Raw genomic sequence first — 70,886 nt, 5'->3', positions numbered from 1 at the left:
TTTCCTGACAGCTGTAGGATTTGCTGTTTCATAACCCATAGTGTAATTTTTCTATTTTTTCAGGTTTGTTTATTTAATTATTATTTTTGAAATGTTACAACAACATGAAAGCTACCTAAGTACTGTTTTACCGGGTCATCACATCCCTAATCTTAATCTCTTTGAACATTTTCAGGATACAGTAAGCCGCAGCGTTACATGAGAAAATCTCAGGCTGTTGATTTTCCTTCAGCCGCCCTGTTTTGCCCTCCTGTTACACTTTAACTCAGCCTGTCTGCGTTCACCACTCATTGAAAGCACTTTATGTTTTTATGGCGTTTCTACATCATCCTGTATTTCCTCCACTTTCACCCCCTCACCCTTCCTGAGAAGTTTATTTTCTTAGGAAGGTGATTTTCAGAATTAAAGCCAGGAAAAATACATCCTAAGTTATTTCCCCTCCTGAAATAATCTGCAGCTTTCTTTCAGCTGCATTCTTTAATTGATTGATTTGAAGCTAAATTCCCCTCTTCGTGTTAGAACTAACAGAGCATTTGTCTGATTCATTCAGGGCTGAATGAGAAGGAAGGAAGTGGCTGAATGACCTGTATTTTTCATTTTTCTCTTCCCCATGAGATGCCATTTGTCCAGGTTTCCTTGTTGTCCAAAGCAAATCAGAATCAACCGCGAGAGCCTGCTATTCGAAACAGTTTGCCCTCAATTTGTGCGTGTCAGATGAGTTATTGCCCCCTTTTCACTCCCGTCTCTCGTCTGTTTTCCCATGTATCTATTCATTTCTAAATTTCACCTCACTGTGAGTTTTATTTCCTGCTCTCTTTCTCTTACACTCACTGAAGATGGCCTGACATGTGCTAAAAAAAAGAAAAAGGACACTGCCATGACATCAATTTTAAAAAAAAAAGAAAAAGAGTGCCTGTAAGTAAAGGCCGGGGCTACGTTTAAAACAGCCGGGCATGTTTCTGGCTGCACATACATTTCTTTCTGAGTGCAGGAAAGATTCTGCCCTTCAGCTCACCGGGCCTTTTTGCACCCGTGTACCAGCAGCCAGTAGCTGGTGATTTGTTGTTGCTCCTGTGTTTAGAGCCCAGCAGCGATGCAATAAAAAAAAAGAAAGAAAAAAATCCCCCTGTTATCTACTCGTAGGTTTCTGTAGCAGTGCACCTGTGATGTTGTTGAACACTGTATTATTTTCTATAAGCACCATCCATAATTCACATGCTCTGGCATCAAATATTGAGCAGAGAGGCTTGCTTCTCGTGTAGGGCCAATGTAGTCTTTTCGTTTATTTGTCTTTTTCTCACAGCCAGGTTGTTTCATTCCTCTGCTGTCTCTCTCTCTTGTTTTTTTGTTTTTTTTGCTGGATATTAAAAAAAGTGTTTCTACTGTTTTCCATTAAGCTGCACAAGACAGAAGACACTGAACTTCTTAGCTCATTTCCCATCCAATGTGAGATGACAGAAAATGTTCAGTGGTTGCAAAAGAAATCTCAAACTCCATATTTTCCCTCAACTTTCAGCCACTGAATGCTTTCTGGACTTACTGTAATGCGTCCTCAGCTCATTAGATGCAGGCTTCAGGTTGAGGGGGGACAGCCGGATAAGTGAGACGGCCCTTCTTCTCCCTGACAGAAGGAAATGGGGTAAAGCTTTGCATCAGTTCAACAAAGCCTTCGTCTTAGTTTCTTTTTCTCGTTCCAGCTGAAGCGTGGAAGTGTTGCTTTTGTTGCGTGTGTGACATCTTGCACTTGTTTAAGCGAGACCACCATTTCAGGAACATTGCGGGCCTCCTCGCGGCTCTCGTCCTTTGAGATTGTGAGAAAAATGTTCCGTTTATTTTGAAGACAACAAACTGATTCTGCTTGGTTTACTCTTTGGTTTATGCACAGCCTAGGTCCTGCAGAGGCCCTAACTTCTTTTCTTTGAGCAGTACTTTAATGTCAAGCTAATGGCACCAGCTACTTCTTATGATGAACAAACTGTATGTACATAGATATAAATTTATATATAAATATATATAAATGGGTCTTTGCACAAGTTATCTCCATGTCTGCTCCGTGTGATTTTAACAGGAAAAACAAAATGTGAAAGAAAGTTCGGAAAAAAAAGACTTTATATATGCTTTACAATTCTTTGTCTCATTAACATTTTGCACTTATTTAAAGAGGCTTACTTTCTGTTTCTGGGCTGACAGAGCAGTTTTCACGCTCTGCCAAGATATTGTACAATATGTATATGTATTTTTATTCATATGCATATAAATATATGTCTATGTAATTTGCCTCCTGTGTTCTGTTTTATTTCTCATTCTCTGGCCTGCCTCAGGGCCAAAAATGCAACTTTAAAGAGTGAATATAAAGAAAATAATAATTAATAAATGCCCCCCCTCAAAAAAAATAAGTTATTTCACAGTTTGTTGTGAGTGATAGTATTTGTAATCCACAGTCCTTGCAGAGGCTTATTTCGTTTGTCTTTGTCAGTGAACAAACATGACCAACATCTGCGTGCTTGAGCTTCCTCCATCCACTCCGAGCATTTTGAAAGTGCCTTAGCTTGCTTACAGCTTTATTAAAAACCTTGGCCTCTCCCTATTCGCTTGGCAAATCAAAGCAGTGGACGGCTCATTTCTTCTTTTTTTCCAGGCCTTTCTGTGGAGGTGCTGCCTTTTAAATTCCTCACACTTTAATTATGTTTTGGTTTGCATGGTGGCGCACAAAGCCTGAATTGGCACGTCCTTGGGACATTAATTGGATGAGAATATACTTCACGAAATGTGAAATGACTCATGTGATTCTGCCTGTATGAAATAATAATCTGATGTTTTTAATTGCAAAAATATTTATTATAGTGGAGAAGGTCAAATTAGAGGAAGAATTGGAAGAGCGCTGCTGACACCTTATAAACTCATTGGTCTGTTTTCCCTAAACAAACCTCGGATTTAAATGCAAAGAGCAGTGCTTTAAAAGATTCTGTACAGTGAGGGTATATTTTGGCATTATTATTATTGCTCTTGTTATTAAAGCCAGTGTAACCATGTTCTAATGGTAAGCCCTAACAACCAGCGTATATTTATAAAGGAAAAGGCAAGAAATAAGTAGGAAAAATATCTAATCATAGAATAATTCAATAAATGTGTAAGGGTTATTTTATTTTATCCCCTTTTCTACCCACAAAAACTGGACTTACAGCTACTTTTCACCCACCTGTAACCCGTTTTTATTCCCAAATGAAAAAAGAAGATCTTTCAGTCATGACAAATAGCTGTGATTAGCTTTTCCAGTTTAAAGATACTGAACATGTTTGGTCCTCACAGAGGGCAGTCTGAGATTCACCAAGATTGTTATGAACCCTTTGTGATGTAGCACCTACCGCTGGGTCACGCGGACGCAGACATGTCACATGAATCACATTTTTATTATTTCTTACCAAAAGTCCCCCAAATTACATGTCAGTGTGAAGAATTATGTGCAAAGAAAGAACAAGTTATAACTCTTTCAAAGCCGTGAAGGTAAAATACCACATATATCCCCTGTAAGCCCAGACTTTGGTGAGGGGCACCTTTCCAAACAGGGACAATCGATCTGCAGGGTGCCAATTATAGTGATTGGCACCTTTATTTGAGCGAGGAAGAAGCGAGAGGGCCAGCAGAAAGAAGACCAGATGGGTGGGCTGTTTTAGAGAGGGGCTGGGAGGAGGGGAGGGCAGAGCTGGGCGGGGATGGAGAGTAACTGCGGGGGCGGGGGAAGAAACTTTGGTGATAAACAGCTTCCAGGGAGGAGCAACAAGGCTGAACTTGTTGGTTTTTAATGGTTTTTAATTGGTGCAATTTTATCAACAGCTATTTAAAGGATAATTATTGCTGCATTTAACTTTATTTGCCTGGAAAAAAAAACACATGGTTGGAAAAATAAAAATCAGTATTTTACTAAAAATAAATAGAACAAAAACTATTATCAAACTGTCAGTTTGACTCATAACAATTAATAAGCGGCTTATTTTAGTTTGTGCAGTGGCAGCTTAACTGAGCCAATAATGCCTGTAATAGTAATCAATAATTAGTAATTAAAATGCACTAGTTCAAACGAATAATCACTGAACAGTGAAAGAATTATAGTAAAAAGAATCAGTGAACAAACTTTGTAATTTTTTTCATACTTTTCTTACTTTAATTATTTTTAAATAATACATTTAAAAAATGTGAAGATTTTAAGAAAATAACATTAGAAAAATATTTAAACATCAAAGGCAAAGTAGTACAAAAGCTTTGTAAGGTAGATGAGGTGTGTAAATTACACGTTTTTAAACAGTAGGGGATTTTTATATTTTTAAAAACCAGATAATGCTTTATTTGGTTACTTTTAAATGTTATTTTCACCGTGGTGTTTGAGGAGTGCGCTTATTGTTTCACTGAATTTTCACTTCAAACACTTCATAAAGTCACTTAACATGATGAGTGTGTTTATTTTGGTTTATTTATTTTGGTTTTAGTTCTGTGTTTTGTAGTTTTATTTTCATTTTTTAATAAGTTTTGATTTTATTTGTTTTGTGAGTTTTTGTTTTCAGTGCAGTTGAGTTTCACTTAGTTTTCAGAGTGAGTTTGCTTGTTTTATTTTTTATTTTTGTTAGCTTACAGTTTATTCTTTCTAATTATGATTATATGGAGAGACTTTATCAGTGGAAATATTTAGGCAAAGCAGAATGGATGCTTCAATACAAACACAGCTCTTTACAAAGGCAGCTGGCTTTGTGAACATGCCGGCCTCGGTAAAGGCTGGTTACACCGACAAATTTTTACCAAACCAATAAAGATAATTAAAACTAAGAAGATTTCATTTGTAACTTTGCTTTTTTTTTGTTTGTTTTGTTTTGTAAGTTCACAAAGTTCAGTTGGTTTTCTTTTCTTTCTTACTTTTTAAGTTTATTCTTTATTTTTTTTCTGTCAACTAAAATGTTTTTTTTCCCCACATCTTGTTTTACTTTTTAATTTAGCTGCAGTCAAACCTTGACTGTGATACTGAAGCTCTGCTTTTCTATCTTTCAGCACAGATTGATGTTTAACAAAGTGCTTCACAGAGTAATTTCACATTTTTCAGTTAAATGAATAACCTTATGGCCTGCATTTGTATAGCGCTTTACTAGTCCCTAAGGACCCCAAAGCGCTTCACACTACATTCAGTCATTCACCCATTCACACACTGGCAATGGCAAGCTACATTGTAGCCACAGCTGCCCTGGGGCGCACTGACAGAGGCGAGGCTGCCGGACACTGGCGCCACCGGGCCCTCTGACCACCACCAGTAGGCAAACATGGGGTTAGTATCTTGCCCAAGGATATTTGGCATGCAGCCAGGAGGCAGCCTGGGATCGAACCACCGACCTTCTGATTAGTGGCTGACCTGCTCTGCCACCTGAGCTACAGCCACCCCACAAACCCTTAGCATCACAAACACAAACAAAACATAACATATCAATTCAAATCAATATTTAATGTGCTGCATTATACAGCCTAAGTACTCTTATAGGCTTAAAGCAATATCTGTTATCAACTACACTGGCTTATATGTGTAGGAAATATAGTTGTATATTTAGACTGCTTGTGCATGCCCATTCTAGATTATGGAATCTATTGATTCTATAATCTGGACACTCTGTCTGACTATGGCCCATTGATGACATCTGAATATAAAAGACATAATGAAAGTTCTGTTGATGTTGCTGTCATTAAATTTGTCATACATAGCTTTTATAATAATAAACTAAAGAGGCATAAAGGTTATAAATAGTTTATTTTAGCCCAACTTCATTATATGTGACAAACATAAGTACTTCCAGGAGTGTGAGTTGTAGCTGTGTCATAGTTTTAGTTTCTCAGCTCCTGGTGATGTAGACAAACAAACACTGAGGCAAGTTTCTAATGAAAACTAGAGTTTGGTGAAGTGATGACCTTTTTTTCCAAACACCAGAATGTGTGTTTACATACAGACGATACCATCGTCTCCACCAGTGACGTAGGAACAACAGTTCAGCAGACAAATGAAAACCTTCAACAACAAAAACCCTCTAAATCTAAACTGTGTGATCTTGATGATTTTTTAAACTTGATTTGATTCTTTTGCTCTGATAGCAGCCTGTCTTACAAAGACGTCTGAGCGAGAGATTAAATGAATAAGAAGGAAAAACGGCTACAAAGTCTGCACTCACGCTCATGTAAGTGAGCATCAGATCAATTCCACATCACCACTCAGAAGCTGTTTGTTGTGCATCAACAAATGAACCTTCAGCTCCACATTGGCTCTGTTTTTCTTTTAATATGCACAGTGTGTGTTTGTGTTTGTGTTTGTGTGTGTGTGAGAATGAGGGTGTGCGTTTGGTCCACAGATCTTCAGGAATGCTTCACTGTCCTGCCACCCCCGCCTTTTTGCCCCCGCTCGCCTTTCTCCATCCCTCCATCCTTTCTCCCTCTTCCTTCCTCCTCTGATAAAGCAGCTCAGCAGCCCATCAGGGGGCCTCTCCACTAATTAGGGTCACTAATTGGGGGTCGGCCAGGCCAGGGACCCCTCTACACCTGCATGGTCATGTGACTTTCAAAGAGGTGCGCAGGGTCAGGGGTCGTGCAGTTGAGGTTGTGGTTGGATTAATTTGACTGAGCAGATGAAGAGCGGGGTGATAGCAACACATAGATAGAAAACAGCCTCGCAGAAGGACTTTATGTGTCAATCTCCTCAGCTAGCTCCAACTGCTGAAGACCCGTGGTAATCAATCCACCCTCAAAACAAAAATATCGCCTTCCAAACAGATGTGTCTCACTTGGTTATGAGAGCCTCTCAGAACAGTCGCCAAATCTGTAACAGCAAAATGACCAAAATTAAACTGATCCGTGCATTAAATTAATGCAGGGAAAAACAGGTTAAGAAATAAGTGTTGGGACATCCTTGTCTGGTCAGAGGTTAATTGGTAGGTAATCTTCATGGCAGAGACCTCAGTGGAGGCCCCAAGCCCACCTGGCTCTCAAAGCTCTCATGGACTAAGTGATGTCTCCTTGTTTTGACAAGTGTCGTGCTTAAGCTCGTAAAAATATTCAGAGCTGCATTCCTAAGAAGCCCACTGACCAGAGGGAGAGAGGGGAAACAACAGGACACGAGGGATTTTTTTTAAATCACGCAAAGAAAAGGGGATGAGATGCAACACTGTTGGGTCATAGATGTTATAGATTTATTTCCCAGCTGAATTTCATTTAGCTGCTTTAGATTCAATGTCTCACTTTCATGCTGGTGTAGATGCAAGTGACCAGAACTGAGCTGCCATATTGATGTAATTAGTAGCACCTGTGCGATTCCTGTTAGGTGAAGTCATAATGTCTGATGGGATTGCTAAGATGAAGAAGAAATGACTGTTTATTAGAAATTAGTGCTTTGAACTGTTTTTAAACTAATCTAAATCTAAAGGGATTTAGTTCCTGAGAATCTTATGACCAGAGAAAGTGCAATATAAAAATATATATTGTTTTTAAGCATCCAGTCGAGCATTTTCACTGTTATCATCTTAGTATTTTAAACCAGAAGTGACGGTGAGGTGTTTGATCTGTCTGTGTGATTGAATACTTATTGGTTAACGAACTGTTCAGAGCTGCAACATCACTGGAGTGCCCAAAAGCACAAGGTGTGCAATACTCAGAGACATGGCCAAGGTAAGAAAGGCTGAAAGACGACCACCACTGAACAAGACACACAAGCTGAAACGTCAAGACTGGGCCAAGAAATATCTCAAGACTGGTTTTTCTAAGGTTTTATGGACTGATGAAATGAGAGTGAGTCTTGATGGGCCAGATGGATGGGCCCGTGGCTGGATTTTCATGCAGGACAATGCTCCATCACACGCGTCCAAGTACTCCACAGCGTGGCTGGCAAGAAAGGGTATAAAAGAAGAAAAACTAATGACATGGCCTCCTTGTTCATCTGATCTGAACCCCATTGAGAACCTGTGGTCCATCATCAAATGTGAGATTTACAAGGAGGGAAAACAGTACACCTCTCTGAACAGTGTCTGGGAGGCTGTGGTTGATGGTGAACAGATCAAAACACTGACAGAATCCATGGATGGCAGGCTTTTGAGTGTCCTTGCAAAGAAAGGTGGCTATATTGGTCGCTGATTTGTTTTTGTTTTGTTTTTGAATGTCAGAAATGTATATTTGTGAATGTGGAGATGTTATATTGGTTTCACTGGTAAAAATAAATAATTGAAATGGGTATATATTTGTTTTTTGTTAAGTTGCCTAATAATTATGCACAGTAATAGTCACCTGCACACACAGATATCCCCCTAAAATAGCTAAAACTAAAAACAAACTAAAAACTACTTCCAAAAACATTCAGCTTTGATATTAATGAGTTTTTTGGGTTCATTGAGAACATGGTTGTTGTTCAATAATAACATTATTCCTCAAAAAGACAACTTGCCTAATAATTCTGCACTCCCTATTTCTTCAATTTATTGCCCTTAAAGCTGTTTCTACAAGCTACTGAGTCACGGCGTGTTTTCAGTTTTCACACACTGCTTCTGCATTTTGGTTTAGTTTTTGTTAAAAGACACAGTGTAACACGTCATGCGTTGGTGTTCATCATAGATTGTAGTTAAAGACCAGATTAATATTTTTATATTCTGATATGTAAAACCTTAGAACTTTGTAGAAAATGTACTTTTCTTTCCTACCATAACCCCATGTCTTCCTTTGTTTGTTCCCAGAAAGTTTTTCAGCTCCCAGAAAAGTATTTACAGGCTTTTTGTAATATTCTCCTTGAGAGTTCTTTCTGTAAGATCTTTTTAACCAACGTTTTTCTGTCCTGTTCCGGCCTGTTTTTTGTTTCTCATGTAAAGACTCAGAGTGTTTTTGGACCTTGGTTTTGTGTCTGCACCTTGCCACTTTTGTTCACCACGCTAACTTCCTTCTCGTGTATGAACCTAGCCTTGAATTACAAATTTGAATACTGGATTTTTATTTTATTTTATTTTATTTTATTTTATTTTTTGCCTCTATGGTACACAGAATGAATTTGGGATCTATCAGATGCCTCCCTGATGGTATTGCATGATGAATCCAAACAACTACAGTGCCCAAAAAAATGTGTCAAATTTAGATATTAGAAAATCAAATCAAATGAGTACATCCTCGAGCAGGATACAAAACCGTGTCGCTAAAAACATTTTAATTTTACCACATTTTCTCATGGTTACCTTTTGAAGGTTTGCCGATGCATTGTGGTGCAAACAGCAAACATGCCTGCATTTTCACAGGATAAAAGTATTTCATTTTCGGTCCCATCTGCAAACACTAGCATCAAGGCCTAATGCAGGTCACAATGTGGACACACAAGCATTTAAGCCAAAGATTTGTTGGTGACCTGTAATAGTTGTAATTTTGTGGCATTGTGGTTGCACGCACCCTCTATGATTGCTCTGTAACATTTCAATTTCTCAGCCTTTCACAGAGCTGAATGAATCTGCCCGCTGCATACAAAGAAGCACAGCTGAAGACTTAAAAAGTTGAGAACACAATTTATTGTGCAGAAGTTACCCTTCAGCACAACAAATTGGACAGTTGGTGTAAGAGGAGCAGAGGCCACTGGTTTACACTTTCACAGGATTCAAGGACGACCTTCCTCCCAGTTTTGTTTTGCCTGTGGATCTTGTTTTGCCAGAGCAGGCCACATATTTGTATCATCTCCTCTTTTACATTTCTGACCATTTAACTTGCAGACAGATAACCTAGCTGTGATTTCATGGGAAACAAGCAGCGAGTGCATTGAGAATATTCCAGTGTTGTGACGATCATGCTGAGAATCAATGGACAGAGCTCTAGATTGACTTGATTGCTTTGGCTGTGTGTATAAAGGTGCTTTTGTGGAGAAGCCATTCCTGTGCTTATCTTGCTTGATTAGGTCAGTGGATTTTTCAGAAAGTGATCACACCTCAAGGACACAAAGTAGCACCTTCGTTTGTCTCCCACAGCACATCGCATCTGTCCTCTGAAGCAATCTTTTCCCCATTAGCTGTGGCCAGCAGTCTTAAAACCTTGGAGGAAACTCGATCAACGCTGCTTTTAAATCCACTGTATTGTTCACTTTCCTTCTCCGACTTCACTTTGTGCCCAACGAGAGTAATGCATGGTGCTAATGCATGGCAGAGACCTTTCCTCATCCAATAAATACAAGGTTTTGTGCCGAAAGCTTCTTTTACTTTACATACATTCAGGGTCATCAGGCTGGCATTCAAGGGGAATCGACAATAACTTGTTACAGATTCAGCAACACTGAGGAGGAATATGTTATTTGCAATTCAACGTGGTTGAAGAATGCTTTTGGAAATAACAGGTGAGGTGAGGATGAGCAGAATGCAGTTAGTGGTGAAAAAGTACTTAAGAATTTGTATAAGACAATCTTAATAGAGTGTCTGTGTGTCCTCGCTTGTGTCTCTACGCTGGAATCTTGAGTATCTCATTCAGCACTTAAGCACATTCGCCTCATATAAATGAAGTTCTGTGAAGATAACAGCTTTCACTGTCTATACTGTCTCTTGATCAGATATTGATTGTATTTCTGGCTTATTTCATGATTATCAGAAATGTCATGTTTGTTTCATTCTTCTGTGTCTAATGAGGTTCTTTTAATTATGTGTTTTTCTGTATCCAAGGCATGTTAATGTATCATGTCTTTATTAAGTGCTGCTTCAAAGCAGATGTTTCTATGTAATTAACTGTTCCTAAATGCTGTTTGCTCCACCAGTCAAGCTTTCATTCCTCCCGACGATGTGCTGATAATAATTCTAATGCCATAAATTATCTTTCAATTCAATTTATATAAAATCCCAACAGCTGTCACCTCAAGGCACTTTATCTTGTAAGGTAAAGACCCCAAATTACAATAGTTCAGCCTAGAAGTAATAGCTGCATGAAATAGTTTTTCAGCATCAGCAACATTAAGTTTTTAATTTTAGTCATATTGTGTTTCTTGCGCAAAGTCAAGAAAGCATTTGCATAATATACTCAAGATTCCTCACAGTGTGACGGGAAGGCGAGGTAATGGCATCCAGACTTAGCGTCTGGTTAGACACCATGTTTCTAAGATTTTTAGGGCTGGGTACAAAAACCTCAGTTTTATCTGCATCCATGTCTTTAAGCCATTCTTGCAGTTTAACTGATTGGTTTGTATCATCTGGCTTCACAGCTCTGCCGATGCAGAGCATGTGTAATGTAAACATATTGGTCCTACCTAGAATGTCAAACATTGAGACATTCTGCGCTTAAGTTAAAGCACAGATACTTGTGTTAAAAAATACTCTGGTAAAAGCTGAAGTACTGATTACATTTATTTACTCAAGTAAAAGTAAAAAAGTACAGTCTGTGAAATGTACTCAAAGTAAGAAACTGAAGAGAAGCTCTTTATAGGACGTTTTTACCAGCTGTTTTTGTACAAAACTAACTGAACCTTGTGATATATTAATGTAATAACATTATATTAGTAGATAGGAATGTAAACTTTATTTCAGCCGAAATCTTATTCTAATAAACGTACTCGGCTTGAATCTTTTATGCAGAACATGAGCAGAGAAAAAGGAGAATTTTTAAAAATAGCTCTATTCTGTGTTGCTTGCATTGTAGAAGGTGACTCTGCTTCCACACCTAAACAGGAAAATGAGTGCAGTCAGGGAATAAAAATGGGATTCAGCTGGTGTGTAAACCTAAAATTGGTTATAGTGGCTCAGCATGGGGAAAATAATCACAACTCACAATAATTTTATATCGAGGAGCTCCAGTAGGTTTTCTTTGTGTGCAGGCTGTGATCAGTTTACCTGCTGCTGCTGGTCTGAGGCTTACTGCTCTGTGGATTTACACAACTGAATTCAGGATGTCAACTGATGTTTCGCAGCTATCTTGGTTGATTTCCATCATCTACACTGACAGTACACAGTTTACACTGTCTTCATACTAGACTGTATAAAGTTGGTATGAAGGTGGAGTTCAGTGCAGCACTTGATCTAATCTAACTCTGACCATGAAACCACAGCCTCTGTGCATCAGTCCACCACAGTGCTTAAATCCATCACAGTGTGACAAGTTTTATCCTCCACTAAACGCAGAGTATTTCCATTCATCATTGAAATAACACAAAATAATAACTGAGGTCTATACCTCAGTTATTATTTCAGGACTTCACAAAATAAAAAAAATAAATAAAAAATCTGATTTAAGTTTGTCAGTGTCACTGAGCAGTCCTCACCGTTAAATATAGCCTCTCCTCCTGTCCTGGTTTTTGCACACGAACAGTTTGTGTGTTTGCTGATGTTTGTTGAGCTTATAGAAACGTCGCATTTCAAATTACCCGCTGCTTAAAAAAACGTCACTCCCGTTATCCTCGCTCCTCTTCTGTAGCGCGAGGTAGATGCTGAAGTACAGAGAGCACAACTCAGGGACATATGCACTCGTGTCCATGTTGTGCTAAAAAACAAAACTACAGTTCAGGCTCAAACTTTGATATTTGTAAGCTTGCACTGACTATGTAACTAAAAGTAATGAGTTTGATTTGAAAATGTAATTAGTCAAAGTACAATTGTTAATCTTAGGGTATGAAGTACACTTCCTGTTCACACGAACAAACTGGAGTCTTCAAAAAATTCAACAGTGAAGCTTAAAGTTGCTGCTAATGAATATAAAAAATGTTTTGCATAAATATGAATTACAGCAGTTTGTCATTCTGTGTCATGTAACAGGAGTCTTTAGTTTTACAGAACTAACCTATGATTTCTTTTCAGCTTTCTTCCAGTGGTTTGTGTCTCCCTTATATCATCTCTGACTGGCCAAATGTCTCACGTTTGTATTATTGTAGTTCGCATAGATCATCCCGACAGTTTGGATGTGACACTCTGCGTCGCTGGGGTCACTGCAGGTTGCCCTCATTAGTAGTGGGGGTTTCTGCTTCGCCTCCGTCCGTCACTCTATTTGTGTCCTCCCTAGTAGAGCCAAAAACGACCACACATGATCGGAGGTTCCTGCCCAGACAATAACCTATAACCCTTGAAACTTCATTTAGTTCTTTGCCTCCATTCATACTTCATTCACTCTGACTTCAGCAATCCGTTTAGTCGCTGAAAAGGGAATGGAGACGCAGATCATTTGCGTATAACACCCTTGGCTCAAACTCAGGACACACATGCACACATCCTCCAGCGCTCACGCAGTGCTCTCTTCCGGGTCGGACTGAAAACAGAAGAACCCAAAGAGAGAGGGAGCAGACTGGGATTAATGGGAAAGAGGAAAAAATAAAGGAAGAGGAGGAGGAGTGGGCTGAGGAAGAGGAGGTGGGTTCTTTTCTGCTATTCAGCGGATGTGTGAACAAAGGCCTGGTCAAACTGTCGGGCCCACAGCCTAGGGTGTTTACTGCTCTCGTATCTATAACCAACAAAATCAAGCATCGCCCCACCACCACCATCGCTACAACCTCACAGCTCAACTCCCCCTGCTGCCCCTTTCCCCTTGAGCTGCCTGGCTTTATTGGGAACAGCAAATTAAGGAACCATCCATCTGGGTGTGATCACCAATTACGGAGGGAAACTGTCAGCATGTATTAAGGCCTGCAGGGAAGGCGGGCGTGTTAGGGCGGCTTTTATGAAGAGGGAGGAAAGGGAGGGATTAAGGAGTGAGAAGGGGATAGGATATGATTTAAAAATTCAAACATTTACATTTATCTTTGTGCCAAAACCAAACCCATTCAGGCCCTTCTTAATTATCCAGGTTTTTTATTTCTTGCAAATAAGTCAGCTCATTATTTGAAGGTTTTCTACTCCAAAGATGTATGTTTGCATGCAGAAGCGAGGATGACTGAGTGCATTTTTTGTTTTTGACACAGTGCACACATCTAAGTGATACAAATAAGGCAAAAACTCAGTGCAGCCTATGGCCAGCCCCCTTTTGTCGCTGCTCACTGGCACAAGCGGTGATTCCCAGTAACACTTCTCCTCCGGCCAGCTTTCTCACAACACAATAGGCCCGTCATTAACTTTTTGCTCCATCGGAATGCTGAAAGACCCCGACGACCGAACGCCCCCTCTCCCCACCCCTCGCTCCCCCACGCATCCCGCTTTTCTCTCCACTTGCTGGTTTTCCAGGGCCCTAATTTGTGAAGGCCAGGTGTGTGCAACCCCACAGTAAAGAGGGGGTGGGAGGGTGGGAATGAGGGAGCACTGGTGCAGACTATTTTCCGGTACATTCTCTGAAGCACTGTTTGTACATAATTACACTGTTAATGTGTTAATTCATAACTTAGTTTAGCAGGTGTAAACCAGGGGCCAGGGCCTCCACAAGAGATCACAAGACAAACCTGAGGTTAATAATAAAGATAATACAGAAATGTTATATTGCACAAATAGAAATATGTTCTTTGACAACTGAAAATAATCACAACACTGCACTAAACTGTAAATGACTAAAATCTGATAACTTTTTATGTTTAACATTTAACTCAGTTATTTTCTGTGAACCAAGCAGTTTTATGTTTTTTTTGGTCACCTCCATCTCCATGTGGAAATAAAGCTGCTAAAGGTGCTCATCTGTTTGCAGTGTTGCAAGTATAACCCCAATCGTAAAAGTGTTGGGATGCTGTCAGTTTCATTCAAAATAAAACATAAAACTTGTCAATTTCTTGTCTATTTCATGACAAAACATCCCAAAGACGGTGGGGCAACAAACGGCTGGAAAAGTAAATGATACTAAAAAACAAACAAACACTGAATATTTCATCATCTACAGTTCTGTACCTAATATCACTAACAGAGTCAGAGAATGAAGAAATCTCTCTGCATGATGGACCAGGCTGAAAATCTGTATCAGATGTTTGTGATCTCCAGGCTCTGAGGCTGTGCTGTGTGAAAAGCACACACTTTGTCATGGAAATCACTGCCACTTCCAGAAATCGCTGTCCATGAACACAGATCACTGTGCAATCCACAAATGTAGGTTAAAGCAAAGAAGAAGCCTTACTTGAACGTGATCCAGAAACACTGTCCAGTGTTCTGTAGTCAGATGAATCAAGACATGAAATTATTTTTGGAAAAATGGACACCGTATCCTCTCAGTGCTCAGTTCTGCCTGTATCTCTGATGGTATGGGGGTGCATCAGTGCCCATAGAATCAGCATCTTGCACATCTAGAATGGCACCGTCAATGCTGAAAGGTATATGCAGGTTTAAGATCCATGAAATTCAAAGTTTAAAACATTTGATTGTTTTCTGTGTTGTAGTGTGAATACAGTATGGGTTTATGAGATTTGTAAATCATGCATTCTGTTTATATTTAACTTTTAAATAGACTTTTTTGGAAATGTGGTTTTATATAAATTTCAAAATAGCAAAAAAAGACGTGAACTATTCAAAAAGTGTAAAAATATCTGCATCATTTGAAGAGTTGTGATTTGAGTTTTGCTGGAGCTTTCACGTTTGCTTGGTTATGTACGTGTAAATTATCCCCTTCATTCATGCACATTCCTCAGTGCTGCTGAATCGGATCTGTGGGAGTTCATGTTCGGAAAACTGCGGTTTCTAGGTGATGTGTCACTTTGAATATGTGCTCTGGTGGTGCGTACGAGTATGAATGTGTGAATGAGTCATTGTGTGTGTGTGTTGGATAATTGGAGGATGAGGATGAGGGTGGCGGGAGGTGCTTGAGAGGATCGGGGGGCTACAAGTTGAAATCCAAAATCCAAAGCTGTTCACCAGCCAGTCCGGTTCAGCGAGTTGTTCAAAGCCTGGCAGCTTTTTTGAAGAGTCACAGCGGGTGAGTGAGGAGGTAGGTGGCAGTGGAGGGAGGAGAAGGAAGAGGAGGGAGGACCAGGACTAATTGCCACTAATTGAATTGGATGTGCTGATCAGATGGGAGGCTGTGGAAGTAATCGGAGTTGTCACAGTAGATAACGCCGGGCCGTCCCAGAGTGTCCGCCTCATGTGACAGTCTGTAACATAGCCTGCGAGAGGGCACTGGCCCCCTTTGTCATTGCCACAAAAGGGGAGAGAAGCAAAGTTGCCAGTTACAGTGAGCAGCAACAGGCTCGGAACAGGAGGGAGGAACAGAGGAGGGAGGAGAGAAAATGGTGGCAAGAGGTGGAGAAAGAACCTGGTAGAGAAAAACAAGGTAGGAGGGAGGTCGGAGGCAAGACTGAAGGGAAATGAGATGTTTCCTGGCAAAATCAGCAGGTTTCATTCAGAAAAGGCAACAAATAACATAAAGACTTCATGCAATAAAACATTATTGTTGTGTGTAATTATTAAGGATAAAAACAAAATTCAATTTGTGGCTCAAGAGTTAGGAGTTCGCCTTGTAATCGGAAGGTTGCCGGTTCGAGCCCCGGCTTGGACAGTCTCGGTCGTTGTGTCCTTGGGCAAGACACTTCACCCGTTGCCTACTGGTGGTGGTCAGAGGGCCCGGTGGCGCCAGTGTCCGGCAGCCTCGCCTCTGTCAGTGCGCCCCAGGGTGGCTGTGGCTACAATGTAGCTTGCCATCACCAGTGTGTGAATGTGTGTGTGAATGGGTGGATGACTGGATATGTAAAGCGCTTTGGGGTCCTTAGGGACTAGTAAAAGCGCTATATAAATACAGGCCATTTACCATTTACCATGGTTGACGGCAACAAAATTCAAAAGTAATTTCTGCTGTCTTTATACTGATGGAACTTACAAGCAATTTACAACATCAGTAAAAAACACAAAACTTCAGCAAAGGTTTCGGCTACAGGAAATAGTCAAGTGACTATTTCTATCCATTTATTTTTATATTAAATGTCAACTTTGGAACATGCATTTGATTTTTATCTGCTCTTCTGACTCTGGTATCTTTTTTTCTTACTGTGTTTTTAAGATTAAGAACAAACAAACAGAAACTTTAACTTGATGAAAGAGCAACTTTTAAATTAATTAAACTGCTGTTAAAACACTTTATTTATGATTGAAAGGCTGATTCTTATGTTGCATTCCTATTCATTTCTATCTAACACTGATTCTCTGATGAATGCATTGACAGCAACTTGGTGTTGCGCATCTTACCTTCTGCAGGCAGACTGGAGCAGCCAAGAATCAAACCACCAACCGTCCAATTAGCAGAGAGCACGCTTTACCTCCTGAGCTACAGTTGCATCACTTTAATTTACTCTTCATATAGACATGAACAGTGACTGCTTTCAAGCTAACCACTGATATATTTTCAGATTTTTTAAGCAGTTTTCCTTAATGAGGTTCCTTAATATTTTATTTTACGTTTTCCTTAATATCCCTTACTAGTTATATGAAATTGCTTTAAAAAAAAGCACATTTCTTTAAATACTGTCATTTGTAACAACATGCACATTAACAATGATGGTGAGCAAAGGTGATGGGGTGTCACAGGGTGCACAGACTGAGGGTTTGTAAGAGGGAGACATACACTCCATGAACCTGGAACTCCAATCTATAAATCTATTATATTGATCTAATCTATTCAGTAAGAGCAATGCAGTCTGAGCTGTGTTTTCAGCATATCTTTTTGATGTGACAGTGTTTTAGCAGGACAACACACCATGTCACAAACTGGTTTCTTAAACATGACATTGAATTCGCTGTTCTCAAATGGCCTCCACAGTCACCAGATCTCAATATAACAGAGCAGCTTTGGGATGTGGTGGAAGAGCAGGTTCACATCATGGATGAGCAGCAACTGTGTGATGCTCTCATGTCAATATGGACCAAAATATCTGTGAAGTGTTTCCAGCACCTTGTTGAGTCTGTGCCATGAAGAATTAAAGCAGCGGTGAAATCAAAAGTGTGACTAAAGAGCTATAATTACAATGATGTGCTTCTCTGTAGGCCTAATGTAAGTAAACGTCTCAGTCCATTCACGTCTACAAACACTGTCTCTTTTCTTCACTTGGGAAACAATGCAGCATGGTGGATCGCCACCACCGCTATCAAGCTTGTACATAAAGGTTTCTTGTATTTATTCCATTTTCCAAAGTTGGTTTCACTCCATGCAGCAGTGTAACAGCACTGAAGCAGCACACCAGAGCTTCTCTGATTATTTTCATCGGATTCTGTGTTTGTGAAAGGACACAAAACTCCAAAGCAAACCTGAAGGCTGAACATAAACACCTGATGTTGATCATAGAAAAGGAAGATAATAGAAGGACGATTGGACTACAGCTGCTGAGAGAGAGAGAGGGAAGGAGGGAGAGACAGGCGTGAGAAAGAGAGAGAGAAGCAGAGAGTGGCCGAGAGTCCAATTAAGCAGGATTTCTCTCATTGCACATCTGACTCTCTCTCTCTCTCTCTCTCTCTCTCTCACACACACACACACACACACACACACACACACACACACACACACACACACACACACACACACACACACAGCAGCTGTGCAGTCAGTTGGTGCTGCTGAGGGAGGGGCAGTACAATGAAAGCAGAGTTTTGTGTGTGCGTGAGAGTGTGCACTTCCATATTTGTGCATTTTTCCCCCTTGCATCACTATGCACATACCACATCCTCTCTGGATGCGGGTGTCTACCTGTGCGGCTCCGTGTGCATGAGTGTGTAGTGTAAAGGGAGAGCTGTGCACGCTGTGGACGTCCCGGGGCTCGCAGATGTGTGAGCGTGTAGGACTAAGCCCTGGTGAAGCCCGCTGCGAGGGGTCACAACCTTTACAGAATCAGTGCCTCTGCATGTCAGGACTAATGGAAGGGCCTCACCAGCTGCACAGAGAAGTGGAGGAAGAGGAGGAGGAGGAGGAGGGGGATGAAGGGAGAGAAGCGAGAGGAAAACGGGGAGAGTTGAGAAAAAAGATGAAAAGTGAATAAACAACACTGTTTTGGAGGAGGGAAATGGGGGAGAGGACGGGAAGATTTGGGAGTTGGAGAGAGACGGTGGGAAGAGAATGGAGAGGAGATGAAATCTGAGGAGGGGGCTGGAACGGGTGGGAGGCGGAGGATGGAAACACTGGGGAAGTTTGAGGAAGAACTTTAAATACTTTTATCTTATGGAAGAGAAAAGTTGGATAGAGAGAGAAGAAAAAAAGGAATACCTGACACGTGGACATGAAGAAGAAAAGAAAAGAAATGAGAAATGGGGAATGCAAGGTAAGGTTAAAATTTTCTCAGCTGACAAAAGAAATAAGAGGAGGGAGAAAAATCAGGTGTGTAAAGAAATGTCTGCCTAATAAGGAACAAACTGGATGAGTGATGGTATGATGGACGCTCTAGGAGACAAAGGGTGTGGCCTCTCTGGTGAATACAGATTTTTTTCCTGCCTTGAGTCCTCCCCTTAACACTAAAATTCAAAGTCTTATCAGCTTCAAGTATGATTTTTATACAGCATAGGTGATGTAAAACAAAAAAAATCCTAATCAACTATAATTAGGTGGGGGGGGGGGGGGGGAGTGCTTTGGGTCTCTAATTAATTTGAATTAGAGATTTAACAGCTACACACTGAACAAAAGAAAGATACGTTGATTTAAAAATATCTTGCTTCATCACTGCATCCAGCTGAAATGCAGAAATCCTGGAGCCCTTCAGTCTAAAAGCCAGGATCCCCATGTGCATGTAAATAACACTAAATAAAGCTAATTATGTCCAACCTTGACCCTTGACCCTGATGAGTCAGCAGGAAGCAATTTTTTACAGAAAAATGAGTGTTATTTCTGTTAATTGTCATGAAATGATCATCTGCAAAGGTGCAAACAAATCAGCTCAGGGCTTTTGAGAACTCAAGAAAATAAGCAGAAGATGAGATCATGATGAAGATGTTTTAAAAGCTTTTTATAAATTTTTTTAAATCTATTAAATCTATGCTAATTTATGCTGTGCACCACATTCAAAAATAATTCTCCCCCACACAGTATAAGTGTGTGTTCAGCTGCAGACAGTGCCACTGTGTGCCCATCATGACCAGACAGCCTGCTTCCTCTGCTGACATGACCCGGGGACGCTGATCGGCCGTCTGTGCCACTTTGTGCCGGGTTCAGCAGGCCGCTTCCCCTCTGACATCATCACTGTAAGACGGTGATGTAGCTGCTGTTACAGGAGACAGGGTAAAAGCCAACAATGGAGGACTCTGACACCGTGTCTGGAAGGTCGTTGGGCGTACAGTGACTGACGCGTTGTTTCTTCCTCAGTCTTCAACTTAATATCAAGGCAGAATTTACACACTGTGGCCTCACAGCGAAGCAAAAGCGACTGTGGAAGCAGAGTCAAAATGTTAGATTCCAAACATTTTGAAGATTAAATATGTGACTTTCATGTTTTATTTATTTATTTATTTTTGAGATTTGGGGCTCAGCAGAGAATCAGCAGAGGGGAACCTGTTGAGGAAGAAAAAGCAGAGCAACAGGTGGCAGATCACAGAGTTAGAGCGACACCTACAGAGCACAGGGGGAAAAACCTAAAGACGCAGCTAAAAGACACACATACACACATGCACACACACACACACACACATATATATATATATATATATATATATATATATATATATATATAATTGTTACAAATTCATTTTGGAGAAAAACACACAAATTATCTACTTTAAAAAAATCTAAATATTTATTGATGTTATTATATTTTGAAGGAAGGTATCATGTAAATGCATTTCTTAAATATGTGCTAAGACTATATTTCTTTGTCCCAAGGCTGGACAAACATATAACGTAGTTTAATTCAACTAAAAGTGATTTACAGTGAGGGAAACAAAATTTTAATCACTTTTTAAATTTCATTGTCCGTTTTTTAACATCATATGTTATCTAGTAAGGCGGAACAACTTTGGTATCATGTATGAAATCATATGTAAGTTTCAGTAGTGATGAAATTTTTCAAAAAAAATTGTTTTTTTTTGTAAAAAATAATTATTTTTTGTATTGTGAAAAGGATTTTTTTTCCTATTTTCAAAAATGCTACTATTATATATTTCTGACAAAACAAAAAATATGCAACTCGTAATCATGTTTTCCAAAATAAAATATATTTTAAAACTGTCTAATTGAACTGAATCTAAAATACATTACAGACATCTTAAGAAGCAATCTGTGTGTCTGCGAACATGAAAAGATGAAAAACACAAAATTGGACCAACATTTTAGTCCTGTTTAATCGCCCCATCTCATAAACAATAGAGCGAGGGATAACTAATACAACAGATGATAAAATGGAATAGAAAACGAGAGCCAGGAAACCGACATTAGTGTAATAGTCGGCTCCCTTTTGAGAGCTGGATTTGCCCGTTTTTGAACTTTTGAACCCGGGTCGTCTTTAAAGTGATCAGCATGAGCAATATAGTTCACGCATATATATTGCACTTACATTTTGAGTATTTTCTCTCAGTATGTGTCTGTGTTTGTGTGTAATGCATGCTGGGGCCTAATCACAGGAGAATATTGTCATTTACTCACTCTAATAGACTCGGTCGACATCCTCTGGTCTGAACTAATGCAGAAACGAATCGCCCCGCTGGGAGCTGACTCACAGGCAGCTATTCTTAGTCAGAGCCAACTGGACTCATTCACTCACACCTGCAGCTGCAAACATTTGTGTCCAAGTAGTGTAGTAGCGGATTATATAGCACAGTTCCATGAATGCACACAAATCCATGATAACATCAAGTGGTACACGTGGCCCAAATCCTAATATCCCATTAATCCCTTCTGGCTCCTACCAGATGGTCAAAGGGTAGTTTAGGATCATAGAAAATTATGTTCTTCTGCTGAAGGTGATGGTGTGTGTGTGTGTTTGGACACAAATGTAATGGTTTGCACGCAGATTTTTATGAAAGGGATGGGAGAAAATGTGAGCGAGGATGAAGAAGAAGAAGAAAAAAAAGGAAGTCTTACATCAGAGAGAGTCGGTGGAGCTGGTGGCGGCTTCCCTGTTTGTTTGTGTTTGCCGAGTACAGTGGAGTCACCAGGAGGCTATTCTGTCACAACGCATCCCGTCTCCCATCTGCAAACACACTCCATCTTTGCTCCCTCTCCCCTTTCGGCGGTCGGAGCATCCTCCTCTCTGAATTCCCAGAAATCTAATCTGTCATCGTTCTGCTAAAAAAAAAAAAAAGCAACCCAAAAAAACATTTCCTTCTTACTATTTGTCTCTTAAACTGTTTCATTCCCTCCCTCTGCTGCCTTCCTGCCGAAAGCCTTGTCCTAACGCAACAGGTCACAACCCGGCTGGCCTCTTGTTGACCCCAGCCTGACCTTTTGTGGGTTAGCATCTCTCCCTCTTATCTCCAGCCGTGGTACTGCTAAAAGCCTGGATAATCCAATCACGCTGTCATTAGTACTGAGCGGGCCCCGGAGCTGGAGCAGGTGAGTGGGAGCGTTTGTGTAAATGTGTGTGTCCCTTTCCTCTTTTTTTTTCTAATCTTTCCCTTTTGCTCAGATTCAGCTCATTTTCAAGCACAAACATGATGTATGTAAACCAGCAGATAATCACAGCCTCCACACCCCCACCTATATCAGATCAGTGGTGTTTAAACCCCCAGTGATCACCTCAGTGTGGTGTTGTATCCTAACCCACGTGAACGTCGTGGACCCTCTGCTTTTTCAAACAGCACAGTCGATGGGAGCGGATGCAGATGAGGGCGGTGTTGCCAGGACTGAGATTTTCAGGATGGCAGGCATGTGTGGTGCCCCAGCCAATCACGGAGAGGATGCTCACAAAGACTCGCAAAATCACCATGATCTCTGCCTCCGTGAAGAAAAACTTTAATCCCCTGAGTGAGAGAGAGCCGGTGACTCGTAACGGCTTTAAAGAGCAATTAAAATTTTTAGTAAGACGCTGCTTTTTTAATTGGATCTCTATTATTGTTTCATGCCTTTCACCGTGGCAGTGTCTCCCTTTCGAGCTCAGTGGAACCTACCTGATTAATTATGAATAAAGCAATAATGAGCATAGCCCTCTTTAACCCGAGTGCAACCTGCATATGACACATTCTTTAATTAAACCGAGCACTTTAATTACATTAAAATTGGGCATACTATTTTTACTGCGTAGACACTCTGTTCAACTCCTTGCTTTGTTCTTTAGATACTCTTTATGCAGTCTTTTTTTCAATCCTTTTAGTGTCTCATGCAAGATATAATACTTTATTGCCTTGCTTCTAAAAGATCTGACCAGGCCACTGCAAGTGGTATTCTATGTGAATTACCATCCAAGGTCTCAGTGATGCGAAACCTTCTCTGCAAAACGAGTTGAACTCCTGTGGGGAAATAATGAATCATTTATCTATTTTTTGGATGACAGGAAAGTGGTCAGGTCTAAATCACCACTCACATCAGCCTCTAAACTAGCCGTTGGCTTCATTTCCTGTATTCTGTTCAAAGTTTTGTAGTTTTGTTTTGTGATTGGCTGGAACACACAGCACAAACTCACAGCTGGATGCAGACTACAGCATCCAACCTCCACGTGTATTGCGCTGGAATATTTCAGAGCTGGAAGCAGTACAGGCCAGTATCACTGATATCATTATTTGATGAATCATCATTTATTTGCAAATATTCTGAACGCATTTTAACGAGCTCTAAATCACTGTGATTTTTACTTTCAACAATAATTATTTAAAACAATAAAACACATTGATATTTGAGGTACATTTTATTGATTTCCAAATAAATTAATGTATATCTTTGTAACACAGTTCAGTGGGCTACATGTTGATGTTAAAGGACTGAAATAAATATTGATAGTATAAGTTTAGTATCGATCCAGAACTAATAAGGTGCAGGTATGATGCTATCGATCTGCCCACCTCTGCTGTGTAAGCAGCGGCAGTTACACTGTCACATTACACCGTCGAGGTAAATGTCAAACGGCTGCAGGTTTGAGAGCGAGCGTGTCTATCACGTGGTAAACGAGCAGCAACTTGAACTTTCGCTTCCTTATCTTCACAGGAGCGGCTCTGTTGACGCTTTCATTGTCTTTTATCTAAATGCGCTACAGGCAGAATCGTGGGAAAGTCCCATCATCATATATGCACTGTTCCGTTTCTAAAACTTGCGCTATCACCTAAGTCAGGATGGCCGAGCGGTCTAAGGCGCTGCGTTCAGGTCGCAGTCTCCCCTGGAGGCGTGGGTTCGAATCCCACTTCTGACAGTAACTTTTCACAAGCAGCACGAACAGCTTGCTCTCCTCGGGGTTGGTTAGAATCTGTTAGTTAACACGCCGCCGTGTTCAGGGTTAAAAATGTCGCGTTTTAGTCAGCTGTTCACGGGGTGGCATCAAGTGTCATCCGTCAACACTCTCAAAACGCAGGTGCTGCTATAACTTCGCTCTGTGAGAATCAAGTCCGATTGATTTTAAGTGATAACCTGTTTATTGGATTTGTTAAGAGGAAACCTGAGCGGCCTTTCACAGCTCTGGCCAGTAACCAGTAGCTCGAACCTAAAATAGAAAACTTTCCAGCTCTTGCACACATGCAGGCTGGGAAACACAGCTGACAGCATGAAGCACTGTGACTTTACCCCAGTGAAAGAATGAAAAGGTTTAATATAGCAGAAATATAAAAATACTGTCATGGTCCTGGGTCGTGCGACCCAGTGTTTTGTGTTTTAGCCTATTTTGATGTTTATTCTTTGTTTAGGGTCACTAAGGCAGTCCAGCCATTTGTACATATTACCCGTGTATTAAGTCTCCCTTGCCCTTCGTGTGTTTATGTCTGCGTGTCTTATATTGTCAAGTCCATGCTGTCGGTTATGTCATCTCCCCTGTACTACGTCTCCCCGGTTCATGTGTCTTGTCTAATCTCCATGTTTCCTGTTTTACTTTGAAAGTCTGTATTCACGGTCAGTGTATTCAGTTTCACTCCTTCTGTCCTGTCGTTAAGTTCATGTGTGTCAGCTGCGTTCCCATGTGTGGCCACTTCCCCTGATCATCCCTCATGTGTATTTAGTCTCTGTGTTTCATACAGTCTGTCTCGCGTCGTCTGTGTTACCACCTCCTGTGTTCTGTACCTCCAGCCATAGTCTTTCCTTAGTTTTGTCCAGTTTAGGTTTTCTGTTGAGTACTACACGTATGCTGCCCTCATTCTGTTTTTGTTCTTTTCATCAGCCATAATAAAAGGCTCGTTTTGTTGGAATCCACTCCTGCATCCTCGTTTGTGTTCGCACCTGGGTCCACCACACACCTTTCCGCACGGTCTGCCTCCGCAGACCTTGACAGTACGACGCGAGCATGCCGGACCCAGCGACACATGACATGGAGATCGTCCGGACAGTGGAGTCGCTATGCGACCGATGGCTGCACTGTCCCAGAGAGGGGGAACGGGAAGAGTTAGCCCGCCAAGTAGGGGTGTGCGTGTCCGTGTTCCCCTGGTTATGGGAGACGCTGCACCCCCTCGTCAGCGACTTTCTCGTCTCCACTCTCCGACTCCGCCCGCAGCAGCAGCGGCCCGGCGAGCGTGAGTCGTCACCAGAGCCATGCTGTTGCGGTGTTACCCCGCTACCTCATGAACCAGTGGCGGTCAGAGTCGGAACGGTGAGGCTCACCACCGACACACACACTTCATCGGCTTCCGCATCTTCGCCACCGCCTGTCTGCACGGAGATGCCCGAGGCTATTGACTTCGGTGAGGAGGAGCGGCAGCAGGTGTTGCGGGCGTATCGGGAGGACGAGCTACGCTGGAAGCCCTGGCTTATCTCCGAGGAGGAGCTTCTGCCAGCCGCCCCGCCTCGGACCGGCCGCCCGTCCTCGCCGCCTCGATCGGACTACACTTCTCCCGCTTCTTATCTGGCGCGGATGTGGTCGGAAGACGAGGAGCCGCTCGCCACAGAAATCCAAGTTCCGTCCGCGTCCACTTCAAGACGGAAGCGACGTTCACGTCGCCGTCGCTCATCGCTACGGCATGTGTCGCCCTCCACTGAGCTACACGAGGAAGCTGTGGGGGGCATGGATTCCGACCTCGAGGGGCGGCAGCGCGCCGCATGCGCGCAACTGCAGGAGGAGCTACGGGAGGAGCCATGGCTCGCTCCTCACTACGGTGAGATCTTCCGCGGGACACGCCTAGCCCTTGGGGGCCCCCGGAGTTGCCTGGAGCTCCCGCCTGCCGCCCCGCCAACACTCGCCGCCTCAGCCTCTGCGACGCCGCAAGAGGCTCCACTTTCCACGTCAACAGGACCCACGGCCAAGAAGAAACGGCGTTCGCGTCGCCACCGCATCGCCCGACGCTCGGAGGTTAGTGACGATGTTTTGTGTCCACCTAATCGCTCTGGATGTACTGAGAGCGAGGGGCTCGGAGGGACAATAAATGTCTCAGAGATGAAGACCCCGTGTACCGGTACTGTTAACTCTGTCACCCCCCCAGGCACCGTGTCACAGTCTGTTTTCTCGGAGGCCAGTGAAGAAGCTGTCTTTCCCGTGCCTCTGGCTACTGATATTGAAGGTGTTACTCTCGTGCCTACGTTTTGTATTGACAAAAAAGCTAAGTTTTCTGGTGTTGGGCATGCTGTTTTTGGGGACGCCACACTGCCCTCACAGTACTGTGAACCTGACACTGCCAAACCGGCCATAGGCACTTCGGTTTTGGGGATCAACCCGTGCGATGTTCTGTTAAACCCTGTTATTATGAGTGTGCAGGCTGAGGGGGAGGTTAGAGGATAGAGAAGACGCTGCACACCCAGGACATGCGTCTTTCGCTAAGGAGGCTTCTTTTAAGACTGTTACGGCATCTGGAGCCTTTTCGAAGACTGTGTCTCAGCCCCTGCTATCCATTGACTATAAATCACGTGAGAAAACGTCTGATCTGACTAGTAATAAGACTGTATTCCCTTTGACTAGCACCCACCTTTTGGGGTCTTTTTTCCCTGTTCCCAAGCCGAATAATGAATGTTCTGCTTATGTAACTAGCCCAGCGCAAGAAGGAACGTCTGGTGTTGATCGGGAAATTGTATGTTATGTTCCGGCGCTAATCGGGCCCCAGGTTCCTCACTCTGCTGATGATTTGACCAGAGTGAGTGCTTTGGGGTCCGACATCAGCAACCCCTCTTCTGCACCAGTCCGCCGGGGCTGGACGAGTATTAAGGGCCTGCCGGGTTTTCCTATGTCTGTGAATGGCATTGTGATTTCTGTTAATACTAAAGTGAAGGTCTGTTTATGTTGTGCTTTCCCCTTATCTAATGACAAGGCTGTATTTTGTGTTTCCAAGACTGTCGGGGGGGGGGGCGCCACGCTAATCATCACGAACCAGCTAGCCCTTTAACCGCACCCCTGGGCCAGGGCCTTTTGACTGCAGTTAATGAACTGGCCGATCTAAGGACAATTCAGCCGGATTGCTCAGAGCCAGTCCACTATGTTTTCTATGCCACGCCAAGTCCATGTGCATCCCACTCACTAGCTTTCTACAGCCGCCTAGTGTGTGGGGCTGAACCCCTCCTTAACTCAGTCTCGCCAACAGGGCTCTTAGACTCCAGTAAGTGTAGTTGTCTCCCATGTGACTGCCAAATTATTGTGTTCAAATCATCTGCACCTAGTCCTGGTTGTGTTATGTGGGTTCATGCATCGAGTCTTGGCCTTAAGAGTCATGCTTCCTGGGACAACATAACTGTCACTTGTGTCACTGAGCCACCTTGCTTCTGGTCTGAAATATTGTTTGAATCGTGCTCCAAGACAGGAGTGTTTAGCTCCCCAAGAAGGGCAACTAAGGACAATTCGGACTGTGTTAAGGACTTAGAGACATCAAGGTCCTTGTCTGTCGTTGCTCCTCTGCTTACATCTGCCAAGGACAGTGTCCGGAGCTTCGTGCTCACTCCCAGGGTGGCTGTGGCGTTACCTGACCTCTCACCTGCGTCTGATCTCCAGGTAGAGGCAGTGGACACCCAGCCAGCACCTGAGCTAGCTCCCACCACCAGGGTCAGGGCAGCCGGAGGTCGGCCATATCCTGCGTTTACACCCCAGGCGGGAATGGCTGCCGTCCGGTTTGTTCCTACACCCAGGTGGGTTCCCAAAGTTATGCCAGTCAGTACACAGCTGAGCTCCGCACCCAGCCTCGGCGCTCAGGTGGGAGCGGTTGTCGCTCTGCAGGCGCCTGCACCGGCTCATGTTTCCATTGGAGGCTCAAGAGAGTCATCGCCACCACGACAGCCTCCTGCTCTGCTCCCTGTCCAGGTGGCAGCCCTGCTCCCGGTCCAGCCAGGGGCCTCCTTAACTGTTCACCCTGCGCCTGCTGCTGGATGCCCGGGTGTGCCTATCCGGCATCCTGCAGCATCCACACCACTTCACGTCATGCCAGCTGGAGGGCCCGAGGAGCCCCTCCGGCCTCATGTCTCGTCAGCTGGAGGGTCCGAGGGGCCCGTTCAGCCTCATGTCTCAGCTGGAGGGCCCGAGGGGCCCGTCCAGCAACCTGCCACGTCTGCTGGAGGGCCCGAGGGGCCCGTCCAGCAACCTGCCACGTCTGCTGGAGGGCCCGAGGAGCCCGTCCGGCACCATGCCACGTCTGCTGGGGGGCCCGAGGAGCCCGTCCGGCACCATGCCACGTCTGCTGGGGGGCCCGAGGAGCCCGTCCAGCACCATGCCACGTCGGCTGGGGGGCCCGAGCCGCCCATCCAGCCACCTTCTGCGTCGTCTGCTGCGGCCTCGGAGTCGTCGTCTGCTGCGGCCTCGGAGTCGTTGTCGTCTGCTGCGGCCTCGGAGTCGTCGTCGTCTGCTGCGGCCTCGGAGTCGTCGTCGTCGTCTGCTGCGGCCTCGGAGTCGTCGTCTGCTGCGGCCTCGGAGTCGTCGTCGTCTGCTGCGGCCTCGGAGTCGTCAGCCTCGTCTGGTCCGGCCTCATCGGAGTCTTCAGCCTCGTCTGGTCCTGTGTCCACCGGGCCTCGGCCAGTGCGCCTGACACTGCTCCGTCGCCGCTGCCTTCCGCGCGGCCGGCCCCCTGAACTGCTCCGTCGTCTCCTTCGCCGCCGCCGCTGCCTTCTGCGCGGCCGGCCTCCTGAACTGCTCCGTCGCCTTCGTCGCCGCCGCTGCCTTCTGCGCGGCCGGCCTCCGGACCGGCTCTGTCACCTGTGCCGCCCGCCTGGTCGGCCCCCCGACCATGTGACCCGTGTACTCTTGTGCCTGTGGGCTCTGGGTCGGCCCCCTGAACTTTGTTTGGACTTTGGTCTTGTGCTCCTGTGTGTTCTGTTGTTCGTTTTGTTTCCTGTTCTGGTCCCTCCGTCCTGGTCCCCCGCCTCCCGCCCTGGGTGGGGTTTTTCTGTTTTTGTTTGGTTTCTCGGTTTTGGGCTGTCGGGAGCCAGCCCTTGAGGGGGGGGGTATTGTCATGGTCCTGGGTCGTGCGACCCAGTGTTTTGTGTTTTTAGCCTATTTTGATGTTTATTCTTTGTTTAGGGTCACTAAGGCAGTCCAGCCATTTGTACATATTACCCGTGTATTAAGTCTCCCTTGCCCTTCGTGTGTTTATGTCTGCGTGTCTTATATTGTCACGTCCATGCTGTCGGTTATGTCATCTCCCCTGTACTACGTCTCCCCGGTTCATGTGTCTTGTCTAATCTCCATGTTTCCTGTTTTACTTTGAAAGTCTGTATTCACGGTCAGTGTATTCAGTTTCACTCCTTCTGTCCTGTCGTTAAGTTCATGTGTGTCAGCTGCGTTCCCATGTGTGGCCACTTCCCCTGATCATCCCTCATGTGTATTTAGTCTCTGTGTTTCATACAGTCTGTCTCGCGTCGTCTGTGTTACCACCTCCTGTGTTCTGTACCTCCAGCCATAGTCTTTCCTTAGTTTTGTCCAGTTTAGGTTTTCTGTTGAGTACTACACGTATGCTGCCCTCATTCTGTTTTTGTTCTTTTCATCAGCCATAATGAAATGGGGTCCTTAGGGACTAGTAAAGCGCTATATAAATACAGGCCATTTACCATTTACCATTTATAATAAAAGGCTCGTTTTGTTGGAATCCACTCCTGCATCCTCGTTTGTGTTCGCACCTGGGTCCACCACACCTTTCCGCACGGTCTGCCTCCGCAGACCTTGACAAATACGACTGTCAACGAGGATAAATGAATAAATAACTAAATAAATAAAGACATTCAGTGAACAAAGAGCATAATAACTGACATAAATAATAAAAAATGCTGCATTCATAAAACTGTTTGATGGGAAAATTGTGGACCCCTATTATTATTATTATTATTATTATTATTATTATGCTTCAGTCTAAAAATTCGGACTTGCAAATATAAAGTATTCAGATGCGTTGGGCCTGAAAATCTGGTTAAAACAAAGTACTCCTAAAAATATTTATTGTATAATGCCATTACTTTCTTTTTTTTGTATTTTATAATATAAAATCTTAATAACTGTATATTAAGTTATTGAGGGATATTCTTACATGTGTATTTTGTTATGTTGTCGTTTATCGTCTTTACATGGGGATGCTCACAGCAGGCGTTACAGTTCCTGTGAAAACACTTTTATCTGCTCATGATGACACTGTGTTGAATTTCTTGGTTAAAATTTGAGTGTTTAGGAGATCAGACCAGAGTTGCCAGTTGGGTCGTTTTAAATTATACGAACGTCGACTCCCAGAAGATAGTTTTAAATGCTTGAAGTCGTTGTTGGTCATGCTTTCAACCCAGCTTTATTCTATTAGATAATATGAACTAAAATAACCTGCTATAATAAATAATCATTACATGTTGATTAGTAAACTAGTAAAGGAGCATTTCACCAAATCACAGGATTCAGCTTTTTATGTCTAAAACTGTCCTGCACATTTTTTGTAACAACTTTTCCTCGTATGTTTGACAAATGACAGAAAAAGTAAAACAAAGAAACATGAGTAATATCAGGACCAAAGGTTGAGTGAGACCCAAAGCCATCCTTGTTTAGTCTCTTTGGATGAAAAATAAAACCTGCTGGTTTTCTAATCTGTCTCTATTTAATCAGAAGATTAAATATTCTGGTTTTTAATGAGGTTTTCTGACACTGATGCACACTGTGAGAAACACCAGACAACGGCTAATCTTAAGTGACAATTTCACCTTTATTAGCATGGTGAAAAATCATTAGTAAAGGTCAGGGTGACAGGCTGGAGGAGGGCTTGGTGCTCAGGTGGTGCCTGTAAAGAGAGCAACACACTGAGAGAGAGACGACAAGGATGTCCCTCTGCAGTGAACCACAGCAGATCTCTGTACTTGAGCTGCATATGCGCACCGAAAGTGATTGAAAAGCATTTCAATGAGATCCTTTGATTAGCGTCCTGCTTTCATCAGGAATTATTGAAAATAATCATTGTCCCAGTGTTTGTGCTGGAAATGATGAATGCCAGCGTGTCGAGGGATTTAAAGAGAAACTACTTTCTGATTTTAATTGACATAAAATAAAGAAGCCAGTGGACACTTTGCTAATTTATTTCACAAGCTGGCTTCTTGGAGCATTATTTGACTCTCTTCCAACAATAATAGCTGTAATTATGGAATTAATAAAGACTCAAAGAAGTGCTATAGATTGTTTTATCTTTGACCTCATAGCTTCAAAGGAGACAACGAATTGTGGACAAGTACATAACTAGGTATGAAACATAAGGTTTGAAGGTCAATATTATATAATTATATATATATATATATATATATATATATATATATATATATATATATATATATATATATATATATATATGTAGTCTCTCTGAAGGCAGCATTACTGTGAAAATGCTCAATTTACTACGCTTTAACTTGTGACAACTTGTGACAATCTGCTAAAGAACCCCTGTAAAGATGTGTAATTGTTACTTTCAGGAGAAACCAATAGACTGAGTGGGATGGAGAGCCATGCTTTTTTTTCTTTTTCTTCACTAAAAATACTGTGATCTCCATGTGACCCCTCGTGCACCCTGAATCATCAACCCGCCCAGCTTGGAACTCCTAAAAATATACTCCTAGAAGGCAGGTGGATGAATAAAAGAGGAGTGAGGGTTCAGAAATGATAAGTTTCTGTATGATTCACAGTAGAGAAATACGTGTCATCAGCATCACCATCATGCTCCCACCCATCGTTGTCATCTCCTGAATTATTACGCAGAAACGTGGCTCCTGTGGCAGATGTCTGATGCCTCAGAGGTCATGAACTCTGAGTGCAGATGCTGATAGAGGAGTGAAAGCAGCTTTGCCTTTGCCTCAGCTCCTTGAGTGACGTTGATCGTGCAGCAGAGAGACAGTGTCCTCCCTTAAAGACCACATGCATGGATTTTCCCCCTTTATATTATATGAAACAAAAAGGGAGGGGTGGGGGTGTTATCTGTAATATCCAGCATCATTATTTGCATTAAGATATAATCTCATCCTTTTCATAAACTCTGGAGACGTGGTCTTGTGATTAGTAAGAAGCTTTCGGCCGTACGCCAGGGGAAGGTTCCTCTTTTTCGAATCCTGGAAGTGGGGGAGGGTTTAAGCTGAAATTCCCTTCTGCTTCTTTCATAATAAAGCTGTTCAGGAGAAAGTTGTGTTTTTGTGTGTGTGCTGGAACGTGTAGCTCTTTTTTTGTTTACTAAAGAGCGAAAAGTTGAAAGCATTGCAGGATGTGGGTACAAGATGAGGATGAGGACACTGCGGCTGCAGGTAAGACTCAATAATCTGGCCCTAAAGAGGTGCTGAAGGAGCTAAATAAAAGTTTCAGCGTTTAAAACGTCAGAAAAATAAAAAAATTTTACATTGCGAGGATGTTCATTGTGTAGGTTTTCTAGTTGATGCACATTTTTTGTGTTTGATTGTTTACAACAGCTTTTGTTACCAGCTAAATTCGACTGTGTAAAATAAAATAATGCTAAAATTTCACTTTTGATCTCATTGCAACTAAATCTTTTTTGACCCCCGCACAGCTGTCATGAAGTCGTACAGAAATGAGGAACATTTTTTCTGCTTTAAAACTCAGCATTTTAATGTGAGGGTCTGTTGGTAATGACTTGCTTTTGGAGCCGGCCTCTCTGGCAGTGAGTTTCTTACGCCTCAGTTTTTAAACAGCTTAAACAAAAGACATATGAGGGATTAATCTGTGACTTTTGGAGGTGCTGCTACACGTGTTGTTTAACCTGCACAAGCAGTGTAGTAGTTTTGGTTTCATAGGTAATGTGCTGCAACAGGAATGACTATTCTGATCTGACGCTCAGCAAGAAAGAGGATTCTTTCTTTGATTTCAACACTGCTGACTCCTTAGTCTGTAGGACAAAGTGAAGTAACAATGGGAAACTTCAGTGAGTCACAGGCCACGGAAAGCGAAAACCTCTAAAGGTTCCTCATGTGATTTCCACTTCCCGTATTCCTCGCAGAGCACAACAACCTCATGGACTTTCTCTTCTATTCATTCTGATCTTTGGTCGTCTGCCAGTGTCTTTTTTTTCAGGTGTCATTTCACAATATAAAGTGTCATGTTTTTGCCCGCAGACTCGGATGAAGAGTGTGCTTTCTCCTCCGAAGATGAGGAAGACCTTCAGGTACTGATGTGACTGACACCTTTCACAGGAGGGATCGCTGAGCCCTGCTCAGGCTGGTGTACTGCTAGCTTGATGGAAGGGAAAAATTTGACTGACTCTGGTTTAGAAATCTTCCCCGTGTGCCAAGAGCCTGCTATTATAGAGAAAGGATAAAAATGAAATGACACAAAAATTAAACAAAATTGCCAAATCAAAATGGTCTAAAAAGCGCATAAACGTGATTACGTTGAAACGTAATTTGGCGCCTCAGCTGTCTGATAATGGAATAAAATGTGAATGAAAATCAGCTGCGTCAATTTGCCGTTGCTTGATTGATCTCTTTCTTCCATTTTGCTGGTTGACATTTGATTGCCAGTGGCACATCCTGGAGAAGCAGAGGGACGAAGCCAATCACAGGCTGTCGGAGTTGGAGGAAGGTGAGACTCTTCACTTCAAATATCAACGTTGTTTACATGTTTTTTAAATGACAGGACTGTGGGACAAACAAATGAGGAGCTTTCGCACAGGAAATTGTTATGAATGTGTTTGTTTTGTGTGTTTTCTGAATGATTGTATCCTCTTCAGTATGCTTATATGAAGAGCTCGTGACTGACCACTGTGCTCTTTATCAGCTTCCAATCAGCTCCTGAAAGAGATCAACGTGCTGGAGATCCAGTTCCAGATAGAGCGCTCCTGCAGGGAGAGCGCTGAGGCACTGGCTCTCAAAGTATGTCTGTTAACTACTGGACTCTTTTTCCTTTCCTTTTCTTCAGCACCTGAATCATCAGATCTCTATTTGATCTGGTTTTTCCCCAGGTGACCAAAGAGAACAAAGTCCTGAAGAGAAAGAGCCAGATGTTGATGCCACTCATCGCTGAACTACCTGAAAACCTGCCTGATGTGACCTTTGACCCTGCGGTTAATGGTGACAAGGTGGATGGTGACGAGGTGGATGGTGACAAGGTGGATGGTGCCGGAGGGAGCAGCAGCGAGGAGATGCTGCTGCTTGAGAGTCAAGCCAAGATCACAGGTTAGCTGGCACTACCCATGATATGAAAACAGCTATTTTGAAATTAGAATGGGAAAAAATAGAAAATGAAATCTTGTTATTTGCTTTGTTTTGTTTTTTGTTCCTGTCATGTGTGTCAGAGCTGCAGGCGTCTGTTGACGGTCTGCTGGCTGAGAAGCTTAAACTGGAGCAACAAGTGGAGGATCTGACCAGTGAGCAGACGCAGCTCAGAGAGCAGGTAATGTAGACAGTGTTTTTATATTTGTGGAGTCTGAGCACTTAAAGCAGGGATGGGGAACTCCAGGCCTCGAGGGCCAGTGTCCTGCAGGTTTTAGATCTCACCCTGGGCAAACACACCTGACTCAAATGATTAGTTCATTCCCAGGCCTCTGGAGAACTTCAAGATATGTTGAGGAGGTCATTTAGCCATTTAAATCAGCTGTGTTGGATCAAGGACACATCTAAAACCTGCAAGACCCCCACCCCTGTCTTAAAGAATCCTACCAAACACAGTATGTAAAGATGCCTTAAAGCTACATTCTTTCTAATAGCCAGCAGGGGCCGACTCATCTAGCTATAAAATGAAATGTAATGGAATTAATGGGGAAATGGCCTGTGGCTCCCTTTACCCCGACCCTGAGTAAACTCTTTTTCACTCTATGGTCTCAATCATTTGTTTAAAGTCTTATTGAATAATACATGTTGTCCATTTAGCAAATTATGGTTCCAATTAGTGTTCAGGAGGTCAATAAACAGCCTTTTATATCACCCGTTGTGGCCGTTGCACTCTGCTGGTGTGAGCTTGTCGTGCACTTTTTTGATTTTTATCTCCTGGTGCTTTTGCTGTGGCCGGGTTGAAGACATGATTCTGACAGTTTTTACCACACACAGGAGCTCAAAGATGATTCAGAAGGAGATGTTGAAACAGTATGAATCAGATTCTTTGGAGAAACTTTAAAATAAGGTTTGCATGACGCTGTAATGAGTGGTGACACCTGCCGTCTCTCCCAGCACTCAGAACTGTTGGTCAGATCCGCCCTCGCTCATCGAGTCCAGTTTCAAAAAGCTCAATGCTTTAAAACAAGACTTTGCAAACCAGCGAGTGACATCCATCTTTCATGTACAGTCAAAAGGACTGGCTGCTTTGTGAAAGCGAACCTTACAGCTGCTTCTTTGTTACAATAAAACAAATGTAAATCATCAAACCATAAGACTATAACATGTCATAATGTTGAAGTTCGTGTTTTCTCTGTGTGTGTGTGTGTGTGTGTGTGTGTAGCTTGCTCTGGAGGTTGCAGAGAAGGAGGCCATTCTGAGGAAACTGAACAAACAAAGCAAGACTGTAAATAAACTCAAACGAGGTAAGTCCTGATTAGATGAGACTGAAGACTGAAGATTATTTTCATTATTGATTCACTTAAAAAATCTTTTCATGAATCAACAGACTTGAGATTATTCATTTTTGTGGTTCATTAATTTTTCAGTGTAACAACAGTCCAGCTTTTGAGTGCAAGGAGCATGTCACTGAAATTACACACACACACACACACACACACACACACACACACACACACACACACACACACACACCACTTTTCTCTAGTTATGCAATTTTTTTCCATCTTATAGACATATCTGAGCCATATTTGGTACATTGTGTATTTTTAATTCATAAATGACATTCACCCTAAACCATTATGCAATCAGGAGTCTGCTTACTTCTAAATCAAAAGCATCATAAATTCGTCATTAATATTTATTTTGTGTGTCTCCCCCTCCCCCTCGTGTGCACACCCAGTGTCCCAGCTTGTCACCGATGAGTTCACAGAAATGTCTCAGAAGCTGGAGCTGGAGCAGGGCCTCCGGCAACACGCTGAAGTCTTAGCCACCCAGGTGCGAGCGCGTGCATGTATTTGTGTGTGTGTGTGTGTGTGTTTGTGTGTGTGTGTGTGTGTGTGTGTTTTCAGCACTGGACAAAACATTTTGTCATATATTCACACCTATATATACTGAGGGTGACAGGTCGTGCCACAGGAACGGGACAAGGAGTGTTAGCGCTGACCTTCGGGCGGGTGTGGGGAACGGACGGACACTCCAGTGAAAGGGGAGGGAGGGGGATGCACACACACACACACACACACACATTTCTGCTGTCGCACCGCAGCTGATGTGGCGGGACAGCACAAGAGGTCTCCATTCATCGTTTCTCACACCGACGACACTTTGGTCAAATGTGTGTCGCCTCTATGAAGAGACAAGACAAAAGCGCACACGCACTTGTACACATTGACGAAAAACATCAATTCACTTAAAAAGCACACACACATACGCAAGCAGAATACACACAAACACACACACACAGCACAGTTGTTGCAGTCCCAGCTGCTCCCATAATGAAGGGCTTTTCTTTCCAAAAAAAAAAGCTGTCTCTCTTCCCATTTAGCCCCTCCCTGCACCATAATTAGTGGTCATCACTGCCGCCGAAGGAGAATAGTGGTCTTTAAGCACAACCTGTCTTCGCCTGACACCTTTATGTTTTGCCGAGCATATAGCAATTGTCGCTTTTGTGCGCAGCCTCCTCCATTTACTGGACAGGCGCACAATGGGCTTCCTCACAGGGGTCCTTACCTGTGAAAAGGACCCCCGACTCTCCACACAATTCAGCCCCTTTACTCTCAATTCATGGTAAAAGACCCCCCTGCGCTGAATGCCTCTTGTGTGCACCACTATTTGTCTGTTTTCATGTGTTTTGAAAACAACAACCATTCACACCTCTCCTGTGTGATGCACGGTGGTATAATGATGCGGGGGCCTCAAACAGGAAACGATTTGGAGCTTTTTTTTTTTCTGTGTGTGCTTCTTTGTTCCTTTGTGTTGCAGTGTGTGTGCTCGGGGTGTGTGTGTGTGTTTGTATGTATGAAATAATTGTGCTAATTGCTGTGCGAAAATTGGTCTCTGCTAAAGGGAGCCCACAGATTGAAGCGGTGTAATTTGCAGCGCGGAGCCTCGTGCTGCATGCTCTGACACCAAGCTGCTGCTTCAGTTTGTCCCGATAGTAAAAACACAGAAATGAAAACCTCATTTTCTTACAGTTCCTGTTCTCTGATCACGGACCTGCTCTCAAAAAAAAAATCTAGAAAATCTATCAGAGAGACGCCCATTATAAGCAGAGTGCACTGAGGTCACGTCCCTTGTATTGTTTTGAGGGGAATTAAAGGGTATTAGGGGCAGTTACACACAAAATAACACGTAGCAGGTTTTCTTAGCTGGTTTTATTTTGGATCTGGCTATTTGTGTCATTTAAATTAACCATCACCACCACACCAGACCATCTCTAAGGTTATAATTATCTCTGTCAGGATACTTCTTTAGGTGTGGTCAGCTTTTTTTTTTTTTTGTGTCACAGTGTTTTGGTTGGGGAACACATTACAAGACTATGTGGACAAAGTACTGTGCCACCTACAGATGATATCAACAGCAGCTGCTCAGCTGTGGACCCCCATGTCAGGAAATGACATGGGGGTCATGTAATGTAATGTAATGACATCTCGGTTTTGATGTCATTGTTGTTCTTTTCCCGTTGATCATGTTTTGTTTCCTGCCTTTCTTTGTCCTACATGCTTCCACTTCCTGTTTTACTTTGGCAACTGCTTTTCCTTGCGCATCTCCCGTGCCTTGATTTCCTGTCTCTGTCTTCTCTCTGAATGACTGATCCTTCCTGTGTCTAATTCAACAGTCTGTGTGCATTAGAGGCGAGCTCCTCGATCCAAATATCGATAGCACCGATACCAATGTTGGTATTGGTATTCGATCGATACCAGCACGACACAATTGTGCTAATTGTTGTGGAAAATTTAGTGGTCATAAATATGCGTTCAGAATTAGCATCCAGCTCAAAAATCATGACAAACTGCTCTGTCCTACATAAGCTGTCTTTACGGTACTGTTATCGGTATTGGTATCAGCAATCCTGGCTTTGTATTTACTTGGTATCAGATCAATAGTAACATTTGCAGTATTGCGATGCACGATCATTCTGCACTTCTTTTGGCTACACATGTGCATTACTTCTCTTAACCACTTATCCAAGTTAGTGATAGAGGAGCTTGAGGATCACAGGGGCCCAGCTCACCCTGACCAGGCTGCTGGTTTGTCACATGGTCAACACAGAAAGACACACCTGCAGCCAATTTGCAATCACCAGTTAACCTAATGCTCATATTGCTGGAGACGAGAGGAAACCAGAAAAACAACTGGCACATGGAAAATGTTTGAATACACGAAAGCTCCAGCCATTCAGAAGGTTCAAACCAAGAAGCCTCTTGCTGTGAGACAACAGTGCTAACTGCGCCTCCCTTATTGGTTCGAAAACTAATCAAATCTGCTCAAACCCAGCATTTTGCCTATATAACTGTGTGCACAACTAGCACAACATTAACACATGTCACAAACGCCTGTGCAAAAGAGCAAAAGGTTTGTTTAGAGCACTCTGCTGATTGAGGAGATCTACACAGCAATGATTAAGCACAGCTGGTGTATTCATTTTCCACAGCAGAGAAGAAAGAAGCACATTTTCCAAACGATTCAAGGCAAAGTCTGACATTTTTTTTTTGTCACAATGCGAGAACAATGATGCTTTGTCTCACAGAAAAATAATCCTGTTCACATTGCCGCTACTCTTCAGTGAAGCCGATGAGTAATACGTAACAAAGCTTCCAAGTCATTGTTCAGTCAAATGCTGGTTTGACAACCACCTGCTGGGAGACAATCAGCAACCAGTCCTTTAGATCTCACTTCATCTTTCCTCTAATTATGGTTCATTGTCAGTGATGTATTTCTTTTCCATTTTCTTAGAAACAAAGAATCCAAATATGTGTTGAAATTGTCAAAGCTCCATTTGTTTCTCTCCCCCCCATCAGATGATCCTGGAGCAGAAGGCGGCCCAGGCCTCAGAGACAGACCTGAAAATGCAGGTGCAGCTGGAGCAGGCACTGCAACAGATATCCCAACTTAGCACAGCCCTGTGTGACATACAACTCTACTACCAGGACCGGGTGGGTAAACGTGATCACTGAGAGTGTCACGATAACAGAACATAGTGGAAATAACTGATATCTTCATCATGCCTCTGCTCTCCTGTGATCAGTTAAAACAGAGCCAGAGTGCTGTGGAAGAGAGCAGTGCCCTCTCTGAGCTGCAGAACCTGAGAGAGCAGCTGGAGAAGAGCGAGGAGGAGAGGAAGACTTTAGAAACTCAGCTATCTGACGCTAACAGCTTGGTCGCCCGGCTCCAGGAAGAAGGTACTCCCTTGTGCCTGAAGATACGACCTTATCACAACAAAATAACTGTACATGACATGGAATACATTTTAGAAAAGTCTTCTGATGTCTTAGAAATATTCAGGTTCTCTTGAAGCAGTGATTGGAGGTCATCACCTTCAAACGGATGTGCAACCAGTGATTCGCTTCCAGCCTCATCAGTTTGAGCACCGGTGCATTAAAGAGACTTTTAATCAGCTCATCCATATCAGCTTTTGTTATTTCCCATTCTCTATTCTCTTTCTTTTTAGTGAAAGAGTTACAACAGACACTCAACAGCGATGATAAAAGTGATGAACCAGGAGAGAAAGCCATTCCTGACTTCGTTCCACTGTCTCCTCTCCCTCCTCCGCCTCCTCCACCTCCTCCGCCTCCCACTACTGTTACCAAGTATGAAAAACATAAGCCATAGCTTCGTCTACTACTAAGAATACAAGTCTAAGTTTCACAGGATGGTTTCAGATATTGAATGCACATCAGCTGAGTTAAGTTGGTTGTGATTATTCTGGTGAGGATGATGTTTTAATATTAAATGTCCATATGTAAAACTCAATGGTCGACTGATTTCAGAGACATAATCCCTTTCTCTGCCTCCCGCTAGCTTTAAGGATTTCCTGAAGAGCAGGAAGAAACATGGTGCCAAGGCTGCTGATGATTTAAACAGTACGTCTAACCACACGCAACATAACCTTCAGCATGAAGCACTGAAATTTAACAGGGACTCTGCTTTAATCTTAGATTATCGACGAGATCCCTCATCTTGATATATGTCCTGTGTTCCTGGAAAGCATCTTAATTTTTTCAGGCAGTAATTCTACAGCATCTCTTCTTTGCATAAAACATTTGATGGAACAAACATACAAAACACGCAAATATACACAGACCCCTGACAGTGCAGTAAATAACACTGATTATGTCTTCATCATGACACCTGTTAGTAGGTGGGAAATATTTGGGTGCAAGTGAACATTTTACCATGAAAGTTGATGCTAGAAGCAGAAAAAATGGGCAAGCGTATGGATTTGAGTGATTTTGACTCACTGTGATGGCTAGATGACTGGGTCACAACATCTCTAAAATTGCAGCTCTCGTGGGGTGTTCAGAGACTCCCGTGGTCAGTGTCTATCAAAAGCTGTCCAAGGAACAGCGGTGATGCGGTGACGGGCTCATGGATGGCCAAGGCTCATTGATTCACATTGAGCGAAGGCTGACCTGTGTGGTCTAAACAGACGAGCTACTGTAGCTCAAATTGCTGAAAATGTTTTGATAGAAAGAGAGCATCACAATTTGTTGAGTATGGTCCGCAAAGCCACAGACCAGTCAGGGTGTCCATGCTGACCCATGTCCACCTCTGAAAGTACCAACAATGGGCATGTGAGCATCAGAACTGGAGCATGGAGCAATGAAAGAAAGTGGCCTGATTTGAGAAATCACATTTTCTTTCACATCACATGGATGGCCAGTTGTGTGCATCAGTTACCTGGGGAACACCAGGCACCAGGATGCACTATGGGAAGAAAGCAAGTTGGCGGAAGCAGTGTGATGCACTGGGCAATGTTCTGCTGGAAGACCTCAGGTCCTGTCATCTATGTGAATGTTACTTTGAAATGTACCACCTACCTAAGCATTGTTGCAGACCACGTTCACCCTTTCATGTTAACAGAACTCCCTGATGGCTGTGACCACTTTCAACAGGATAATCTGTCCTGCCACAAAGCAAAAATGATCCAGGAACGGTTTGAGGAGCACAACAACGAGTTTGAGGTGTTGACTTGGCCTCCAAATTCCTTAGATGTCAATCCAATCGGGCATCTGTGGGATGTGCTGGACAAACAAGTCCATGGGGGCCTCAAATCACTTTTTACAGGACTTGTGAGATCTGTTGCTAACACAGCTACAGGGTCTAGTGGAGGCCCTGCCTTGATGGGTCAGGACTGTTTTGGCATCAAAAGGAGAATATTAGGCAGGCGGTCATAATGTTATACCTAAATAGTGGAAGTTGTCAAAATAGGGACAATACACCACACTGATTTAAAAAAACTGTCATAGAAGACTAAGAAAGCAATCTCAGCACCAATATTCATTTTCATTACTTAAGAAGCAGCTCCCTTGTTGGACATGAAGGCAAGAGCAGTGGATGAAATGATGGAGAGAATAAAGAAAGGCATCGTCCTGAGACCTATGAAGAGAATACAGGTAGAAAAATCGCACTGTGAATTGACATTTGATATATGAGTGTTTTCCAAAGAAACTGATAAAAAAGCATAGCCTGCAGAAATAAATATAAACTCTGTCTCATAACCATCTAACTTCTTCCCACAGGAGGACGACAGTTCCTGGAAGGTCAGTTATCCCGCCGTTCTTCATTTTCTGTTATAACATAGCTGTGATCTGTGTCAGTGACAGATATTTGTTTTTTTGCAATCCACACTTTTCTTACAGGACCAGAAAAGTGACAACAGAAAGTCAGCCATCCTGGAGTTGAAAGGAATGCTGGTAATAACTATAAAATCAAATTTCACTGTGGGCTGAAAGTCACATCTGTGTTGCAAAAGAAAAAAAAAAAACCTTACAGCCGTGAGCGATGCATGGCTTGATCTGCTGTGTTTGATCCATCTTTAACTATTTAATACATCAGGACAACATGAAGCGTCAGCACCTCCGCAGAGTGCCATCCAGGAGGGGAACTGGCCGAAATGTGGGCGAAGCAGAGCTCCTGATGGTGCTCCAGAGGAGGAGGAGAGCAATGGGAGACAATCAGGAACCACCACCCTCAAATCAACCACAGGGTACGCTGACAAGCATGGTGTTTTCTTAACCATATACTATACCTGTACCTTCACAGTGTGATGCTGGCTAATTATAAATGGCCTGTCTGCCATTGATACATGAATGATTCATGCTTAATTAAGGCTTCAAAGAACAGAGAGTGATTTTACAACACTTGTTTTTGGAAAAAAAGCATCTATTATCACACAATATCCGATTTTGTTCTATCTAAAACATGAAAACATAGCTGCCAAAACGAATGCTGGGTTTTGTGCATGTGTTCCCACACTCAGCAAAAGGACATCTCAGGTGCCTTTATAATCTTATGACCTTCTAGAACTCTTTAATCAGCTTAAATTACAATGAGATCACAATAAATTGATTCTAATTTGTTTATTAGATTGTTTTCTTACATTATTTGTGCTTTCAGGTGCAAGGCACGAGCACAAACAGATGAATACACTTTTTTAGCCTTACCGAACACTCAAAGGTCTTTTAACTACAAGTCACACTTTAACTGTGTGCACTTGAGGCTCTTTATTTACCTCACATTTAGACCAATTTAGATCGCCATTTAACCCAACAAGTCTTTGGAGTGTGTGAGGAAGCCTTAGTCTCCAGAGAAAACCTGCTTCAATGGGTTTAACATGCAAGCTCCACACAGAAAAGCCCGACCAAGGATAAACACACCAGTCTTCTTGCTGTGAGGCGACAGTGCTAACCACTCCACCACCATGCCACCAGTTCTGATTCTGTGACTTCTGTGTGTCCTCTGTTGCTTATGTGCACCACATATAATTTCTATGCCAGGTATTTCAAACATAAGGTTGGGGAGACCAGAGTCTCCAATCTGGATTTTGTTCAAATATTTGTCATATATTAAAATGGGGCGCATTAACCTGAACTATAAGGGTTAAGTGGATCGGTCTTACTGTTGTTGTTTGTTAATTGTGTCTATTGTATATAAATATGATGCATTTGTTTCCCTGCTCAAAGAGGCCAGTTTAATTTGCCTTCCATATGTCCCACTCTGATATCTCATAAATGCTGTCAGATTGGGCACAAACATTCACTTTGACTCAAAGATGAGTGGAACTTGGTGGCGGAAGGTCAGCGTTACTCTGACCTCACAAAACAGCTTTGGACTTTACATGGAGACTTCATTTACCAACTAGACACAATTTCACAGAAATGTCTGATAGTGTAGAACGATGAAGATGTTACCATTTATATCAACCTGCTCTCATCTCAAGACATCGGATCCTGCCGTTTTGTCTGAAGCTGATGATGTCAGAGAAATGCAGTGGGTTCTGTTTGATAGGTCAAGACCTGCGAGGAAGTGGGAGTGACAGTGTTGCAGCTCATCAGTGAGCCATTTCTTACCATCTGTTTAGGTTTGCTTTCACTTGCTGTTTATCTTAGCGTTGGAAATATACCCATTAAATCATAAACCCTGCACAGTGAAAAATAATGCATGTGTGTGTTCAATGCACATCAAAAATAACACACCCACTGCATTTAAATGTTTAATAAAGAAGGGTTTCTGTGCATAAATGACAAGCTGGGAGTGACATTTGTCTCCTGATTGCTGTGGGTGGCGTCTTGGCACCAAGATCTAAGGACACCTTTGCGCTTGTCTCCATGTCGCTAGCGGCTTGTGACAAAACTAAAAAGGTCAAAAGTCAACTTCACTGTGGCTACATTTCAGATGTGGTAGGGTACTGAATAGGTGACGCTGATTGGTTAAAGATCTTCTGTGCTGCTGGGTTGAAGACGTATGCGAGCCAGCCCTTCTGTAGTATTGATGGCTCTCATGATTATAACTTAGTCGTCCAAAAATAAATGCACGTGACACGTTTCATTAAACTCAAAGTGTTAGCGCAAATACCACATGAGTCTAGGGCAGATGTGAGTGGTCGGTGGCTTACAACCAGGAGGTTAGTTACAAATGCAAAGTGCCTACCAGGATGTAACCAGGACATATGCTTTTAGATGTTTTTCATTAGTTTAAAAAAAAGAGGGAAATTCTAGATGCCAGCTTTTAGTATTTGTTTGCATTAATACTTCTAATGATCTTCATCCACTTATTTTTAAAAAAGGAAAGAAGTTATGCAAATTCACTGTTAAAAGGGAAAGATACAGACACAAAAGGGAGAAATAACTGGCTCCCTTTCAGGCCGAGAGCCATTTCGCTCCCTCTGACTTACCTATATTTCCTAATCAGAGAAAACCTCTTTATTCTCTACCTGCTTTCAGTTGTTTTAGCCCACCCTTTAGCTCCCATTTTCAGACTCGTGCCTAAAATGAATATGCGGTGATCTCTGTGCAGATGTCCAACCAGGTTTGCCGTGTGTTCCAGTGGCAGGCGACGCTCCCTGGGCAGGTGAGAGCAGCAGCGCCCCTGTGCTCCGGAGGCTGAAGCAGAACCGAGAGAAGAGAGACTCTCGCATCAGAGCATCAGCACTGTTCATCAGTCACCAAGCCTGACAGCTGTGAGAGGAGGACATGCTGGTTGCTATTATTATTATTATTATTATTATTATTATTGTTATTATGATACTGCAGGTTTATATGACAATAGACCAAAGATGATTGAGCAAACTACGCATGTTTGACTTTAAAAGAATCCATTTTATCTTTACATCTTTCGGTATTTAAATGCACTGCCTCCTTGATGTCTTACAACAAACCAGCACTGCCTGACTTGCCTTGAAAATTTTAAATAAAAACTTTAGCTGTCAGCTCTCTATCCGACAGCAGTTGCTTGTGTTTGTTTTATTTTCTTGAGGGAATCCGAGGGTCAGGATTATATCGTAAACGAACATTAAATCTTGCATTTCCAGCTAAAGAAAAACAAAGAAAAGCATTTTTCAAATGCCGTTTAACCCAGGTCTATAAAAACCTTGTTGCGTGTCAAAGGAAATGGCACTCTTTCAGCCGTATTTAATAGTCAGCATCATCCCTTTCAGAAACTGGGATTTCAGCTGATCTAAGTGCAGAAAACAGATGGAAAATAGCCCGAGCCATTAAAGAAAACACTTGCGTGAATGTGATTGCCCGCTCCTCTCCCAAGGTGTCTGTCTCTTAAAGCTCGATCCAGCAGAAGAATAGTGGCTGCCATTCATTTGGACACATTAAAGCTGTCGCACCGAGAGCCCAGAGGTGCTGCTGAGATAAGAGCCTCGGGTGATCTGTGTGTGTCCCCCCTGAAAGTTTCTTTAAAATGTAGCAGGCTGCCTTTTGTTTTCTCACCTCCACACAGGTCCTGCATATATATGTGCGCATGCATGCATACATGAATGAATCCATGCACCTTCACACTGTGCTACCTGCCTCCCTGTCTATCTGCGTTTGTTAAAAGCGTTTGAAAAGAGGATGAAATTACTCCCACCTTTGACTTTGACACCATTTTACTGTCTTCACACTGTCTTCACATTATATATTTACTTTATTTAGCTCTGTACCAGAAGGTCTGCCTTTTCACTCTTAATCATGCATTTTTTATTGGTTTATATCTCAGTCTCAGAAGTGTCAGGCTTTGAGACATAGTGTGTACTCGCGTCTTTCTAGCTGTTGAATCCATGCACACAAAAGCTCGTGTCTAAGTGCGAGAGAAAGAAACGAAGCCCTCTGAAAAGGATCCTATAGATACAGATGATATTAAAGATGTGTCATTGACTCACACTGAGGTGAGATTCAAATAATGTAAATTAATTTTCCTCTTAATGTGTTTTTCTTTAACTATAAATGCGCGCTGATTTCCTTGCAATGAGCTCTAATCGTGGCTGCTATTAAACCCACTTCTAAGTCTACGTATCCTGAATCAAATTTAACTGAGCCAGTGGCCCATTCTTCAGAAACGAACACAGAGATCTGGTCTTCTTGGTTAAAACTAATTTTTGTATTCATCAGCTTCCTACAGGGGAGGCTGAAAAACTGCTTTAAGCTGCAGAATAAAATAATTACACAGATATCGTTAATCTAAAGTATATACAATGTGGCTACTTGGGGACCAAGAGGAACGAGGTTTGACGTCCTACTGCTGCTGATGTCTGTGGTTTGTATATTTAATTAACGGTGGAAATACTTAGAGCACACATTTTCCTCACTTTTTCTTACAGATTTCCTGCCATCATGAGCTATAGTAGGAAATATTTTGACTTCATAAGGATACATTTGGTCTTACAGCTGTGGAAGCCTGAAACTGCCATAATTAAACACGAATAAATAAAAAACTAAATAAAGAAGTAAAGAATACCCATTAAATAAATCTGCTTCTATTAAAAGCCTCAAAAATATAAAAATGAAATGTTAATGTCACTAACAGGTGAATTAATGCTAACTGAGATTCTATCTCAGCTGTCACGTGGTTGCTGGTCTGCAGAATGACCAACAATCATGCACACTCACACCTACTCTTAATTTAGAATCACTAGTTGGCATGAGATGCATGTCTGTGGACTGTGGGAGGAAGCCCATGCAGCCCATACAGAGCGTCCAAACCCGACACAGCTGGCTGGCAGGTTTGAACCACTGTACGCTCGTGCTGTGAGGCTGTAGTGCTAACCACTGCACTACTGTAACTGCTTTAATATAAACATTCATATCACATTTTTGGCGCATTTAATGGCATATTTGTTTGTTTTTGACCATGCCAGTACAATTTATCACGATTTTGACCTTTATTAAATAGTAGATGTAGTAATTGTTATTTAGAAAGAAATACTTTTTGACTTGATTTCTTAAAGATTGACTTGAACATTTTTACAAAAATTTTGACTTACTGTATTTTCTTTCACATTTCTAAATTTTTGTGTATTTTTGTGGTTGGCACAAATAGATTTACATAGTGAAATTTAACATATTATCATTAAAATATCTTTGGACATTTGGAGAGGGTGTACCCGGAGACCCCCGTCCCACAAACACACACATAGAGGCACCACCCTTTATATTTTTTTTATTATTAACTCAAAAAACATTATTCCTCTGGCGTTGCATTACTCCTCCCACCACAGGTGGGGCTGTAACTAAACAAGTCAGTCCTTCCGGGCTCTGAGGCCTGGCTTTACGACTCTCCTCAGCTCGTACTGAAACACCAGGGGGAGGAACTTTGACCAGCGCTAGTTAGCTACCAGCTAGCTGCTCTCTCTATTATTTTCTTATTTTGTGTGCTGTTGCATATGCAGAGCAATGTGGTTTATTTATTTACTGAGCTGGCTGTCGCTGCTCATCCAGATATCCTTCGTCACGTTAGCAATAGGTAAGTGCTTGCTGAAATCCCCCTGCAGCTGTTAGCCTAGGTAGCTCATATTTGCCTGCCAATGCTAGCGGATCAAGTCAGCAGATTAATTAAGGTGCGCTAGCGAGTGATAACTGAGCTCCGCTTTGCCAACAGCTATCGACTTAAAACGCAGTAATAAAATATGCATGTAAGCCGTGTTAGTGAACGAAGCAGAGTCCTGAAAGCTACCTACTGGCGTCTGGGCTAGTTAGCTTTAAAGGACAGGAAGTTAAGAGGAAGAGAATTGATTGAAAAAAAAGATATTAGATATTTTGTAATGACTACCTTTTAAATGTTAACAGACAATCTTTATTAGGTAAATGTTCAAATTTTCTTTTTTGGGGTGGGGGGGGCAGTAGAATCACTTTCGCTTTGTCTTTAACTCCTAATCGATACTAACTGATCAGCCGATTCAGCAGCACAGAGTTCGGCCTCTTTTTGTAATCTGGTGTGAAGACCGACTCCAACTGCAGGATTCATGCTAATCTAACGTGAAGGCTTTAAATTACGCTCATGTATTTCTGTTTACATCAGAGAGGAGGATGTTAGCGCAGGAGAGGAGCAGCCTACATGTACGAAACTTTTAATGAAGGCTTGGCCCAAAGCCAGAGGTCCGTCCATGTAGACTTTTACCTGGCCACGTAACACCTACTGCATGACACGCTCAGTCATGTGACCTGACCTGTCAGCAGATGAGAAAATAAAACAGCAAATATTCATGACGTATATCGTTTTCATTTTCAATGAGACAACTCATGACATGAGTGCAGGTACATTGGTACAGCACATGTGAGTGAAATTCTTGTGTGCGAGCTTCACAAGCAACAGAGTTGTGCAAAATACAAGAATGGCTACATCTGAAACTAATAAATATATGTACAATATATAATAGTATATGCATTTCTGGATGTGTATACTAAATATTTTTCTACGTGTGTGTGTGTGTGTGTGTACACATATTTTACAAATTAAATAGAGTAAACAATAAATAAAATATATAAAAATATACAGAGTTGAGACATGTGCAAAACAGTGGCGTTACTGTACAGTATGGAGTGCATAATGTTAAAGTTCCAGTAGTGAAGCTGAGGTGTCTATGACGTGTTCATCAGTCTGATGGCCTGGTGGAAGAAGCTGTCTCTCAGTCTGCTGGTACGGGACCGGATGCTGCAGAACCTCCTTCCTGATGGAAGCAGTCTGAACAGTTTATGGCTGGGGTGACTGGAGTCCTTGATGATCCTCCCCGCTTTCCTCAGGCACCGCTTCCTGTAGATGTCTTGGAGGGAGGGAAGCTCACCTCCAATTATCCGTTCAGAGCACCGCACTACTCGCTGGAGAGCTTTGCAGTTGTAGGCGGTGCTGTTGCCATACCAGGTGGTGATGCATCCAGTGAGGATGCTCTCAATGGCACAGTGATAGAAGGTCCTGAGGATGCGGGGGCTCATGCCGAATCTTTTCAATCTCCTGAGAAAGAAGAGGCGCTGCTGCGCCTTCTTCACTGTTTTGTTTGTGTGTACTGACCACGTAAGATCCTCAGCCAGGTGTACGCCAAGGAAGTGGAAGCTGCTCACTCTCTCCACAGCAGCGCCGTTGATGGTGATGGGGGTGTGTACTTCTCTGCACCTCCGGAAGTCCACTATCAACTCCTTTGTCTTTGCGATGTTGAGGGTGAGATGGTTGTCTTGACACCAGTGGGTCAGGGCGCTGACCTCCTCCCTGTAAGCCGTCTCATCACCGTTGGTGATAAGACCCACCACTGTAGTGTCGTCCGCAAACTTCACAATGATGTTGGAGTTGTATAGATCAAGGCCAGCGTACGCCAAGCTTAACTGCTTATTAAGTGTTCATTCGTTTTAGAATTATTTGTTTTAATATTTTTGGACAAGTAACAGTGTTTGTTATTACTGTTTAAGGACTATAGTTTGAGTAAGTTTAATTGTGTGTGCAAGCTGCAAACACATGGCCTTCAACACACAAAGCCATTACTCATAACTCAGATGCTTATTCTGATTAATAACGCATAACTTCTTTTAAAAAAAATCATACTTTAGCCAATAGTAGTTATAGAAAGCTGTTATATTTAGTGAAAGAAGTACAGACATGTTTTATGTCTTGGCTTCTCCCTCACAGGTAGTATCCAGTTCACACATATTGACGAGTCTGATCAATTTACTGTCTGTTTGGCCTTCCTTCCACATGAGCTCAGTAACTGTGGGTCGTGTCAGTGTTGCTCAAATGAACCTACATTATTTGGTCCGTCTTTGTTGCTCTGCCACGGCTGTTCACAGGAGCTAGGTATTGAATGTCGATAAAGCCTTTGCAACAAATCTTGAAAAATGTCACATACTCAGTTTGCCTTCAGTAAATTTTAGCTGCTCAGGTGTTGAATCCTTTCTCCTCGTGGCTCCAAAACCTAAACTGTACCACCTGCTTTCCCTAAATTTGTATGTAAATGTTTTATTTATTTCTTTTTTTAAGCAGAATGATTTGCAGCAAAAGCGACAGAACAAATTTAGCAGTCTATAAAAAACAAAAAACAAAAACAACCCTAAAAGTAACTGTGTCTTACTCTTTTATTCACACTGACGCCCCTCCCCAAGTCTTCTTCTTTGGTTGCTCATTACCTTTCATTTTCTCTCAGCTGCTGGCCTCTACTACCTGGCTGAACTAATAGAAGAGTACACAGTAGCCACCAGCCGAATAATAAAGTACATGATACTGGTGAGTATTTGGGTGTGACTTAATGATGAGATTGTCTTTAGGTACTTGTTTTAATGATGTGCTGTACATGCAGGTCAACAGTGGTTTTTACGATTTCTGTGGATGTGTCCAGTTCTCTACAGGGGTGCTGGTATGCCTCTATATGTTCGAAGGCTTTCCAATGTTGATGGTGGGAGTCGGTCTCTTCACAAACCTGGTTTATTTCGGACTCCTGCAGACCTTCCCTTACATACTTCTGAGCTCCCCAAACTTCATCCTCTCCTGTGGTAAGTGTAACACACATTTGCCTTGAATTATTTGGTAAAACTAAGCAAATACAATCTGAAAAGGGGGGAAAAGTTAACAAATCAATAAGGATGCTATCTGCTATTAACACTGATCAGCCTGAACTGCTTTAACTGTGTTTTATTGATCATATCATTACCAACCAATATTACACTGGAAAGCCTTGAGTTCTGGTAGTGGGCTGTTTGTTTTGTTTGCTGTGCAGTGAAGCACATTATCCTGCCAGTGGAGGCCACTACCAGCCAGATTAATGGCTTGGTGAGCTGTGTCAAGCTTAAAGAAAAGGTTTTTGTGTCAGAAAAGCGGCTCTCTTTTTCTTGGTTAAATCACCATGGTAACTCATGCGAAATACTGATTCTTGGTTGGAGCAAAATCATGTTCAATTTCAGATTTAAAAATCACCTGGAAGCGCCGCATTTTTACTGTTTCTTTAATTTAGAGATCGTTTTAAGTGCATTAAAGATTCTCTGTATGATTTAAATAATTAAATTGTTAAGCTGTACTTTTTATCATCATCATTATCATCTACTAATGTCTCTGACTGGAGTAGGTGTCACTCACAGGGATCATTTTGTGCTGATGAAGAGTCACATGACCTGTGAAATGCTCCTTTATAAGTGAGTGCTGAGGGCCTGAAGCAAGCTTAACAGGAGTTTTTATAGCGGCCATTTGTGATAACTGTTGTTGAGCCAGCTAAAGGAAAGAAAGCCTGGTTTTGTTAAACTTCTTGTATAGTACACCCCTCTGGCATCCAGACTCCCCAGATCCAAATCAAATGAAACGTATGCAGCATATCCTGAAACAAGCCCAATCCACTTTAACTTTCCACTACCAACAGCCCCGTGCCAGGACAGGTCAGAGCTGTTTTGGTGAAACAGTATTTTGCAGGAGGTTTTAATATTTTGGCCTGGTTGTTGTGTGCACATCTAGAAGGATAGATTCATTTTCCTTTAGTCCTAATATGGACTTCTTACACATTAAACTGTGAGTCAAATGACAGCGTTTGTCAGTGTAATGAGTGTAAATTTTCTCGCTGCAGTGTTGGTGGTGGTGAACCATTACATGGCCTTCCAGTACTTTGCACAAGAGTATTACCCATTCTCAGAGGTAATGTAATCTCAGATTCACAATACTGTGTACAGTTTTGGATATAGATCTTTTTATATTTCTCTTTCTTGTATAATCATGTGCCATTTATGCTCAACTGGACATAGGTGCTTGCCTACTTCACCATCTGCCTGTGGGTGATCCCCTTTGCCTTCTTTGTGTCGCTGTCAGCAGGAGAAAATGTTCTCCCGTCCACCATGCAGCAAGGAGGTAAGTCTCAATGCTGCCATTGCTTTTAACAGACTTTGCTCATCAGCCCGGCTAGCTCAGTCGGTAGAGCATGAGACTCTTAATCTCAGGGTCGTGGGTTCGAGCCCCACGTTGGGCGCGTTCTTTTTTGCACTTGCTCTTAGTTTCTGAAGTACATTGTAAGTTTTTAAAACCTGTTTCCTGCCTTCTATGTGTCAGTGCAGTCAGAAAACTCATGTTTTAAATGACATTTCCTGTTTCCCCCTCCCCCCTTTTTTTTTTTAGATGATGTAGTATCTAATTACTTCACCAAGGGCAAACGGGGGAAGAGGTCTGGGATCCTCCTGGTGTTCTCTTTCCTGAAGGAGGCAGTGCTGCCCAGCCGACAGAAAATGTACTGAGGGCTTGAGAGTCTGGGGCGCTGCCTCGGGGGTCAGTGGGGATGTGCGAGTACGTGTTGAAGATCAAAGGGGAAGCAGGAAGGACAGTGGAAACTGTTTCTGGATGGGACTAAAACGACGCTGTGGCCAAATGGGGAAGAAAGGCATGTTAAGAAATAAATAACTTAAAAAAAAGGACGGACCAATGAACAGATCAGAGCTTCCTGCTGGACGAGCCCGGCGAGTTTACCCAGGCCACGTCTGTCTGTCTTTGTCTTTCTGTCTGTACTGACTGCCAGTAACACCCACCAGAGACCTCGTTGTGGGGATCCTATGTGTAGCGTGATGCTTTCATGTCAAGTTGGACTCATTTTTTTAAAGCTTTAGTAATAAAATATCTACATGTGGGGTTTAAAAAATAACAACCAGAGATAAATACTTGTTTTTCCTTTCTGTCGTACGTGTGTCAAAGGCCTCACACTTCATCTGATTCCATACACGGAGTAGTGTTAAAAATAAGAAGAAATTCTGATGAAGAGGATTTCTTAGATATGAGACAGATCAGAGGTACTTTATGATTCATTCCTGCACTCCAAACTTGGATTTTGGTTTTAAAAAAATGGCATATTAGTTGCTACAGGTCGCCAAACAAACATTTTAATTAGATTACTGGAAATGAAGAAGGACAAACTGTGGAGAAGTCCTGCTCTGTTTTACAAAGTATGACATGGTATAAACAATATCCCGCCTGGCATATAATATCTCAGAAAATGAATTCAGCAAAGGCACTTGTGAAGGTTTACTTTTAACTATTGAAGTGAGCTACGAGGCATGTTTCCTGCACTGGATCTCAGCGCTCATCAGCATTTGGCCACAGAAACGATAAGATTTCATGTGCTTCTACTCATAAACCACCAGCACTACAGCATCCTTTGTTTGTTTTGTTTTTGTTTTGGACTGTTTGTAAGAATTTAAACTGACATACCTGACATCAAAGACAAATGTAAACACTTGTAGAGATCAAACTTTTGCAGTGACTTTTTTTAAGCTCACCGCTGTTGGGGAGAAAAGCTGCTCAGTGTGGTATAAAGAGACAAACATTAAAAAGGACAAAATTCCTTTTATCAATTCCCCAGTGTGATTCACTGCAGGCTGATATGCGTGCAGCTGTGTAATTAAAAGAGTTTAGTGAAATAACTTTGGATTAAATGGTTATTTTTTACAGGCTGAAATAAAGGGAACAGAAACACTTACTGATGTTTATTATTTACAGTTAAATCAGGTTATAGCTTCCAGTCTGTTACGTTGTATTTGCACCGTGATGGATTTTCTAACTGCTGTCACGCCCCGACCTGTCAAGTGTGTGTCGGGGCAGATGGCTTTCTTATTTAGATCCCATGTGGCCTAGATCACAGAGTACACCCGGTTGATGCTAGTGTGCACTTTGACCCCCATCAAGGTGTGAAGTGCTCCATGAATTCAAAGGAAGGAGGAGAAAAAATAATGCATGCAGACACACACACACACACACACACACAAGCCTTCAGCTGACAGGCCACAGCTCAGAGTTCACACTCTAATGCTGTTGACAAGCCCTCACCTGGATCCCGATTCACTTCCCTGGGGGAGATGAGTGAGAGTGCAGGGATACACCTGTGACAGGCGACCCAGTTCACGGAGGTTTTCTCACCTTTCGTTCACCCCTCTGTTCACCCCGCATTTATAAGTTCAGCTTCAGGAGCGGATGGCATTTTTAATTTTTGTCACTTGCAGCTGAGGTTGTGGTGCAGGTGGAAGAGTGGGTTGGCCACCAATCGCAGGTTCAATCCCCCCGGCCCTTCCCACACAGAGTATCTCCTGATATATGCTGTGGGTGTGAATGATGATGGTTGCTGGCATTTATTGGAAACTCTCAGGTTTAAAAAGTAGACAGGATAAAGAACATTTAACACTCCGGGATGCCTGGATATTCTCAAAGACAAGGTTCAGTTTTGTGCCTGCTGAAGCTCTTGAAGATCAGCAACGTATCCGTTTTCCCAAATGCTTTTCAATTTCGGGGGGTTGTTTCCGACCAGGGCCCAAAGATTACTAGACACTTTAAATAGTTTCAAAATAAAAAAAATAGCAACAACAGCTTTATGTACGACCTTTTATTGATATTTTTAACTTGATTTAAAAACTATTAAAAGGGACCTTATATCTTTCAAGTTATGAGTACATATACAGGTAATCCCCTGGAGCAAACGCTCATGTTTCAGAGAATTTCTTTCTGCTCATGCCTCAGTGTGATGTTAATGGGATCAGATATTCCTAATCTAGTCATCTCAGTTACATCCATCTGGTTCTGTCTAAATCTGCTGACGAGGGGCTGCCAATCAGAAGAATGGTGTCCTTAAATGGAGAGGAGCTGAGAACGGCTTGTTTCAGACATGATGATCTGAGGTGCTGCACTAATGTTTAGTATAAGGATTATTATGATCTATGAGTCATGCAAAGCTACCCTAGTAGAGTTCAAGAATGAAAAAATATGAAGCTGAAAATGAGCTTAATAGTTCCACTAAATGTTTTTTCACGTATGTTGATGTCAAATGTTTCCATTTGAAAAAGCTATTTGACAAACTCTAAACATAGTGACACTCAAGCTTTTAATGCATTTCTTCGGAGCCTGTTCCCAGTTTCAGGTTAAATCTCTTCAGCCAAGACTGGGAAAGTCAGTACTGTCTAAACTCCAGCACCTCAACCAGACACATGGCCACCTCTGTCCAGGGGGAGGTGTTGTGCTCCTGAGGGCATCCTTGATGCTTGACCTCCACCATGTTCTGTGACTCAAAGTCCTGTGGCCAGGTGATCCTGGAAGGGAAGGCTCTGGGAAACAACACCCTCTCAAGGACATCCAGAGGCAGGTTAGGAGCGGGGCGAGGCGTGCTGTCCCACCTGGTGGTGTACTGAAGTTGCCTGCTGGAGCTGTCCCTCCAAATGGTGACGCTGTCACGGAGGTCGGGTTCTGCGAGGGGTTTCTTTGGCTGGAGGCCTGTGAAGATGCTCCATGGTTTGAAGGGTGGCTTAGGAAGGGTGTTCCTGTCCTCTTTAATGCCTTCAGGCTGCTGCTCCTCACAGTGGGCCTTTGCATGCTTTGACTCACAGTTGCTCTGATCTGCTAAGAAGCACTTGGTGTGATACTTGCTCACCTGCTCCCTGAGGGAGAAATCCTTCAGGAGGGCCACGCCTTTCTTCTTTGCCCACTCAGCCACCTTTTCATCAGTGAGTGTCTAATGATGGAGGGAGAAAGTGCAAACAGCATAAGAAAGCTGTTCATAAAAACCTTGACTCTACTATAATAAAGCCCCCATTTACACTGCAGAGGCCTTCCTGCCTCACGGGAGCCGCGGTTTTATACTTTATGAGCCAGTTTAAGACAAGGCGTTGATAATGTATGTGTATATTCTTTATATTTAAAGAGTATACACATACACATAATATTCTATTTAACTTTCCATGTCATATAAACAAACTCCTATAAACTAACCTTTCTGGTGAGATTATTCTGTTTGGCCATGCCCACAAGATCAGTGTATAAGGCCTGAACCAGCACTCTCTCCTTTCTTTCTTTCTCTTTATTCACATGCCACATACAGCTCTTCAGATACCTGCCCACACACACACACAAACAAGAGATTTGTTTAAAGGAAGTAGCTGTTTCAACTACAACAGTTTAAACTTTTATTTTGGTGTGAGCTTGCTCTACCTCGCTACCTTCCTGTGGCACCAGATGCAGGCTAAGTCCAGAGGTGTCTGCCCCAAGCTGTCCTTGGCCAAAACATCTGCTCCGGCCTTCACGAGGATCTCTGCACAGTCGAGAAAGCCCTCAGAGGCGGCCAGGTGCAACGGGGTCTGCCCCAAGTCTGTGGTGCTGGTTTGAAACACCCCCCAAAAAACCTCAGCTTTATTTATTATCATCACCATCATAATTATCATCATTGCAATCATTATCTCTTTTAAAAAGCATTTCTTTGGTAATTTGAATGTTGTGTATGCAGCCGCTGAGCGTGAACAATTTCATATTTCTAAAATAACCCAAAATAGAAAATACAGCTGCCTGCGCAGCCTTCTTACGCATTAACGTCGGCGTCGTGCTCCAGCAGGTATCTGAGACAGGCGCAGGTTCTGGGGAAGCTCTTGTAGGACAGGACCATGTGGAGGGGCCGGCGACCTTGGGAATCACTGCTGTTGATCCACTGTTGCCTGAACTTCACCAGGAGCTGAACATCACCCAACTCGCCATAAAGGCAGGCCATGTGGAGCGGCGGCAGACTCTGGAAGATAACGTTTCTACTCTTAGGTCTTTTTTATTTTAATTTATTTTTTTTACAGAGGACGATTTGATGTCACTGCAGAAAAACGAAAAGGTGTCATTAAGAATATTAATAACAGATATTTCAGTTTAGATATTTCAAGTTCAGGGTCCTTGGCCTGAACAAAATTAAAAATGACGTGATTTTCTTTGCCTGTTTCATCATAGGCAGTGATGTATTTGGAAAATAATGTTTGTACATTTTCTCAAAAATGTTTTAAATCCCAAGAGTATCATTATCCTTGTTAAGATAGTTTAGGAATAAGTGTATAAGTGGGTAAAAATGATAATCTGATACCTTTTTGTGCAAATGTTTAAGAAAAGACAAAATGTTACAGTTTTGCTAATGATATCTTGGTCACAGCTCATTTTTATATACACAAAGCCATGTTTTTCAGTTCCTCCAATTGTTGTGACAAATTGAAAATCTTCTTTCAGTCCCTTAAAAAGACAAACTTCTGACTTTTCAAAATCAGCAGTTCTAATACTTTGGTCCTAGGAGTCAACAACTAGCTAGCAGACACCAGCTAGCAAGAACTTCTGAGCTGTTCCAGCTGGCTGATTTGGGTAGCTGATTAGCCAGCTGCTGAGCATGGACAAAAGTTTGAATGAGTCCACATCATCTGATCCAAACCAGATAAATGGTTGTTAGGATTATGAGGAGGTTCTTGGAAGATTTTCTCCCCTGTAAGGGGGTTCCCAAAAGTCTGAGAACCACTGCTCTAAATCACTTACAATTGCTAGTGATTCACCTTAAGTGTTAATTCTATTTATATTTTAGTTTTCTTTTCAAATATATGAATGTCTTTTAGAAATTTGTAATATCCCCCCACACACTGATTTCTCTCAGCTGTTCTGAATTACCTTTCAGTGTGTTTATTGGCTTGATAGGTATTTTTTTTTAAATTCCTTTTAACTATTCTGTGTAAGGTGATCACGAGTGTTTTGAAATCAACACGTTATCACTCCCAAAACGTAACATTTTAGGCTAGGTGACAAATCGTCAACATTTTTCGCTTTAGGGTACCCAACACGTTCCTAAATGACAACATCAGAAAAAAGAGAACACATGAGAACCGTTTGGACTCAAACTACACATGTTCGTTCATTTTCTTAAAATCGCCTTGGAAAACACTGTTTTACGTCCTTTAACTGCTGGTTAATGTTAGGAATGACGTGACAAAACGTCGGTATGCTACGCCCCGTGAGTGAGAACGGGCTGTTTGAAATATGCCTAAATAACAAAATCTGTTATCATTACTATTAATAATAATGCCTATGTTTTATTTATTTTTCCACAGGATGTTGTAATGTAGAGGCTACTACTGCTTTTCTTATTTTTCTTATGCACAAAAGTGGTCTAAAGATTTTTGAAAATCCTAATTTTGATCAGCTGTTAATAACTTTACCTGTTGGTGCAGGGAGAGCTGGTTCTCATTTAAATCACACTTCTCCGGGTTCCCAGGAGCCACAGCTGGGAACATCTGCCTGCTCAGCGCATCATAATGGGACTGTTTCCTGCAAGATTAATCCACGCAGAAAAAATGCTGTGAGAAGTAAGCCGTGAAACCTCAAAACATCCGAGAGATTTAAGCTACATATTTCCTTACATATCCCCCCTTTTAAAGTTGCTATTAGCCTGCTCTTACAAGATATAGTTTTCTATTAAAACGCTCATTACAACGTTTAAAGCGGCTGTTTTGACCAACCCACGGTGTAAATTTACACTTTAAGTGCATATGCACTGAAAAACAGCACCCAGGCTTTCAGTATTAACAAAGTTTTTACCCTTTTTTTACATCTTCCACGTCTCCGTTTTCCGGGCTTGTTGACAGGTTCCATGGTTGCCATGGAACTGTAACCGGGAAACTAACCCCGCTTTACGACATCCGGCACAAGAAGGAGAGAAAGCGATGAATTGTTATTTCCGGTTACAATATGTGTTAAATTATTATTATTAAAACTGTAGACAGTGTTTTTCAACCGATTTAAAGATCTGATGTCACGCGCTGTTCAACACGTGATTTGTATTCAGACCAACGAGTGTATAAAAGTTTTCTACAGTCATTGGTCATTCAAACTTTTTAACCCCAAAAACAGGGGCGACAAACATATGTCCCCAGGATCGGCTTTGGAACAAGTGAGCGCATAAATTCTGGACTTTTAACTATATTTTCCCACTGAAAAAGACCTCTCCCATTCCCATTAAGTAACACTTAAACAATAGAAAATACAGAAAATGTCTGTTGTTTTTTTTTCATTATCAACAATAGAAATTTATTTTATACAATGAGACAGTAGGCTACAGTACAAAAACAACAACAAAGAATTTAAGAGAAGAAAAGTAGTACATTTTCTATGAATTCAAGTATTTTTGTTTTATAATTACAGGACAGTCTGGGCAATGAGATACCTGAACTTTTTCTTTAAGTTTAGACTTTTATGTCCTACAGTTTAAGCCCAAACAGTCACACTGACTTATTTCTTCATTTGCCGGAGCAGTTTTTTTGTATGATGTAGAAGAGCTGGCACATACTGTTTAACTTGCTATTCTTTTTCATCTCTTGAGATATCTCAGGATATCATGTTTGCAATTTAACTTCTTTGCACTGACAGAAGGAGGAGATTCACTGGTGTGGCCCACAATGTAAAACGAGTTTGATACCTTTGCTTTAGACATTAGATACATTCAAGCAAATAATATTTTCCTCCATATAATGCAATAGAGGTGGCAAACATTAAGCACTACTATCTTAACATTATAAATAAATTCCATTCTCATTTTTATCACAATAAAAGCATGTGAATTAAACACATAAAACCATTTTCAAACTTATTTGAAGTTTATTCTATTAACTGGGCAACAGCTAGTTAACATGCACATCAGAGAGTGATAGTAAATCATTTTGTGATAGCAATACTGGCCAATGTTTTCATTCCCTGCCTATGGTCCACACATTGTGCAGGCCTGGTCGTTCTCCTTCTCATATCTACACGATATACTTGCTCTTTTATCTTTTCAATAAAACTGAAATTAAAAGTCATTTCTATCACATTTGATAGCACGAGTTATGTCTGAGTGTAATAGCTTGTGACAGATAAAGGTAGATCAGTGGTTGTATGCATGGCAGAGGCGCACTTCTACCCTCTCACGCAGAGTCCACAGCTCTCTCCTCATATATCCCTGGTGTGCTCATATTGATAGTTCATTACGGGTCCCTGCTGGCTCTTGGCCTTAGCAAAGTAGATCAATCTTGCTCGTGCTGCGCAGGCCACATGTGAGGCCGATATAAATTAAACAGTTACTTTATGGTCTCCATATCTCTGTGGCAGCAGGCCTCTCTGATCACAGCTACTGACCAAAGTGAATGTGACGGAGTGCAACTCAGTAGACAGATACAGTATGTGCAGAGGAGGGAGAGTGGACACACTGGACAAAGGATGCTGAAGATGGAGCTGCCAGGCAAGAAGAAAAGAAGTGAGGGCAGATATGCTGAAGGGTTGGTGTGACACAGATAGGGTGAGATGGAGGGAGATAATAAACTGCGGAGATCCCTAAAGTGAGCAGCTGGAATAAAAATAAGATACAGATGTCACTAAGAACTCTGTGCCGTGTCAGAAATACTGAAGTGAGTTAACAATTTCTGGAGCAAATTAGAAACACAAGCATGTAAATACAAGAAAAAGACTAAAACCAGTGGTGCATTAATTTTAACATTATAGAGTAGATTTCTTCTTCTTTCAGGATCTCCATTATACCCTGTCCCTGACATCCTCCTCTGACACACCAACCCTTTGCACGTTCCCTTTCACTGCATCCATGAATCTTCTCTGTGGTCTTTCTCTCTTCCTCCTGCATAGCGGCTCAATTTTCAACATCCTTTGTCCACTATATACAATATAATACAATACAAGACAAATTTATTTATATAGCACGTTTAAAACCAGGGGTACACAAAGTGCTTCACAAAGCAATAGACAATAAATGATTACATTGAGCAATGAAAAATTAAAAACACAGTAAACTGAAGGATAACAAAAACTAATTAGTGAGTAGAGATAAGGAGAATATATAATAATCTAGGGAAAGATGCAGCAATTAAGAAACGGAGACAATTAACACTATAACCACTGTCCCTCCTCTACACATGTCCAAAAGAAGTCGTTTTTAGACAGCAGGGAGGTCAACAAGAAAGGAAAAAGGTACATCAGGTTTTGACTGATGATCAATACATTTGAGGACTTTTATTGTTTAGTTTGGTTCTTTTCATTAGACTTCTTAACAGTAAGATAGAAAAAAATAGTGGATTAACATAACCTGGAAACAGAAAACTTATAAAGCAGCTCACAGAACATCAAGAAAGACCTCTGGCACCGAACAGAAGAAAGAAACATTAAAGAATCTATGAGGGAATCAGCTTTACCAAAACACAGATCCTAGCAAGTCCTTTGTCAGCTGTAGTGAGACAAAAGGACTCATGACTCATCCTCTGTATTAGACATTTTAAATTAATTTCATTTCTTTTTGTAAATACTTTCCTCATTGTAAGAGAACAAAAAGTGGAAACACACAGACACAGGTGTACTGATAAAAATCAGGCTTTGATTTTACTTCTAAATATTGCTTTAGTTCAAAATGCAAAGCAAAGAAAACAAGATAACAAGTTGTGAGAAAGACAATTACCTGTGTACACAATGGAAGCAAAGAAAACAGGGACAACTAAAAAAAAAACTCAATACAAGTAATACAAATGAAAAGGACTGCTGCACCAGGCAGGTCAGTGAAAAGTCAAAGCCCACAGACAAAAAAGTATCTTAATCACCCTTCTTAACCTTTAAATTCAAGCACATAGCCATTCAGTCTGCCTTTACAAGCATTTGTGAATGAACGAATCAGTGTAAAGAGCTTACTGGGATTACTGGGTAACAGGATGCCACGGTTGCAACAAGTCAGTTTGTGAAATTTCTTGCCTCATAGATATTCAATAATCAACTCTAAGTGGTATTATTGTAAAGTGGAAGTGTTTATGAACCACAGCAACTCATCCAAAAAGGGTAAAGTTACAGAGTGGGGCCACTGAGTGCTGAGCTGCAGTCACAGATCATAAGAATTATCATCAGCATGAAAACTGTGCACCGGGAGCTTCATGGCATGAGCTTCAACAGCTGAGCAGTTCCTGTAGGTGTAATCTGTGGGTGGTCCAGAAGATTTGTCCTTACAGTGTATAAATATATGAAAAAACAATATAAATCATGTTGTTTTTATGTTGTTATTTAGGGTACAGTGCAGTGTTCATTATGCTGAAACAAATTAACCTAAAATAACTAACACAACAAACTAAACATGCACAGCAAAAATTAGCTTGGTGTGAAATCTTAAACTCTACGGTTGTGCAAAGAGTGTGGATGAATATTACCTAATTATACTGTCGTTATATAATAACAGTTTTTATTATTATATAATTGGTATGTAAATATAATTATTTAAGTCACACAAATACACTTCTTTCAGAGCTTTTCCCCTCACATAATGATAAAAACATCATGAAAAATCACAAGTACGTAACTTAACTAGCTTAAACCCATTTTTATTGACCCCTTTTCACATTTGTGACTCCTCCTTTCACTCTTTCGTTCTCTGTTAAAGCGATCAAGGTCCGGTGAAGGGTCAAGGACGAGCCACCACCCGCTTGTCTTCCCCCCCCCCCCGAGGTGCTTTTTGCCTTTGTCACAACATGTCCTTGAAGCTTTCAGCTACTTTGGTGACGTAGGTTTGGGTGTACAGAAACAGTGAGTATATGTGAACCTTGCGTGCGTGCGTGTTAATGTATGAACAGTCTTTGTGTGTGTGCACGCAAGCATGTGCCGATTAACAGTAAGAGAGCAGCACAGCCCCCCTGTGGCTTCAGCGGCTTCCTCTGACCTCGGTCACATGCCGTGGAGGTTGAGTGGAAACTTTAGTGTAGAGCTCTTTCATGTTTGACTTTCAGCACAAGTCCCTGGACAGTGACCCCCAGCATGACCATTTCCTTTTGACAGCTGAGTGTGTGTTTGTTATGTGCTGTCAAATTCTCTCTGTGTGCCCAGTAAAATAGCTATGTTTCTCTCTTTAACGTTGTAAGGTCTTGACCTTACTGTGTTGTGTTTGCCCTCAAATGACTAAACAAATTTAAGCTGAACTGAATGAAATGCTCTCCCCCACAAAAAAATCATAAGAGCTTTCTGACATATGATGGTCTGGACATTAAGTTACAGATTAGTTTCTTACTCTAAGTTCAAAGGTCAGTTAAATATACTCTCCGATCTTCGTAAATGCTCACCGAATTTAAAATAGTGCAACGAAACCTGTGAATGCATGCGTGCAGTGCAGTGGAGATTAGCACTGGGCTGATTATAGCCATGTAAACCTGCTTAGGGTGAGGATGAAAATTAGATCACATCCCAACAGCCTCGCAGCTGGCTCTCCCATTGGTTTGTTACATCATCCATTCACAACCCATCTGTTTTTCTTGGTTTCACAATACAAGCTCCTTTTTGGCTAGTGGCACTGGCTATTGGAAATGGAAGAAAAACGCTCACTTAACTTTTTTCTTTTTATATATATATATATATATATATATAAAAAGATACATTTTTTAAATGGTAGATAGTGCAAGCTGGCTGAAATGATTGGCAGACTGTTAATGTGATTACAGCTAAGTGGGTGTGAAAAATGTTGATTTAGTTCTAAAATGATGAGCGCTACAGTGTTATTTATAAATGTAGTTTTTAAAGGTACTGTGTTTAAAATGTCACCACTAGATGTCAGTATATTGCACATTGCAGTCCACTAAGTTCTGTTTTCTTTCCCCTCCCAATTTAAGTGCATTCTAGCTATGATGTAATGAATATAGCTGTGTTTACCTCAGCTGTCAATATGCGGGGTGGTATGTCCGGAGGAGGCTGTAAAACATTGTGAAAGGAGTCGAATTCAAGTCATGGAGTGAGTGACACTTACTTATGTCCAATGACAGTGATGGACAGTGTTCAGGATGATGGAACTTTCCCGTTGGTAAGCACTGCTGTTAGCCTGAGTTAGCTGCTGTTACTAGGCATTAGTGAAACTTTCTTTAAAGTGGATCTAAGTTTGTTGGACTTAGATGAAACAAACTTGGATCTGAATCCAACTTGGATCCAAGTCATATCAGAGTGTATTCACAAGCTTAGTGAATAAAGTGAGGATGTAATATAACTGTTTATCAGAGGGAAAGTGTGATTTTTAGGACACTCAAGCTAAACAATAGCTGGCACAATATCAGGTTATAATTAGCTGTTGTTGTTTAGCCAGTTGTCTGGAGATGGTTAAGATGGGTGGCACGTTTAATCTGTTGACAATAAGTAATTGGGATAATATCAGGAATTAATATGCATGTTTTTTTTATAATGTATTTTTATTAGTTTTTCTGTTTTCACAAATAATACATAATTACATAACATAATAAAGTGTACAATTCAGAACCAAAAATAAATAAATAAACAAAAACAAAAACAAACAGACTGATAATTAAGCACTGAACACCAGCTCAGTTCCATCTAAAAAAATAAAAAAATAAATGAATAAAGAGAGAATACAATACAGTACAATACCTGTGGTCCCAGTAGTACGTTGCAGTTTGAACACTCAAGAGAATCCTTGTAACATAATATTAGAAACGTCAGGTTCCACATAATTCAAGTATGGTTCCCACACCTTAAAGAATTGATCTGTTTTAGAGTGCAGTACACATGTAAGATATTCCAATGGCACTAATTAATATGCATGTTAATGCACGTGCAGTTCAGGAGGTGAGGCTTGAGGAAGAAGAGAATGAAGCCAGTCTTATTATCTCTTTCCTTTCCATTTTTGCTTCCTTTGGTGAAGGCGACCCCTTCTCAAATAATAAAACCTTAATATCTTGAATCTGAACGGTCAGGCAGAAATTAAACTGCACTTGAACACCTACGATCTCTTCTCTTTCACCTTTGAACTACTATGTATGTGATTGGTCTTTAGCGACAAACATAAAACACAATTATGTAGAACGTAAATGTCCGACTATGTATTTTTAATACATATAAAGGTACCCCAATTTTTTTAATGGATTCTTTCTGAAAACACATCAATTTGTTGAAAGATGTAATTATACACTAATTAATGGATATTAATATATTTTCCTTCTTTTTAATAAATAATCTCAAAAAACCAGCTGACCATACTATGTACAATAATACTGACTGATTATAAATAGAAAAAAATTAGGAGACAGATGTAGAAAACACTTAGTAACAGTTCAAAAAAAGCAATGAAGTGGAGAAGTGAACAAGAGAGGAACTGAGCAACAGAGAGGAGAGAGTCCTGAGGAGTTAAGAAGTTATAAAGTGACAATGTGGAAAAGAAAGAGAGAACATAGAGAGAGAAGTAGGAGTTGAGCCAGCACACCCTCAATGTGCCTTCATATTTGATGAGCCCTCTTACAAGGACCCTGTGCCCCTGGGGCTTCCAAACTCTGCTTGTGTAAGTGCGCTGATGCCCTCACTTTACTCCTTCTCTTCCTCTCTTATCCCCTCCTCTTTTTGCTGGCTCTCCTCCCTCTTTTGGCTTCCCTGTCTTTCTGCCTCTTAATCCTCTGCTTAGCTCCTCCTTTTCTCGCCTTCCCCCCTTCTCCCCCCTCCACTCCTCCTCTCTTTCTGAGCCTCGTGCTCAGCCAGGCGGCAGTGTGCTAATGCACCATGGCACATTCTGCAGCTTCGAGTCACAATGCGACCAGGCTTTATGCAGTGACCGCACAGCGACCTCCCTCAGCATCGCTGCATAGAGGCACTGTGCTGTGCCAGGGCCTGTTTAAGGTGAGGATGGAGGCGATGGGTGGAGGTTTAGAGAAGGAGAGAAGAGAGAAGAGTATGGAAAAGAGATGAGGTGCGAGTAAGCAGGATTCTGCTTCTCACAGGTATCACCTCAGATGAAAGTAAGATTAATTAGCTGAAAATGGCTGAAATATCCTGAGCCAAGCGCGTATGCAGTTGTAGCACATAGTTCCTTACTTTTCACCCAGAAGACCCACTGGAGTCACTGGATATTAACCCTGATAAGGATAAGTGGCAGAGAATGGATAGATAGCTTATTATTTAATATCTCATTTATTTTTATGTTTCTCTTGCTGCTGCAACAGAAATCTGTTTTCTTTCTTTCTTCTTTGCCTTGGTCAGGTCACGTTCTTTTGTCCCCGAGGTCCCGACAGCTTCCTGCCATCACACCTTCCCATGATCCTGAGTTTTTTTCCCACATCCCTCAGACACGTTCTTCTCAGTCCTCACAGCTCAGCAGAAACAACCAGAGGGAAGGAGAGAGATAAAAGGACTTTGATAGTGAGAAAAGGAGTGGTGAGACCTTAAAGGTCAATATTATGAGGGTGGGTGTGGAGCGCAGGAAGAGAGACAGCAGGAGGGAAATTTATAATTCTTGTACGTAAGGGAATTCAAATATTTCACGGTAAACTTGTCCTGTTTTATTTATTTGTTGCTCGTGAATATTCTCAATATTGATGGGGAGTATGTCCATCTTTATAATTGCTCTGCCATAGACAGTATTACTGAGTGTTGAAGCTCTACTTCATTTCTCCACGAGTTTCTTTTTGAATAAAAATGATCGTAATGGAGCTACTCTGATTACAGAAAGCTAGTTATATAATGAAGAAGGGCATATATTTTTAAACAGTACAGAATTTACAGTAATTTTCTGTAAATCTGCAGGTTTATTTAGTTATTTGATTAAAAAAACACATTTCCTGTGTTACGAAATCAGTTTCACCCCGGTTCTTTTTATTCCTCGGGCATCCAGAGACGGCACCGGACGCAGTAGTCATTTTCACAAAAACCTTTATTCATCTTCATTTAAGCATGCATCTTCTAGAAGGGGAGATGTGCCAGGCCGGTGTCCCTCTGCAAATCTTCACTCCTTTGTTTGTTACAGTCAGCTTTATAGAAGCGACCTTATCATAAAACCCCCATGGTGTGCTGCAAACTCTGTGTCTGTGTGAGTGCACTCACACCTGTGAGATGTACTTCAGTACTCTTATAACACTCTTGTTCAGCAGATTAGTTTCTAAGTAAACTGTCTGCTAGTTTTTGACGAGGACTTTATTCAAGCAAACAAGCAGCACGTCAGACCACGTTGTTAAAGAAGTTTCATCAAAAATCATCTTCAGTTCATAAACTGAAGATGATGAAGAATTACACATCAGTATACATCAACAAAGAAGTGTTTTCATGGCCATTAGAATAGTTTTCAGGTTTTCCAAGTGGTAGCTGCATAGACAGAGACCACCCTCACTAACGTCCGATGCACACCATGTTATTTTGTTGTATAAGCAGGCCTGAAACACGACACAAACTGCTCTGTTGACAAACGAGCTTCTAGGGTTACCCCAGTAGGCTTTCAAGAGGTAAAGAGCGAAGACAACCATCACCTGGTTGTATAGGAGAGCCTACATGGCTTTTTCAGTCTGAGTAACCACATCTGCTCATTCTTGCTGAAAATGACTGAATATTTGCATCAAGTTCAATCTGCAATATGTAAATACTCTTTTGCTTCTCATTACTTGCTCCACTAGACCATTAGTAAGCCATAAATTATAATCCATGTTTTCCTTTTAATGAAATTTAGTGCCAGTGGTCAGGCAATGTCACTAACTGTTAGCAGGGAAACGTGGGTTTTAGCCTCATGGTAAGATAGCAAACTTAAATTTAACTTGCATTAAAACAAGCACGTCTCTCCTAGCATCAGGGACTAGTCTGAGATGCATATATCATATGGTTGCTTTGAAGATGGTAAAAGAACAAAGGAGGGCTTAAATAAAATCAATAAACCATACAAAAGCACTCTGAAGACAGATTTCTTTGATACTCATTGACTTTACGGTCTCACAGTTTACTCGCTCAACTCCTGCGTGCACTTACCGTCAGTGTGTGTAAAGCTGCAAAGATCAACCACTCAGCACCAGCACAAACAAGGTCGAATTTACATGTACTTTATATCTGTCAGGGGAGTGCGCTTTAGCAGCTGCACTGCAGATGAACCTAAAATGTTGAGACACTAAAGTGAAAACAACATGACTTAGTGTACGATAACCAATCTGTCCTGTATGCAGAGTCATATGTTGTGTTGCAACTAACACTCTGATCCTTTCTTATAGGATCACCTCTCCTCTTCCATCATGAGGGCAGCGCTCCACAAAACTCATTGCCCTTCTGACACACATCCTGATTATATTCATAAAATAGTGTTGGAAGGGACACCATGACGCAAAATGCTAATGCCACTGGGACAGTGATACCATAACAGCTTCAGGTCAGTCAGCCACTTTATAATGTGTGCACACAACGCTTAAACAAACATGATACAACCAGAAGTGAAAGACACACACAAGCATGCTGGCCAACACAAAGTACAAATGGTGTTTTCTGCCTGAGGTTTTTTTTTTTATCTATTCAATTAAAGTGCTTGCATTTTACTCATTTTCTGAAGCCACAGTGCTGGAATTAGGCCAAAGCAAACACAGTGATGTTTGTGGAGGATGGATAGATGTGTGTCTAGTAGATGGACAACTGATATGATGATTTAATTGATTGGATCTCAGAGTGTTATGACTACAGGGCACGGTGACAGGAGTCTGCAAAATTTTCAGGTTTTAAAATATTTAGTATAGTAGTATAACTCAGCATAGCACAAAGTCAAACTTACCTGGACATATGAATATGTCCAGGTAAGTAAATACAGTAAAATTAATTAATCTCATATCTTTTAAGATAAATATCACAAAGTCCTTAGAGGCCAAATTACTGCAAAATAAACATAAAATGTTACAGATCAGGTGGATCCACAGAGCTCAGGCTCAGTGGACGAGAGCTTCAGAGTCTGAGGGGCATTGTTGCAAAACGTCTGTCACCTTTACCTTCAGTTTTCAGCCTCGTATGATCATTTCGAGGACTTATTGAGCAGTGATGTTCTGAAGAACCTACAGAGGCTCTGAGGAGGTTTTGTTAAGACAAGTGGAAAGAAAATCCGAGTATGATCAGTGCATGATGCTCGACTGTGAGCACAAGTCCCACTAAAGGACCTCATGCAGTCTGTTTATGACAGTTTTGATAGAAACATCCAGATGAGTAGCCTGCTGGAGGTCATTGCAGGGTTCCAGCAGTGGTCTTTATGTACCCACAAAAGAGCAGATACCAGTCCTCCTGCCCTGACCCTGTCCAGTTCTGTTTGTGTGGTATCTCCTCCACACTTTGAGGCTGTGATGGGAGGAACAGCACACTTTCTTTTGATGGATGTGGAAGAGCTGGTCTATCAGTGCAACTTGAGTGGGCAACAGGTACCATGTATATATTTCATGTAGTGAGAAGAATGCTAGCAAAAAGAAAAAAATAGAAAAACATCTGTTAGGAAACTCTGATGAGCCACTGTTCCCTTAATTCTTTTGTCATCAGTGTGTATCCATTACAGCCTTGCATGTCATCATTGAGTCAGCAGAAACACTGTCCTCTGTCACTTGTCTCAGACCGCGACAAACCTCTTGGTGTATTAGCAACTAGTAAGCTGGTGGTAAGCACAGAGGAATGTTTGCGTCAGTTCACATGAATTAGCTAAGCCTCCTTTAGGAATAAGAGGAAGTCTGTGAAACCCCCAAAAGTTTGACAAGCCCTCACTTATTCTTAAAAACAAAACCTAAGAGTATTCTGACAGAACTTGCCACACACCAACCTCAATCACCCAATTACCACCTTAAATGATTCAGTAGGATGGAAGTTACATGCAGAATAAAATGTCCATTTTCAGGCTAAAATGATGTAGCTTCACACCACGTGTATCACACGCTGATTGCTGTTTTTTGATGCTGGATGTGCTGCCGGTTTTATCAGATAGAACTGAGGAAGACCAGTGTTTCACCACAATGACTAAAGCGCACATAAATTAAAAAAACAAACAAACTGAAGAAGTGTAAGTGAATAGCATCGCAAATAAAACCTGCTGAATCAGTTTATTGTTGAGCAAATCTTCTAAGGCCACATTTACTTGTGCTCGAAGAACTCTGATTAAACTCACATCACTCCTGCAACATGTGGGAGACTCAGATGTCTTATGCAGAAATATTTAGCGCATCAAGTTCAGCTGAGGGTACACTAGTGCAGCTAGTACCGGTTGACGCATGAAAAACAACATCCACTTTGGAAAGCAATTTAGGGTGCACTGAAACTGAAACAGTGCATAAATGTGTAGTTCTTATTGCTCTTCATACTCTCTGAGTACAAGTGGCTGGTCTGACGAGGGAGAGCAGGCATGTTTTAACTATGGTGCTCAGAATAGAGGCGCTCTGTATTAGTGCTGGGTATCATCACTGATTTCTAGAATCGATTCGATTCAATTCGATTTAAATCTGGGAAATTTTGCCTCAGACAGTCAGAAATATTATAATTCAGATCAGTGCATTTATATATTTTTGTATCTATAAAAAGGAAGCTGACACTTTCCAGACTTTATCAAAGGTGTGAGCATCACAGCAGAGGCCTTTGTGTCAAAGTAGCTGAAGATAAAACACAGAAAAACATGAAGGTGATTTACCTGGCCTGGGATTTTATAAAAATATTCTGCAGTACATCAAAAATGAAAGAAAACCATTAATCAACATATGAACGTTACCTCGGAAGTTACAGCGGTTTTATTAGAGACACAGCATTTTGCATTTTGCATAATTTTAAAAAGTTTACATTTGTTCAGAAGCCTATTGAAGAGCAGAAATGAGGCTTTCTTTTCAGAAGTAAGTAAAAGGAAAAAACAATGGTAGACTTGTGCGTGACAAGCAAGCGAATAATGCAGAAAACAGATTTTTAGATGGGAAGCTGTTCTTGAAGTACAGAGAGAGAGATGTGCATGAAGTGTGATTTTATTGTGGTGGAAGCAAAACAGCAAAAGTCAGAGGGAATTCATGACGATGTTTATGTGAGGCGTAGTTTGGATCTTCTTTTGC

The 70,886-nt window shown here is 41.8% G+C and overlaps 3 protein-coding genes and 2 non-coding genes across 6 annotated transcripts; 4 read left to right on the top strand and 1 right to left on the bottom strand.

Annotated features, from left to right (window-relative positions):
* The first annotated feature begins 24,056 nt into the window (after positions 1-24,056).
* trnal-cag (transfer RNA leucine (anticodon CAG)) lies at positions 24,057-24,139 on the top strand. The gene has a single exon. It is a non-coding gene; the product is annotated as a tRNA-Leu (tRNA).
* An 8,291-nt stretch (positions 24,140-32,430) lies between these two features.
* On the top strand, positions 32,431-45,281 carry shtn2 (shootin 2). 2 transcript variants are annotated; one of them, XM_085451016.1, is made up of 17 exons: positions 32,431-32,580; positions 33,403-33,452; positions 33,808-33,868; positions 34,064-34,158; positions 34,248-34,461; positions 34,581-34,678; positions 35,720-35,801; positions 36,239-36,333; positions 39,360-39,494; positions 39,587-39,740; positions 40,010-40,148; positions 40,360-40,421; positions 41,857-41,954; positions 42,081-42,101; positions 42,201-42,254; positions 42,397-42,547; positions 44,887-45,281. In XM_085451016.1, exons 1-17 carry the CDS (start codon positions 32,541-32,543, stop codon positions 45,012-45,014), a joined length of 1,677 nt encoding a protein of 558 aa, XP_085307142.1. In that variant the 5' UTR covers positions 32,431-32,540; the 3' UTR covers positions 45,015-45,281. The 2 variants fall into 2 exon arrangements, with proteins under 2 accessions (XP_085307142.1, XP_085307141.1); XM_085451015.1 differs by having other exon boundaries at positions 32,432-32,580; positions 44,857-45,281.
* Positions 45,282-47,575: 2,294 nt separating this feature from the next.
* Positions 47,576-53,746, top strand: tex261 (testis expressed 261). The gene is made up of 6 exons (XM_085451014.1): positions 47,576-47,790; positions 50,453-50,532; positions 50,645-50,798; positions 51,857-51,924; positions 52,032-52,134; positions 52,399-53,746. Exons 1-6 carry the CDS (start codon positions 47,721-47,723, stop codon positions 52,512-52,514), a joined length of 591 nt encoding a protein of 196 aa, XP_085307140.1. The 5' UTR covers positions 47,576-47,720; the 3' UTR covers positions 52,515-53,746.
* Positions 52,180-52,252, top strand: trnak-cuu (transfer RNA lysine (anticodon CUU)). The gene has a single exon. It is a non-coding gene; the product is annotated as a tRNA-Lys (tRNA).
* A 1,369-nt stretch (positions 53,747-55,115) lies between the features above and the next one.
* On the bottom strand, positions 55,116-58,640 carry ankrd53 (ankyrin repeat domain 53). The gene is made up of 5 exons (XM_085451013.1): positions 58,254-58,640; positions 56,607-56,806; positions 56,239-56,403; positions 56,020-56,140; positions 55,116-55,762 (listed from the first exon to the last, which is right to left on the bottom strand). The coding sequence occupies exons 1-5, from the start codon at positions 58,326-58,328 to the stop codon at positions 55,205-55,207; spliced, it is 1,119 nt and encodes a 372-aa protein (XP_085307139.1). The 5' UTR covers positions 58,329-58,640; the 3' UTR covers positions 55,116-55,204.
* Positions 58,641-70,886: the final 12,246 nt, after the last annotated feature.

Source organism: Copadichromis virginalis, linkage group LG3 (assembly GCF_057382275.1).
Source record: "Copadichromis virginalis isolate Kocher_CV1m ecotype Utaka linkage group LG3, C_Virginalis_male_GT1.1, whole genome shotgun sequence".
In the NCBI taxonomy this organism is placed as follows: domain Eukaryota; kingdom Metazoa; phylum Chordata; class Actinopteri; order Cichliformes; family Cichlidae; genus Copadichromis; species Copadichromis virginalis.
This window is presented reverse-complemented; position numbering and strand designations above follow the sequence as displayed.

What these genes read in the sequence shown, in the direction of transcription:
- shtn2 (XM_085451015.1), top strand. Translation starts at nt 32,541, where the DNA reads ATGTGGGTACAAGATGAGGATGAGGACACTGCGGCTGCAG. An exon ending in GCTGTCGGAGTTGGAGGAAG is followed by an intron (nt 33,869 to 34,063) that starts GTGAGACTCTTC and finishes GCTCTTTATCAG; the next exon opens with CTTCCAATCAGCTCCTGAAA. An exon ending in GAGTCAAGCCAAGATCACAG is followed by an intron (nt 34,462 to 34,580) that starts GTTAGCTGGCAC and finishes CATGTGTGTCAG; the next exon opens with AGCTGCAGGCGTCTGTTGAC.
- tex261 (XM_085451014.1), top strand. Translation starts at nt 47,721, where the DNA reads ATGTGGTTTATTTATTTACTGAGCTGGCTGTCGCTGCTCATCCAGATA. An exon ending in TAATAAAGTACATGATACTG is followed by an intron (nt 50,533 to 50,644) that starts GTGAGTATTTGG and finishes GGATGTGTCCAG; the next exon opens with TTCTCTACAGGGGTGCTGGT. An exon ending in AAACTTCATCCTCTCCTGTG is followed by an intron (nt 50,799 to 51,856) that starts GTAAGTGTAACA and finishes TTCTCGCTGCAG; the next exon opens with TGTTGGTGGTGGTGAACCAT.
- ankrd53 (XM_085451013.1), bottom strand. Translation starts at nt 58,328, where the DNA reads ATGTTCCCAGCTGTGGCTCCTGGGAACCCGGAGAAGTGTGATTTAAAT. An exon ending in AGCTCTCCCTGCACCAACAG is followed by an intron (nt 56,807 to 58,253) that starts GTAAAGTTATTA and finishes GTTATCTTCCAG; the next exon opens with AGTCTGCCGCCGCTCCACAT. An exon ending in TGCCACAGGAAGGTAGCGAG is followed by an intron (nt 56,141 to 56,238) that starts GTAGAGCAAGCT and finishes GTGTGTGGGCAG; the next exon opens with GTATCTGAAGAGCTGTATGT.